This window comes from Populus trichocarpa, chromosome 10 (assembly GCF_000002775.5).
Source record: "Populus trichocarpa isolate Nisqually-1 chromosome 10, P.trichocarpa_v4.1, whole genome shotgun sequence".
Taxonomy (NCBI): Eukaryota; Viridiplantae; Streptophyta; class Magnoliopsida; order Malpighiales; family Salicaceae; genus Populus; species Populus trichocarpa.
Window position 1 is genome coordinate 14,622,028 of NC_037294.2, and position 57,246 is coordinate 14,679,273.

At 32.3% G+C, this 57,246-nt stretch overlaps 5 protein-coding genes, 1 non-coding gene and 1 pseudogene across 10 annotated transcripts; 3 read left to right on the forward strand and 4 right to left on the reverse strand.

Annotated features, from left to right (window-relative positions):
- Positions 1 to 757: 757 nt before the first annotated feature.
- Positions 758 to 5,463, reverse strand: LOC7489370 (SUPPRESSOR OF GAMMA RESPONSE 1). 2 transcript variants are annotated; one of them, XM_024609263.2, is made up of 6 exons: positions 5,158 to 5,463; positions 4,234 to 4,372; positions 2,735 to 2,921; positions 2,152 to 2,648; positions 1,160 to 1,558; positions 758 to 1,033 (listed from the first exon to the last, which is right to left on the reverse strand). In XM_024609263.2, exons 1-6 carry the CDS (start codon positions 5,163 to 5,165, stop codon positions 1,010 to 1,012), a joined length of 1,254 nt encoding a protein of 417 aa, XP_024465031.1. In that variant the 5' UTR covers positions 5,166 to 5,463; the 3' UTR covers positions 758 to 1,009. The 2 variants fall into 2 exon arrangements, with proteins under 2 accessions (XP_024465031.1, XP_002315960.1); XM_002315924.4 differs by having other exon boundaries at positions 758 to 1,048.
- A 10,917-nt stretch (positions 5,464 to 16,380) lies between these two features.
- On the forward strand, positions 16,381 to 19,006 carry LOC7466920 (leucoanthocyanidin reductase). Its single transcript, XM_024611241.2, has 5 exons — positions 16,381 to 16,762; positions 16,859 to 16,999; positions 17,125 to 17,362; positions 18,194 to 18,397; positions 18,523 to 19,006. Exons 1-5 carry the CDS (start codon positions 16,559 to 16,561, stop codon positions 18,822 to 18,824), a joined length of 1,089 nt encoding a protein of 362 aa, XP_024467009.1. The 5' UTR covers positions 16,381 to 16,558; the 3' UTR covers positions 18,825 to 19,006.
- Positions 19,007 to 19,490: 484 nt separating this feature from the next.
- Positions 19,491 to 23,061, reverse strand: LOC7489416 (uncharacterized). 4 transcript variants are annotated; one of them, XM_052456717.1, is made up of 6 exons: positions 22,991 to 23,061; positions 22,784 to 22,829; positions 22,474 to 22,680; positions 22,168 to 22,367; positions 21,987 to 22,061; positions 19,491 to 20,483 (listed from the first exon to the last, which is right to left on the reverse strand). In XM_052456717.1, exons 3-6 carry the CDS (start codon positions 22,552 to 22,554, stop codon positions 20,435 to 20,437), a joined length of 405 nt encoding a protein of 134 aa, XP_052312677.1. In that variant the 5' UTR covers positions 22,555 to 22,680; positions 22,784 to 22,829; positions 22,991 to 23,061; the 3' UTR covers positions 19,491 to 20,434. The 4 variants fall into 4 exon arrangements, 3 of the variants coding, with proteins under 3 accessions (XP_052312677.1, XP_052312678.1, XP_052312676.1); XM_052456718.1 differs by having other exon boundaries at positions 22,981 to 23,053; XM_052456716.1 differs by having other exon boundaries at positions 22,474 to 22,702; positions 22,991 to 23,024.
- A 133-nt stretch (positions 23,062 to 23,194) lies between these two features.
- Positions 23,195 to 23,268, forward strand: TRNAI-AAU (transfer RNA isoleucine (anticodon AAU)). The gene has a single exon. It is a non-coding gene; the product is annotated as a tRNA-Ile (tRNA).
- A 2,876-nt stretch (positions 23,269 to 26,144) lies between these two features.
- Positions 26,145 to 29,341, reverse strand: LOC7466921 (transcription factor bHLH30). Its single transcript, XM_024611428.2, has 3 exons — positions 28,873 to 29,341; positions 28,086 to 28,757; positions 26,145 to 27,100 (listed from the first exon to the last, which is right to left on the reverse strand). The coding sequence occupies exons 2-3, from the start codon at positions 28,665 to 28,667 to the stop codon at positions 26,603 to 26,605; spliced, it is 1,080 nt and encodes a 359-aa protein (XP_024467196.1). The 5' UTR covers positions 28,668 to 28,757; positions 28,873 to 29,341; the 3' UTR covers positions 26,145 to 26,602.
- A 12,520-nt stretch (positions 29,342 to 41,861) lies between these two features.
- LOC18102581 (aspartyl protease family protein 2-like) lies at positions 41,862 to 42,861 on the reverse strand (annotated as a pseudogene).
- Positions 42,862 to 54,877: 12,016 nt separating this feature from the next.
- On the forward strand, positions 54,878 to 56,973 carry LOC7466923 (transcription factor TCP12). Its single transcript, XM_002314850.4, has one exon. The coding sequence runs from the start codon at positions 55,325 to 55,327 to the stop codon at positions 56,792 to 56,794; it is 1,470 nt and encodes a 489-aa protein (XP_002314886.2). The 5' UTR covers positions 54,878 to 55,324; the 3' UTR covers positions 56,795 to 56,973.
- The last annotated feature ends 273 nt before the right edge of the window (positions 56,974 to 57,246 follow it).

Consider the following 57,246-nt stretch of genomic DNA (forward strand, 5'->3'; position numbering starts at 1 on the left):
TTTCAGGCCAACCTTGTACAATCTGTAATGCTTTAAGAAGTTCATGAATGTATTCCAACCCGTGTCACTCTCATTGACTCGTTCAATCATAACATTTGTGTTTTCCTTGGTGTTTACATGCCACGAAACTCTCCAACAATTTTGTGGTCCACTCGTTTTCGACTTTTGCACCTTAGTAGCTCAAAACAGCACCACCATCCAAACAATAAAAACTCAAAACAGGATCTTGACAGACTAGCCTGCAACAAAATGCCATGTCCTGCTGCCCAGTGTCCAACTGTCCATATCCACTACCACAAACTTGTCGAGTTTTTATGAACTAGGCTTCTTTGCACTTGATAGACCAGTTTCCCTTTAGACTTGATGGACTCAGTTCCAAAATTAATTAATTAATTTATTTTACTTAAACTTTTATATATAAATATAAAAGTTTTGATGCAGGCCGGGTTTGTACCCTCACTTTCAAATTGACATTTTAGTTCCTTTCCAGCTCAGTGGACGCAACTTATCATGCCTTGAAAGTAACACTTAGTTCAGCACTGTATTCAACACAGGCGACGAGTCGACACCAGCGACATGCAACACAAGGCTGCAAAATCAGAACCATTATCTAGAATGAAACCCATGCAAAGGTCACCAGTGGTGCATGTTGATTACCCTTTGATGATTTAATTTTCTAACGGGTATTTGAATTCATTAGCGTCAAGCCTTGGAACTAGATTCAGATTGAGAGTGCTAAGACTTTTGCTCCAAGCTCTTAAAAAAGAGAGACAATAACTTTGATCTACCTCATAGAAACTATGTGGTTACAATTACAGCATAGGTTATAATAACAGTAATTTCGCCAACATGAATGACAGTGAAGTCATCCTGCAAAATATTATAGCTTCAAAATGCACCCTTGTAGAGTTAAAGGGCAAAGTATAAAAAAAAGGTCAAACATAGAATGATCCCCCTTCCACGATCGGGATTGAAATTGCACAGCAATGTTTAGTCAGCCACCTTGACTTCAACCCCACGCAGTAAAGCTATCCTGTGATCCAAATTCCTTCAGAAAGCATTTAAGAACCACGTCACCATTACCGAAAATTCTGAAGCAATAACAAGATATATTGTTTCAAACAGAAGACAAGAGAAAACAGTGGGGAAGAAAACATACAAGCTGGCTTAGTCTGAATTCTGGAGGCGTATCAAGTTCTATGTTTGCTTGATCAAGTTCCAGATTCTGGCACTCCTCTAGATCTTTCTTTAAATACTCTGGCCCTAACAGGGCATAATCAGAAAGACCAGTTTTGCCATTTGCTTCAGTCCCATGTCCACCCCTATCTGGAGATTGGCTCTGAAGAAACTCAGCGCACAAAGATAGCCCTTCCACAAGTTGTTGTGAATCCAACAACTGTTGTGACTCACTGTCCCACCATTTTCGTTCTTCCCCAGCACAATTATCATTATCACCCACCATGTGATTAACATTATTTTCTGTCTCTAGTTGGTCAACGTAACTGAGGTTTTTTTGTAGAAGATTAACCTCTTCTTCTAAACATTCAATCCCAGGTTGCTAAGGAGAAAACACAAGGAACATATGTCAGAATCTCTTTGTCTCGTGAACAACTGTTTTAAAGGGAAATCACTTCCTGTGATTGCAAAATGCTTATTGAAAACTCTCCAAGTCTATCAGTCACTGGACACCATATTTCTTTGAGTACTGCTGCATGTCATGAATTTAACAAGTACAAACAACAGCAGGTTTCGTAATTTAATTCAACATGTTGACCTTTTTCTTTGGTGAGTCTAGTTGTGTATTTGTGCCTTTGTGAAATTTATCTTTCTCGCATTGCTGTAGGGAAAAGTTGTCTAGTATCACAGAGAATCTGGCTAAAATATCCAAAGGATAATCAACTGGCACAATTTAATCATGCAACTAAAATTATTGTGACAGGCCAGTTGCAGTGTTGCAAAAAGCATGCACCCAGAATATGAATTCCTCAAGCCTGCATTTCTTCATTGTGAAAAACAAAATGCAGACAGCAGAGATTATGCTCCAAAATTCGGAGTGTTCAAATCTGAACTTTTTCACGGAAAAGAAACCAAAAAAGATACCTTTAAGCCTCTAGGTACTGGATAAAAGAGATCAAAAGGGGTAAACTTTACCTGAGCACAGGGATCTGTGCATATGTTGGTAGATTCTTGTCCCATCTCAAAATCTTGGCATCGCCTTTCAGCACGAGGAGGGTCAGGAGTTACAGACTTGGGAGTGACTGGATCTACTTTTGCAACCACGTCATCAACAATTTCAGATAAATCTTCTTCAGGTTTTTCTCCCTTGTTCGCTTGTTGCTGATAAAATATTTTGGAAACTACATACTCCCCATCCCTCTCATCCTCACTTGTTCCAAGGTGATATTGATGCATCACCCAATTAGTTTTCTCAGCTTTGCCTCCTCTGACAGTACTCATGTAAAGAACCATAATCTTTTTACACCCTTTCTGAATGCCATCCAAGATCACTGGTTTGGTCCTGCCAGTCTTGTGCCAGCGGACATCACCAAAATTATCACCTTGAATCTTTCGACGCTTTCGAGTCCCAGTATTGTATGCTTTGATTGCTCTATGAAAGAAGTGGGATATACTGCCATCTTGCTTAACACCTGATTTTTTTTTATTTTTTTTTTAGAGTTAAAACTAGTAAGACTTAAAGGATCAAAGTTGAAAATCAAGCTAGCTTCACACCAACCTGGAAGATTCTGAGGATGAGTATAGCAGATTCCATCATCATTATCAACAGTTGGGATGAATTCTTTTATAAAAGGATGAGGTTTTATGCCACCATCACTAACTTTTGCAAGTAAATGCCAAATAATTTCTTGATCGGATGGATCAAATTTCACCCCTCTGGGTAATCCAGGCCACTCTTGAACAACCTGCAAACATTCAGTCATTCTACATGTTTAGAAATGTTTCAAGGTAGTTTGTGACAAATTAACTTTATGAAAAAAAAAGTTGCAAAGAAAGAATATTCTGGACACTAGCTATAATCAGTAACACCAAGGAACAACAGGGAAAAAAAACGGAGAGTGATAGACAGAGCATAAAAATTTGTATGAGAAACATCATGGATTCAATTTAGCTTTACAAATCCATTCCGAGCATCTTGTACTATTCCATTCATTTAATGTAGAATCACACCACGGTAAATCCTGAACCCTGACCAACCTACTCCCAATTCAGAAAACTTGTTTTTTCATGTGTATAAGAGTTTGAAGTTTCATGCAAAACTTAAACCCAGTGCATCATTAATAATATGATCACATTGCCATACAATGGTGCATATTATTGCTTTTTTTGTGGATGGTTGCTACTGGTGGTGTTGCATTGACACCCTTATGGAGAAGAAGAAGTCCTCGTATCAATTCAGATTTATAATCCAAGAACAAGGGCTATGCACCCCCCCCAAAAAAAAAAGTCAATTTCACTGAGATTTAATTTTTTCATACACATGCACAAACATTAGTGAAACTTTAGTTTCTAGGCATACAAGCACACCAATGAACACTTTTAACTTCTAACATTGGAAAAAATAATATCCAAACATGTAAAATATGAATTGGATAAAACGTTGAAAGGTGAAAACTTGAAAGAAAAAATTACTGTGAACAATTTTATTTCAAGAATTTGGAAGGTTAACTTCACCCACACTATCAAATAAAAAACCAGATGAACTTCTAAAACAAGAGAATGTCAAGTCCGTCTACAATAAACATGTATGTGTCAAATCACTTCACTGAGGCAGACAAACTTAACAAAACATGAGAGAAGAAATACAATTACAAGAAATGATAAATTAGAATATTGATGGGTACTACATGATATATTGTGTCTGCGTGAAAAGAAAATAATGTTTCCAGCTACACATAGAGTGCATTCTAATTTCTGACAACACTGAGCATATATTATATACATATATATATACACACACACATATATACATATATATATATATATATATATGAGATTCATGACTTAAAAAGCATTGCAAGAAATGAATTATAAGCTATCAAGTTCTTCAAAAATTTATACAATTTGTGCAATACTTTCATATGTAGAATATGTGATATTAGATCTAGTCCACCTTATTAGAATCAATATCACCAAAAAGACATGTTCTTAATGGTGAAGCTCTATATATTATCATTACATAACCATAAAGAGGTATGAGAGTAATTAGGAACATACATCACTGTTGTCAATAACGTGATGACAATTTGGACAAGTTTTACAAGGATCACTCTTCCATTCAACTCTTTCAAGATTACTTGCACCTGATGCACTCTTGATTTTTGTAGCAAATCTATTACCATCCACCAGCCAAGGCCTGGATAAATTAAAGAAAATGAATCAAAACCAAGAGCAGTAGCAAAATGCTGGCACCAAAGATTATTGAGAACATGCACTAGTCTCTCTGAACCTGTAATAAATTATAACCTGGTAAGATACTGGCTAATCTTAGCTGCAAGTACAGTTAGCATACAAGTACTGAAACAATCAGCGAAGCAGACAAAATTGAAAAGAGAAGAAAAGGACTTGTTAAACTGAAATAATCTTAGCACCAAGATTACTTTTTTTCTCTTCCCAGCTTCGTTATTAACAAAAAACAAATGTAATTTCTATAACCCCACCATCAATGGACACCAACACTCAACACACAATAATAATCACGATTAACTAAAAAAGGGGTCGTAATACACACACAGCAGTTGTAATTAAACTGCATTCACCCACAACGCAAACACGGATAACAACTGACAGTAAAAAAAAAGATTTCCATTTGAATCCCTTGGTCAAATTAAACTAATTATTGAGTTCAGATAAACTCGGTGAGCTGTAATAGTCAGCTCCACCAGCCAAAAAACCTAGAAGGCTAGAAACAAAGCAATCAAATCGACATCACACCACATACAAAGACCTATATTGACAAGAACCCAGGTGATCTTATATACCAAACAACCGATCAATATCAACAAAATAAGAAAATCACTAAAAATGCCATTGACTCGTAACTCTATAAAAAACCAACCCAAGTCAGAAACAAGAAGTAGCACAGAGGTTATGAATCTTTAATGTGATTCTTGCATCAAAAAGAGGTAAAAAGGAAATTACCCGGCCATGAGAGAGCAGTACAAGAATAATCGGATAATCAAGAGAGATTCAAGATCACAAGGGAACGGTCTTTCTTTTCTCTGTTTTGCTTCTCTCTCTGTCTGCTCTTTTTTATTATTATTATTGGAAACAACAGAAGGGCATTTCAGAGGTACTACTGTTTCTTACTGCTAATTTTAATTTTTCAAATTTTTTTTAATGATAGTTTTTGCGTCGTTTGAGATATGAAACCGCTCTTCTACTGTTGTTTATGTACGATGTAAGTAAAAAAAAAAAAAGAGGGAATTAGAAAAAAGAAACTTTACTTGGTTACTGGTAAGAGGTTTGTCTTTTGAAATTGCAATAAAAATGAAGCACCGGTTTTTTTAATTATTGCACTAAAATGAATTCAGTGTAACTCAGGTGTAGGGGATGGCTTTGAGTTCACTTCATGTACTTGCTGTTGTCCCACTTTATCAACGGTGAGATGTGGCTCTTGATCTGAATCGTTGGGAGCGCGAATGAATGGGATGCTGCAACAATCACATCTGACTTTTGTCATCGTGTAGGCCGGCTGCAGCCAAGGGGATATGACAGACACCGTACGTACGTATAGATATACATGTAGCGTTTAGGTTACGTTTCATGTGATTTCCTGGAAATGTTATTATAAAAGTTAGCTAATTAAAAATAAATTTAGTTTGATTCCTATACAAAATAAAATTTATTTTGAATGGAAGATACTTTTTAAAAATTATAAAAAAATAAAAATATTATGTTATTTATTAATTATATCAAATTTGATCCTTAAACTTTTAATTACTATATATTTTGTTTTGAATTTTTTTTTATTTCTTGAAATTTGATTTAATTTATTTTTTATATCAACTTTAATCTTTATTTTTATAATTGTTATTTACTTTTCTCTTATTATTTTTTTAATTGAAATTTTTTATCTATTAGATTTTATTCTCATTCTTTTAATTCTCATTTATTTTATTTGAAATAATTTATAAAATTTTATTGTTTTATTTCATTATCTTTCAGCTTTTTTATTTGTTAGATTTAATCTCTATTATTTTAATTATTATTTATTTTATTCGATATAATTTATGAAATTAGATTATTTTTTTCAATTTCTTTCTCATTCAATTTTTTAATTTGTAAGATTTGTTTCTCATTATTTTAATAAACTTGAAAAAATATTAATAAGTTATTTTCAGCTATTTTTTCATGATATAGCCAAATACTAGAAAGTGTTTTCTAACTTTTTTTTATGATATTTCCAAACATCAAAAAATAATCTCTCTTTCAGGAATCTATTTTTCAAAAAATCACTTTTCAAAATAAAATTATTTTTCAATAAACAAAATAAGGTCTAGATTTGAACAAAAAAAAAAAAAACTCGCTACATTCAACTCTTCTCCCATTAAACTCTATTGAAATTTCTCTTCGGATACAAGTTAGATATCCTGGAAACCATATTAAACTCACTAGTATTCAATTAGTCCAAAAATCTAAAATTAAACTGAGAAAAAATATTCTTTCACCTTTTTTTTTTTTTTTGCGACTTTCCTTTTCCTTTCTCAGACTCATGTACTAAAAAAGTTTGGTATTGCTGTTGCTGTTGTGGTTGTGGTTTTAAAAAAGTTGTTTTATAAAAAGTACTTTTAGTTGAGGTTGGTTTGGAAAAATATATGTTTGGTTAAAACTGTGGTTGAAATTGAGGTTGAACAAAAAGTAGTTTAATGTGTTTGGTTAAAAAAATGCTTTTCAAATTGAGGTTATAAAATAATTAAAAAATATTTTTAATTTAAATATTGTAGATTTAACTACTATTATTACATCATGAAATAAATAATATTGATATCAAATATTTTTTATTATTCCATTAAACTATATGCAATGTCATCACATACGAAATATATCCAACAATAACTATATTTTTCATGGTTTCTTAAGCACGCAACAACAAAAACTGCATTTTTTGTTACGTCATCAAGCGATCTCCTTCTAATTTTTTAAATAAAACACAATTAAAATAAAAATATAACATGAATTTTTTTTAACTAGGTCGGATCCGGCAAGAACATAATTGGAATTGCGATCAAATTCCACAAATGCTACGTCATCATGCGATATCCTTCTAATTTATATAGTGTTATTAAATAATATTAAATACTAGTTTTTCGAGTAAAACTTAATTTTTTAAAAAATATTTTACAATTTCATTACGTACAAAATTCATTCGATAAAAACTACAGTTTTCATGATTTTTTGAGCATGCAATAAAATTAGTTAAAATATTATCAGAAATAAAATTGAGATTACAGTACGAGTAAATTTAATTCACCTTAAACTAATTTTATTTTTTTAAAAAAAAATATTGTTCATGTTCACGTGAATAGTGCGAGTAAAATCACTTAACTACACTAGTTTTTCAGAAAAAAAAAACTAAACTTTTCCTGGTTTTTTGAATTAATAATTAAAAAAAAACCTAAACTTTTCCTGGTTTGTGAAATAATAATTAAAAAAAAAACTAAATTTTTCCTGGTTTTTTGAAATAATAATTAAAAAAAAACTAAACTTTTCCTGGTTTTTCAAAATAATAATAAAAAAAAAACTAAACTTTTCCTGGTTTTTCAAAAAAAAAAAAACGAATTTAAGATTAAGTGTACAGTGCGAGTGAATTAATTCACTCGCACTGTACAGTGGAGCCATGCTCCACTGTTACAGCTTCCTGCCTCAGGAGAAGCAGCCAAATGCTGCTTCTCCAAAACCTGCGGTTTCATTTTAATTTGTAGTGGGTCCTACCAGTGAAAAGCAATTTTTTTCCCTTACCAGACGATATTACGTGTGGCTGCGGGTGAACCTCACCCACAACCACACTCCCAAACGGCCACTAAAACTTTATGCAAGTGAAGTTCAGGATCGAAAAGTGACCAGACATTGATAGTTAAATCTTTACGGACCGAAATGATGTTTTTCACGTGAAAATGAAAAGGACCATTGTTAAAAAAAAAAAGGAATCGTCCCTCTCTTCAATTGTTTGTAATCAAGCACTTTGATATGTTAGGATATGATTGGAAAAAAAAAAGAGTTTGATGACTAGTGAGAAAAATGACAATCGGTCTAGAACGGTACTAGTTGTGATGCCCGCGCGTTGCCGCAGGTTTATGACATGCTTGTGCGTTGTCATGGATTTGTAAAAAAAAATCATAATTTTTTTTAAAAAATTACGTGGAGAAACATTATTGCAATCCATAATGTTTTCAAGAAGAATTAAACTATAAAATTAAATTCTCAATCAGCTGAATATTAAAAAAATAAAATAGACAAGGATAATTTTAAGAAAAAATCATACAAAAACAAAAGGAAAAAAAATCGTGTAAAGAAACACTGCAACAATCTATAATGTTTTGTGAGGGAATATACAATTATAATTCTCAACCAACTCGATATTAAAAAAATAAAATCAATAAAGATAATTTTAGAAAAAATCATAAAAAACAAAAGGGAAAAAAAACTATGCAATAAAACACTGTAGCAATCTATAGTGTTTCATGAGATTTTAAACCAGCTCAATATTAAAAATAATAAAATCAATAAAGATAATTTTGAAAAAAATTATAACAAAAAAAATTATGTGGGAAAATATTTTAGCAATCAACATTGTTTTAAAGAAAAAAACTACAAAGCTAGATTTTCAACCAGCTCAGTATGAAAAAAATAAATTCGACAAATATAAATTTGAAAAAAAATCGATAAAAAGACATGTGGGGAAACACTATAGCAATCTACAATTTTTTTTTCAAGAAAAAAACTACAAAGCTAAATTATCAACCAGCTCAATATAAAAAAAACTAAAACTGACAAAGACAATTCTAGAAAAAAAAACCACATGGGGAAACACTGTAACAGGCAACAGTATTTTAAAGAAAAAGCTACAAAGCTAGATTCTCAATCAGCTTAATATTAAAAAAATAAAATTGACAAAAATAATTATGAAGAAAACAAAAAAAAGGACAATTTTGGGAAAAAAACAAAAAAGCAAAAACAAAAAAAAAAACTTGTAGAGAAAGCTAAAGCTAAATCTTAACCAGCTTAGTATTAAAAAAAATAAACTCAACAAAGATAATTGAAAAAAAAAACATATGGAGAAATATTGTACCAAAAGAAAAATCATGTGGGAAAAATATTGTAGTAATTCACAATGTTTTTTTTATTAAAAAACTATAAAACTAAATTCTCAACTAGTTCAATATGAAAAAAAAATATGAAAATAACTATTTTGAAAAAAAAATCATAAAAAAAAATCATACAGGGAAACATTGTAGTAATTCATAATATTTTTTTAAATGACAGAGCTAAATTCTCAACTAGTTCAATATCAAAAAAAAATATGAAAATAACTATTTTGAAAAAAAATCATAAAAAAAAATCATACAGGGAAACATTGTAGTAATTCATAATATTTTTTTAAATGACAGATCTAAATTCTCAACCAGTTTAATATTAAAAAAAAAACAGCAAAAATAATTTTGAAAAAAACATTCAATTTTTTTTATTTAAAAAAGTCAATCACGAGAAAAGAAAAATAGTATAATGAAAACAAAAGGGGGAATAATGAAAGCTACAGAGTATTGTTTCATATTACATGGCAGCTGTTAGAGGTCTAGGCGCGGGGCGCGCCAACGAAGGCACCATCGTGGGACAGTGGGATAAAACCTTCATTCACGCAGGTCAACAAGGGGATGAATGTGCAATTACAAGTTTAGAAGCCGTCTTTTGTTTGTTCTTGCGGGTGACAATGACCTTACCAGCTTATTTAATTAAACAGGTCCAAATCAATTTTGTACATTCCACATATCTTTGGCATCTTGGTAATTAGAAATTGATAGTTTTTTTTTTTTTTTGTGGTGTGAATTAGAAATTGATCTACATCGACCGTCGCCAACCATATCCGCTGTGTAGATATGATGATCGATTTAAATAAGGACTCGTGTCACATGAACGGTCCACGCTCCAGGACACATGCGAGCAGGTGAATGCTTGGCCCGCCATACTCTATTGCCTAATCAAAAGCGTAGTCTTATTGTGTCTGATTGTTTTTATCAGCTACTTTTATTGCGCGTGGTTCGAGACGACAACCATCCTGCGTTGTTTTTCTTTCTTTTTTAAAAATAAAATTCTTTTATGTCTTGCTAGCTTTTTGAAAAATTAGAACCCTTTCTTATGCAATAAGATATCAAGTTAAATTTTAATGTGGGTTATTAGGGTGGTTGCTGGTTTTTAAAATAATATCCTTATAAAAAAAAATTAAAGTAAAAATAAAATTCAAGATTTTTAAGAGGCGTGGTTCGACTACAAAAATAAACATGTTTTCAATCCTTGTTTGAGAATGTGGTAGATGATATTTTTTAATATATATTTTTGTTTAAAAATGTATAAAAATATATTTTTTTATTTTTTAAAATTTATTATTAATATCAACGTATCAAAATAAAAAAAAATCAAAATAATAAAGTTTTCAAATTTTGTTTTAATTGCACTGCCAAAGGTACCCCATGGCACTTTTTGTCATAGTGGTTTAATTATGTTATTGAAAATTTTTATTTTAATTTTAAATTATTTTAATGTATTAATATTAAAAAATAATTTTAATATATTTTTAAATAACAAACACCTCAAAAAAAACAATTTTTATCGCATTTCTCGCTGTAAAAATGAAGCGCCGGTTTTTTTAATTATTGCACTAAAATGAATTCAGTGCAACTCAGGTGTAGGGGATGGCTTTGAGTTCACTTCATTTACTTGTTGTGGTCCCACTTTATAAGCGGTGAGATGTCGGTCTTGATCTGAATCGTTGGGAGCGCGAATGAATGGGATGCTGCAACAATCACATCAGACTTTTGTCATCGTGTAGGCCTGCTGCAGTGCAGCCAAGGGGATATGACACCGTACGTACGTATAGATATGCATGTAGCGTTTAGGTTACGTTTCATGTAAATTTGTTTACCGAAAATTCCTTTCTAAATTTTTTTGTATTTATTTATTATTAAAAAAATTAATCAATAAAAAATATTTTTTAACCAAAAAAAATTAAATTAGTCTATAAAAAATACTTTTTATAAGTTGTGAAAAAATTAAAAATATCATGTTATTTACTAATTATATCAAATTTAATCTTAAATTTTTGATTGCTATATATTTTATTTTGAATCTTTTTATTTTATTTTATCCATTAGAATTTGATTTTTATATCAACTTCAGTCCTTATTTTTATGATTGTTATTTGCTTTACTCTTATTATTTTCTTAATTAAAATTTTTTATTTATCAGATTTAGTTCTCATTATTTTGATTGTTATTTATTTTATTTGAAATAATTTATGAAATTGTATTTTTTTAATTTCATCATCTTTCAACTTTTTTATCTGTTAGATTTAATCTATATTATTTTGATTGTTATTTATTTTATTTGAGATAATTTATGAAATTAGAATTTCTTTCAATTTCTTTCTCGTTCAATTTTTTAATTTGTAAGATTTGTTCCCCGTTATTTTAATAAACTTGAAAACAAAATATTAATAGGTTATTTTCCAACTAATTTTTCATGACATAACCAAATACTAAAAAGTGTTTTATGATACTATATCATATTGCAAAAAAAATTACTTTTTAGAAATCTATTTACAAATTTTTATTTATTTATTTTTTACAGTAAAAAAAAATTGTAAACCACTTTAACGTCACTTTTCTTGAAAGAGATGTGGCAAACCAATCTCTTTCTTTCTTGTTTTTTTTTAACAACTTTCTCATTCCTTCTCTAAAATTCATTGACTAAATTGATTGTAAATTGAATCTTCCTAGACCAAGATGATTTTTCTCACGTGAAAATGAAAATGACCTTTATTTTTTGTCGGAGAGGTGACTACACTAATATCAATATCAATTTTTTTTTATTGAAAACTGACAAACCAACTCTTTTACTTTTTTTTTTTTTTAAAACTTTCTCTTTCATCTCTTAAACTCGTGTACTAAATCTTTACACAAGTAAACTTCAGGATCGAAAGTGACAAGATATTGGTAAGTTGAATATTTATGGACCGAAATGAATTTTTACACGTGAAAATGAAAAGGACCATTATTAAAAAAAAAAAAAGAAGGATTGCTCCTCTTTTCAATTGTTTTTTATACTTAATCAAGCACTTTGATATGTAAGGATGTGATTGAAAAAAAAAAGAATCTGATGACTAGTGAGAAAAATGACACCCGGTCAAGACCGGTATTGTTTCAGTGTCACTGTCATTGGATGCTGTATAATAAATATTACATGGCAGCCATCGTGGGACAGTGGGATAAAACCTTCATCAAGGCAAGTCAGCAAGGGAATGCATGTGCAATTACAAGTTTAGAAGCCGGCTTGAAATGGTTTGTTTTTGCGGGTGACGGTGACCGTATCAGCTTTAATTAAACAGGTCCAAATCAATTTTGTACATTCCACACTGGCATCTTCGTAATTAGAAATTGGTACGTTTTTTTTTTTTTTTGGTGGTGTGAATTAGAAACCGATCTACGGTCGTCAGCCATATTCGCTGTGTAGATACGATGATCGATTTAAATAAGGACTCGTGTCACATGAGTGGTCCAGGCTCCAGGACACATGTGAGCAGGTGAATGCTTGGCTCACCATACTTTTATTGCGCGTGGTTTGAGACGACAACCATCCTGCGTTGTTTTTCTTTTTTAAAAAATAAAACTCTTTTATGTCTTGCTAGCTTTTTAAAACCCGCATGTACACAGGCAAGATATCAAGTTAAATTTTAATGTATGTGATCTTTATTTACACCTAATAAAACAAGTTAAAAAAATATATGAATAAATAAATTTTAAAGAGCTGTCCAAATACTGGAGCAACTTGCTTGTACTGCTCCATAAATAGAATTTTAAGTTAATTTCTAAAGTAGAAATAATGAAATAATTATAATGTAGATATGTTTTTATGTATAATATTTTTTTTAATTGGGAAACTAGTATAATAAATCATAAAAATACATGAACTGATAAATTCAAAACATGTTATTAACACTAATTAAAAATTAAAGTATAAAAATCTTCATAATATAAATAAAAAATAGATGTACATACAAGCATTTTATATTAATTGTTCTTTTTATTTATTTTTATCTTAGCACGTAATTGTTATTGCTAATACCAGATCATTTATATTTTTATAAAAACTCTTTCCAAACACAACTACTTCATATCAAACATACAAGAAAATGATTTGTGATAAATCAAATCTATTTTTTTACTAGAATAAATATTAAAAAATCAATCATTAATTATAAAACAAAAGCTAATTTATTAAAACAAATATTTTTTAATATTTTTTCATGTTGAATATAACACAATCAAAATACATGACTTGTATTTTATATCCATTTTAAATTTTAGAGTCATTAAAAGTTTATATAATTACTAACTTCAACACTTAAAAAATTAATTAAAATACATATAAACTCATCTAAACACTCCTATTAATAATAAAAAAATAATATCACAATTCACTCGACCCCACTAGAGGTGTTAACAGCACAGGCATCCGAGGGGAGAATAATTGATATATGTACGGAGAAAATGTTGAGCATGACTTGTATTTTATATCCAGCCAGAGACGTGAAGCTATTTTTTTTGGGACTTTTTTTTGACATGATCTGTCTCTTTATTGAATAGACTATACACTGTCAAGATTAAATGTATTTTTGAACTAGGATGAGGGTCCTTTGAATTTATACCGAAATTTCCTCCAGCACCGTCAACCGATGCAGAAAATATGTGAAATTAAAGGACGAAAAACAATACCTAATTTAGTTTGTTGGATATAAAGTCTTAGTCTTGGTGTATATTTCTAGATTCGTGGTTGCAAGTGATGTTTGTTTTTTATATTTGAAACTATGATTGGATGTGATTTACAGTGCGTTAATTTTTAAAAAGTATTAAATTAGTGTTATTTTTTGTATTTTTTAATAATTTCAATGTATTAATATCAATAATAAAAAAAATATAAAAAACTATTTAAATATATTTTTAAACGAAAAATACCTGTAAAAAACATCTTGTGCCACAGTAACAAACACACATCTTTATATTGTTTGTTATTGTGATGGCCGTTGGTTTTCAAAATAATATTCACACAATAAAATAATTTAAATCAAAAACAAAATTCAAGATTTTTAAGAAGCGTGGTTGAGCTGCAGAAATAAACATGCTCTCAAAATTTGTTTGAGAGTGTGGTAGATGATATTTTTCAATATTGTTTTCGTTTAGAAATGCATAAAAATATATTTTTTATTTTTTAAATTTATTCTTAATGCATAAAAATAATAAAAATAAAAAATTTTCAAAAATAATATTTAATTGGACTACCAAAGATACCCTTAATAGAAAAACCATGTTTTGATTTTGATGGAATCTTCATGATTACATAATCAACAAAGCTGCTGAGAATTTGATTTCAAGTAATTTTATATAAAATTACATTAATTAATCATTTGCCTGTCATCACTTGTCCTCACCGGGAATTTGGTCTATATGCATTTGGAATTCCCCTTTTCATGGAGATTAAGGAAGAACCCCCCTCGGTGAGCAGCCGCGGCTGTTGAAAAAGTGTCATGGCACTTTTTGTCATCACGGTTTACTTATGTCATTGAGAATTTTATTTTTATTTTAAATTATTTTAATGTATTAATATAAAAAAAAAATTTAAAAATAAAATAAAATTATTTTAATATATTTTTAAATAACAAACACCTTAAAAAAAATATTTTTTATCAGCTTTATCGCTGTCGTAGAGAGCTATCTAATCACCAACCAAAGCTTGATCGAAAACAACTGTCCACGAAACTGACAAACGAGGAAATTAAGGACAAAATCATACATGGCAACAAGTTAAATATCATGCTATCCAGAGCAATATTTTATTGTCATGGGGAGCATACAGTATTTTAGTTCCAAAGGAAGTTTATTTGCACTTCTCCCAGCTGAAAAGGAAAGAAAACCCAAAGAAAACGAACATCCTCGTATGGTATCATGATTACTTTCTCCCCCTTTTTTTTTTTTTCCATGTAAATCAACAATTATTACTAACAAAGTACCAACGAGTAGCACTACTATGGAATGTACAAAAATAAAACAAAATCAGACAAGATAAAAACTTAATGACTAGGATTATCTCTAATTCCTTAATTAGTTCCAACATCTTGGACTAAATAAAAAAGACGGACTCAACTAATTTCTGTCGTAGAAAAAAAAAAAAAAGTCTGCTGTAAAATGTCGAAGGGAAAATCACTAGCGGCCTCAACGATAATAGTTAGTCAGTGATTAGAAATTAGTAAGAATTATTACCAGTGGATTAGAAACTAGTTACAACATATTAATGAAGTGTAGGTCTAGTGGTTAAAATACTGTTATATTTTTATAAGGATAAGAACACAAGTTTGATTTTCAGAAAACGTATTTATTAGAAGGGATAGCCACGAACCCGAACAAAACTAGTCTCACTCTTTAAAAAAATATAAAAATATCCAAGTAAAAAAAGAAAAAAAAACTAGTTCCAACATTTTAATGATACTTCACTTTTACTTAAATTGTATTTTTGTCGTGGAAGCCTTTGATTTGTTCTAAACTCTGCTCTCAGAGATCGCCTGAAAGCAACCGACGTTTCCAAGACCGGGGGCTGGAGTCCACCTGCACCAGATCACTGCCTGCACATGTTTCGCTACCAGTCAAGAGACTCAAGACTAAAAGAAGAGATGATCACTCACTAGCTAATAGTCAACCATGCTTCGAGGATACTAATGGGCCTTGGTGAGATGCTTGCCATCACTTGAAAAGTCAGCAGGCACCGTTTTTGAAAAATATTATTATTTTTTATTTTAAATTATTTTTTGTGCAATAATATAAAAAATAAATTTAAAAAAATAAAAAATATTATTTTAATATATTTCTAAATAAAAAAATAATATTTTTTTTATTTTTTTAAATTTATTTTTAATATCATCTCAAAAAAAAAACTACCTATAATATTCCATAAAAAATCAGGCTAAGTTGGACGGTTGAGTAGTAGCTGAACCAAAGATTCCAAGAAAACAGGAATCATTTTTAATTATATTACCATGCCTTTTTTTTTAATATAAAAAAATAGAGCCCCGCCAGCTACTTCCCTATATAAATGTATCATAGCAGGTGCATTCTCATGTCACAACATTGACAGACCTTCTGTTTATCAGAGACAGGAATTATTCCTTTCTGTGTTTCTCTACAGGCTACCGGGGTCAATTATAACCCTTCTTTTATGTTTATAAATCCCTGATAGTAAAAAAAAAAAGAAGAGATTATTTATATAAAAAGAAGCAAGCATGACTGTTTCAGCAGCTTCCCCTCCAATCAAGAGTCGAGTCCTCATTGCCGGAGCAACCGGTTTTATCGGTCAATTCGTGGCCGAAGCCAGCTTAGACTCCGATCGACCAACCTATGTTCTTGTCCGGCCAGGTGTTGCTACATGCCCTTCTAAGGCCGAAGTTCTCAAATCTCTTCATGACAAAGGAGCCATCATCTTGCAGGTATGTCTCATAGGTTCCATTTAAAGTGAAAAATATTAAATTTCTTCGATTAATTATCTTATACCTCTCTGCTTATTTTTCTTCTTTTGATCACAGGGGCTGATTAGTGACAGGAAATACATGGAGAAAATACTTAAAGTTCACGAGATTGATGTTGTAATATCAGCAGTAGGAGGGGGGAATGTACTGGACCAACTTGCCCTGGTAGAAGCTATCAAGGCCGTCGGCACCATCAAGGTAGAAATAATATTTATCTAAGGTGATCCAGTTTTCATTATGATATATAGAATAAAAATAATTTCGAGAGAGGAAAATATAAGGAGTAAAATTCATTCCTAATCGGGTGTTTATTCATGTTGCAGAGATTTTTGCCATCAGAATTTGGGCATGATGTGGTGAGGGCTGATCCAGTGGAGCCAGGGCTGCAAATGTACAAAGAGAAACGTGAAATTAGACGGTTGGTCGAGGAGTATGGCATTCCCTACACCTATATCTGTTGCAATTCAATTGCTTCTTGGCCTTACTATGATAACAAACACCCTGCTCATGCTCTGCCTCCTTTGGAACACTTCAAGATCTACGGAGATGGCACCGTTAAAGGTACGTCGGTCTGCAACTTTTGTTTTTCCGGCCACCGGAATGAATTTAGTTTCCTTTCTTGGCGAGGATATTCTGATCTGCAACTTTTGTTTTTCCGGCCAGCGGAATGGATTTAGTTTCCTTTCTTGGCGAGGATATTCTGACGACTAATATAGAACAGCTAAAAAAGCCTCGCCTAACTTATCATTAAAGCCAATAACAACAATAAAAAAATCTACTATAACTTGTCATCAAGAATTAATCTCAAAACCATATCTTAAGGAAACTATCTATTCCCTGATGCACTCATACATACAATTAGATTCAAAATCTTACTACGTTTCTTCAGATCTGCAATGATGACATGAAAAATATATTAACTTATTAGTCGTACTCTAGAAAATTCTAAAAAAGATGTAACTCAATTGATTAGATTCTAGATTTGTTTTCTAGAGATTACCGGTTCGAGTCTCACAAATCTCAGAGTCACTGAAAGCTTATATAATTGTTAATTTCAGGATCTGTAGAATTAATCGAGGTATGTGTAAACTGATCCGAATAACACGTTAATTTTTTTTTAAAAAAACCGTCAATAGATGTGAGTGATGGCAGCAAAAACGTAACAATGATGTTATTTAGGTGAGAGTTCACGAGATTTTTTATGGAGCTTGGCAAAATGCAATTACCCACTTTTCGTGAAATAAGCGAAAAAAAATGATAAATAGAATTTGACTAAGAGCTTGTAATGGCGAAAAATAAATCTAATAATTGTAGTGGATTTAATGAAAAGAAAATACGGGGGCTTGTGTTCAGTAATGAAATAAGAATAACTATGTATCATGATTCTTGCAGCTTACTTTGTTGCTGGCACTGATATTGGGAAATTTACAATGAAAACTGTGGATGATGTGAGAACTATCAACAAGTCAGTCCATTTTCGACCTTCCAACAATTTCTATAACATGAATGAGCTTGCTTCTTTGTGGGAAAAGAAAATTGGAAGAACCCTCCCTCGAGTTACAGTCACTGAACATGACCTCCTTGCTATTGCTGCAGGTCTTTCTTCTAATTTTCTGTTTCTGAATTTCCATGATCTTATTAGTATATACATATTTAATTTTAAATATTACAAGTAATAAAATGGTGCTGGAAGTTATTTTTTTTTTTTTTCCATTTGACAGAGAATATCATACCAGAAAGTGTAGTTGCATCATTCACACACGATATATTCATCAAGGGTTGTCAGTTTAATTTTTCAATCAATGGCCTTGATGATGTTGAAGTGGGCACTCTATATCCCGATGAACCTTTCCGTACCTTGGATGAATGTTTCAATGATTTTGCTCTCAAATTGAAGGACAGTAATAAGGATGTAGGCAGCAATGGAAATGCTACTCCAAATCATGTGATTGAATCGCTGGCTATATCAGAACCCCGTGTTTGTTTGTGTGACGAAAAGATCAGTCTTTTTGCTGGAATATAGGGTCTTGTAGAAGAATGGCACAGATACTTGTGTGTGAAGAGAAGTGATTCAATAATGTTGTGCGTCAATACCCTTTGATTGTCTGTTTCACCTGGATTTCCCATGATTTGCTCAAACAGTAATGGATTAACCTCTATTTACCTATTATTATCTTATATTCAAGTGGCATCGCATTCAAATGATGTAGGGGGTCAGATCAGGTGATTTTTTATAGATAAATTGGCATGCTCTGTTGGTTTTTTCAAAGTGTAATTTCTGTCATTTTGTGGCAGCAACTGGCACACAAAAACATAAACTGACAAGGATTCGAGTCTCCTTGTAACCCCAGGAAAAAAAAAAAAAGTAAAATTTCTCCTCGAAACTATGTTTTTCCCAACTCATCAAATATCCTTTAAACAAGCATACAGGCAGTGCAGAAGTGAAATCTGCAGGTGAGTTTTCAATTGCTGTGCCATTCACCTGAATGTAACTGCAGAAAACTAGACGGACCAAAAACTGAATAATACTTGATGCACATGAATCATGATCTATGCTTTTCTTGATTTACTTCTGGTGATGATTTTCAGTTGGAGATGTTACAGCTAAAGCAACTACATGTATTCAGACATACATACGGCATCCATTTGGAGCACCTTATACCACACCCAAAAACAAGAAAAAGGCCATAAAAAAATTTACTTTCATAGTTCATCAAATCTGTCAGAATATTTACAGTTCCTGGAAAATGATACAAAACTACTGTTACATGTGAATAGAGGACGCCAAAATTGTAGCTTCTCAGTGCGTGCTTCATCTAAAACCACAAGCAGCAAGGAATCTTTCCTTCACATATACACATGTCATGGATACAATTGGAACTACACATCATATACAGACAACTGCACCTCATTGGTGACGAGGCAGATTGGGGAACTTTTACTCTTCTGGCAGCATGTGCTGAACACAAATTCAAGAAGATATTAACAAAAGGAATAAATACATATAAACAGGTTTTTCGTTCTTTTTTTTTAAACAAGCAATTCAGAGTTCTTTTACCTGTGCATGGCATGAATAACAATTTTGAAGGCAAAGCTTCATCCTCAATGAAAAGCTTTCTCATCAATAATCTTAATTCTTTTTATTTTTCATTCAGAGAAGTGTACTGTTTGAAGTATCAACAAATATTGGTAAGAGAAAGGTGGATCCCCATACCTGAAAAGGGCACGATGCCTGCATGGAAGCAGGACCACATTAATTTGTCCTTTGAAACAAATTCTACATAGAATTTTGTCCTGATAGATTCATTAAATCAGCACAGGGAAAGCCCAAATACAGCATTGAGAGCATGGATGGCATAACAAAGATTAGTGTGAACATAAAAGACAACTAGGCTGTTCTAAAAACTAATTGAAGCCTTTTATACTTCTGGCTAAATTCTGTAATTTCTGTTTGCTCAATGAGTAAAGCTTGTAATCTCCGAATATGATGATACAAAAGAATTGAAGAGTTAAAGTTGTATTTTTTATGAAGAAAGAGCAGAATTAAGTTGCAGCAGAGTGTGGATAGATACAAACAATCTTAAACTTGGGCCTTATTGAACAGGCAAAACTGTTTGAACCTCATGAACAAGTTCAGATTTGGGCTGCTTCTTCACAAGTTGCAGCTGGGAAAGTGTTGTAGCTGAGTAATAAAGATAGAAGGAAAGGTTATAAAAGATATAACTTGCCATAACTTCTGTGACCTACAAAGAAAGTATGCATAGTATGTACACTGCACTATATTAATTATCTACTGGAAGCACAAATTATGTTAAGAAATTGCAAGGCAAGGCAGCTTCTCTAGTGAGAAAAGGCACCGGCCTTTATATGGATGCCAGTTAAGAGTGACCAACATTTAGTTAGGGGTGACCTGAGCGCCGGCAGCTCATGGCTGACATTTGGCCAAGCCAATTTTCCATGGTCAAACAGTGCTTGTGACCGAATGTCAGTTGACATCTGGTCGAATCTGAACTAGTATGAAGGCGGTGCCTTCAAAACTTTTGCAAAGGGCAGTGCAGAACTTGCCTGCATGGAAAATGCACTCATGGTTTTAAGTCACAGTTGCAAGTGTAATTTTGAAGGTGTCACATAATGGTCACAAAGAATGATTGCAGGGCTTGGGTAGTTGTGGGACGACTATACCTGTGGTGGTGGTTGGGTCTGGGAAGGGACAACCCTCCCAGAGCCACCCACCCCCCACCATACACATTATTCACCACCAAGCCCGGCAACCACACGTTGACAGACTTTAGCAAATTGTCTTCTACATACAGATTTTAAATGGTTTTACTACAAATGACAACAAAAAACTTTAATCGAATAAATAGCCTGTATGAATGAAAAATGCGGTGCGTGTTATCTCAGTATGTGATCAGCATTTTAGCAATCTAGCATAATAATGCACAAAAGAAGAGATTGTAGCAATCTTTTGTAAAAAGAAACCCTTAAAAGATTTGAATATTTTCGAGTGTAATGGTGTTATTCCAGGATCATGGCCCCGTATCACCAGATGATGGAATGGGACCTTCCAATCCTATTGCGCCACAGATGAAAGCATTCATTACCATAGCATAATACAGAGCACTGATAGCAAAAGTCGATTGGTTGGACCAACATATCCTTTGACATACCAATGCACATTTTGAAACCTTGAAAGACTGGAAGAGGAAAAGACCCGTGAGAGTAGGAGTCAGAATTTAACAGCCTGGCTTAGCAAACCCTTAAAAGTTAAAACACCGCAAGTGTTCTTGACATTTAACTAGCTAGCAACAAGAGAATGTATGCAACAGATATCTTCTGTACTCCTCGTGATTGTGCTGTTCATAAAACAATTGCTAATGCAATTTCTCCTCATTCTTTTTGCATATTTCACGACCATATCTTCCATTATCTCGAGATATGTGTGTGCATGTCCAGCTTTGTTCATGTGATACAAAGTGTGTCCCGTTTATGATGCCACTCTGAATATGTTAAATGGGGTTTCAATGAATTCATCTCAAGACCTCTAAGGTAAAAGGAAGGGCAGGCAATACTGGACATAAATGTCCTTGGAAACTTCAGAGAAATTATTATGCCTCTCTGGTTGCGCCAATGAATGTAAAAAATTCTAATAAAAAGACACTAGATTGTAGCATAGAAAACATACCCTGAACCTCCAGCACAATAAATTCTAGCCCGCTCCTTCCTACTACCTTCATCGATTGACCACCACCCGAGTAACCTGTCATAAGCAATGATTACTGCTTCATAAATGCAGCAATTCAGTGCTGGCAATTGCTGGTTCACCAGGGCCATTCAAATTTTACGTTTACCATGAAAAACCTTACCTGGATCCATTGTGCAAAAATCCAAAATAATCTTGAGCATTTGATGTGACGGCGAAGTATCTACCAGAACCAGCTCCACTGTTTAGCAAGAAAACAATTTTCTCCACCAATCTATATACAGCAAAACCCCAGCTCCTTGAATCAAAAAAGGTGGAGCAAAGGATCAGACATGGAAAATGTTCAGCACCAGGTGATGTTCCCTGAAAATGAAGGGGATAAAAAGGAAAGATGATTTTAATGCGAGCCTAACTTGGAAAAATTAGATTAATATTACATCACAAGGCACTCTTTTAACACCTATGATACCTCCAAGCGCATGAAAAGCAAGATCTGGAAACCAATAACAGGAGCTTTCATAAGTGTCCACCGATGTCCTAAGGGTTGCATATTCCACTGATCCGATGCTCATCTTCATGAAGAACTTGGTCCTCCATTAAAAGAAATCAAGAATGCTTATGAATTACTGGATTATACCACTTTGTGCAGACTAGAAAGGCAAAGCGCTCTGCAATACTGTAAGGGGAGTCGATCGATTCTTACAACAAGCAATAACATGAAAAATCAATACCAACTTCAAACTATTGAGGTTTCTGTAAACAGAAAGGGGTGATGATACCTGTAATTTGAAAACAAGTCCCACCAACCAAGAACTACCAAATCACCTGCAAGTAGCAAACAAAATTTGATAAAAAATTGAATACAACACAACATGGTAGAACTTCTGTGCTTTCTTCATCTCCAGTCATTAAAGCTCTACACATCCTAAAATACAAAATCATTAAAAAGAAGAAGAAGAAGAAAAAAAATGCTTACTAAGGGGTACTTCTGTGCGTGTGGGGGGCTCAAACTACAACTTGAAGCAACATTTTAACTCGATCCCGGAATCAACTCCTCCCATGCAGATGACAGATCCTTTTACCGCCAAAGCACCTCCCCCTCAACTATGACTGTCAATTGGCTGATTAAATAACCACTTTCTCATTTATAAAATAATTATATATATATATATCCAAATTAACTTCGACATGGCCTATTAGCTCAGTTGGTTAGAGCGTCGTGCTAATAACGCGAAGGTCGCAGGTTCGAAACCTGCATGGGCCATAATTAAGTACTATTTTCAATTTTTACCTTACTCTGGTGGGCAAGCTATTCCAAAACAAACAGAACAGGTCTCCAAGTACAACCTGGGCCTTCTGAACACATCTTGTTTGTAGCGAGATATAATTGTAGGTATATTTGTTTTTGTATTTAGAAAATATATTTTTTATAATTTTAAATTGTTTTGATAAGCTGGTTTTAAAAATACTTTTTTTTTTAAAATATTTTTTAAAATTATTAATACAATAATCCTAAAATCTAGTTAAGTGATTGATAACCGAAGAATCCTTTAATCTCCATAAAACTTCATGATCTCTTTTTAATTTATTCATGTTCATGTGCAGATCCGAAACTCTATTTGTAGCAGGGAAAAAAAAAACAGACATAAAAGGTTAGCTAAAATAGAAATAGTGGAATATTAAACTTTTGTTCACATCTACAGTAATAAGATTTACAAGCGAGGAGGTTTAACCCTAATTAGTCATTAGTGTTATCAAAATCGCATTTTAACTTATAAAACGTGCATTGTTTAATTAATTCTTATAAGCTTGGACGATTGGATCACTAATTTACAATTTTGGACCGTCAAGACATGAAAAGGGAAGTATAATCGATTGTTATGTTGATGTTTTGCAAGTGTCTTTGCCTGTACAATGTCTTCCCACCATTGACATGATTTTCTTTTTAATATGCAAATTAAGCTGCATTCATATTCTATGTTGCTGTCTTGTTTAACACTTGGATTGGTAGGGGCTAATTCCCTTAAATATGCAGGTACGTAATGTTTATCCTCCAAATGCCAACAAGTAGATAGTTAAATTAATTAATTTTACCCTTTGGGGGATGAAATTAATTTAACCTCCCGTTCATTTTTTTTTCCTTTTTCATTCTCAAAAACCATATCTAAATAATTTGATCACGGCTAGTATGCTAGTTATTTTCTCTTTTTTACTAACAATTTACCTCTCAACTTATTAACAGACTAAATATCCTAATTGAAAATCATTTTTTACACTTTAAAAAATTATTTGTGATAATTATTTATGTTATTGCTGTTTAAATTGGATAATGAACTGTCTTCTTGTGCGGGCGTTCAATCCGGCTCTTGCCTCAACGAGATAGAATTTTGAATAAAATTGTTATTTGAAAGAGCTAAATATAGAATTTTGAATAGTATAATTTCCATTATTTTATAGCTTTCCTCAAAAAACACATAGAAATGCATTTTTATTTTGACAAAGAAAATTTTAGTATTCCATATATTTATTCCATTGAAGAACCAAAATTAATAGAAAAAAAAGCCATTTTAATAGTTAATTTTTTTGGTTCTTCATATATAGCTATATATTATGCCATCTTTAAAATCTCCAAGGTTAAATAATCTAACTTCTCATGTTGAAATATGGATCAGACCCATAGCATTTTACTTCCTGAAAAGGCCACTTAATTTCCACACAGCTGCAAAGCAACATTGGTGCATATGGATTAGATTTTTATTTATAATTATATTAAATGCGTTACATCATAATTTAGTTACATACAAAAACGAGAAAATTTACAGTAACACCATTTCACAAGAGTGCCCGTATATATATATATATATAGGGTTCTCTGAAAAAGAAATCTAATTATACTTACAGAACATGCTTCAATTCTGATAGTGTATAAAAAGTGGATTTGGTTAATTTTGATATATAAAAGGAAGTGAATTTAGTTTAGTAAGAGAAAATGACCTAATAAATCTCTCTCTCAATCTCTCTAAACTCTTCTAACATGCAATTTTATGTTACTTAAGCTTCTTTCTATAATTTTATGGATCCCCATGTGATTTATGTTTTTTTTTAATATGTTTTTAAGCTCTGATTCAGCGGGGATCATATCTTCTAATAAGGTGTTTCTCTTTCTCTCTTCAAAGTGACATTTTTTGTATGTTTATCTCTTTTATCCATGAGATGTACCGTACGTGTTTATGAAAAGAAAATCAATTAAAAGAAACATTAAGTAATTTATAGGACTGAAATCTCTTAACCATCGATACTCAAAACCAATGACTTAGATTTCACAGATGATAAATCATACATAAGGGGAACCAACCCAACAAATTATTACGGTATTAACTATTATTTTTGCATGCCTTGCTCATTAGGGCACTGATTCTTGAGCTATTTATGCATATTTTCGCTAGTAATGCTCATATAGAAAATTCGAAATTATAATATTTGAAACTGAAACTCTATACATGTAGACTAACACTCTTACGTCATATAGACTCTTTGATATTGGATGTGGTAGCAAGAGTTAAATAGAAAAGGGGGCCAACAAAAACTCTCTACATTAATTCCTCCATTACCCATTCAAGTAGTTGAGCTTAGCCATAATTGGACAAACCATTCGACCATTGTAACTAGCACAAGTAATTTCATAAACTTCATTAAATTAACAACAGTTAAAGAGTTGAAAGAAAAACACAGTAGGAGAAGATAGATGGAAGTCAAACACATTAGTATTACGTACCAAGTGTATGTACTTTCCCTACATATATGGCTAAATGATAAGTTCATTAATAACTTACTGCTCATCTTGTAACCCACAGGACATGAATGCCGCACTAGGGTTTTTCTTTTTTTCTGTTTTATTTTCCCTTCCCCTTGAGAAATTTAAACAAGATCGGGGGAAGACTGATGCAACAATGTACTGACAGGAAGAAGGTTGTGGTGGCTGTCAGGAGGGACGTACGTAGAACATGGCGGGAACAAAATCGTCACCCATCATATATATATATATATATATATATATATATATATATATATACCACGAAACTGACGACAGGAAGAAAGAATATAAACTGGTTAATATAATTTGTTAGCAAGCAAAAGATCTTTTTCGTTGGAAGAGAAACCTTATATTAAATCCTAACAAGGGAAAATATATAGCTTCCTTTGATCCCATGGTTTGAATACAACTTTTAGTACATGCATCCTCCTCTCTGCCAATATTTTCTTTGTTGGCTTGTGCTTGCCCTTCTCGATCCTCTCTGTGTGATTTCTCTCCCATTCCTTTTTCTCAGCACAACCACCCGACAGCAAAATGGGAAGGTAACCCCACCAAGTACGTACCAACCCATATAATCCACGCCCTCTTTAATTCTCTCACTATCTACGTATACTATATTTTGTAGTGATGTAAGTCCAAAAACACACACCAATATACCATCATTGCCTTCTTTGTTAACTGGCAAAAACTACACCAATAAACACACCAAAAAAACACACCCACAAGCAAAGAAAAAAAGAAGGGAGAGGCATTAGAAGAGTAAGGTACTGATCTCTTAGTAAAATTATAGAGACCTGTGCTGTTGTTGTTGTTGTTGTTGTTCAAGGAGATTGATATTGGTTCTCTGTCTCTTAACACTTCCCGAGGAAGACTCATCACCTCCAGTCTTCTCCATAACTGCTTTCAATGCTTCCTGAATCGAACTTATAGAATATTGTAGTGGTTCCTGCTGCTGATGTTGATCATTGCTATCACTTGATGAATCTTCTTCACCACTAATAAACAAAACATTCTTTACACGTCCACCAAGTGTTGTGATCTCAGCTTTTAATGTTCTTAAACGTAAAGCTTTCAAGGTCTTTATTAGGTCAGGCAAGAGATCAGGCCTGTCTTCACAGCAAAGTGATGCTTTGATCACAAACTTACCATCTTCATCAGCCGTATCCACTGTTAGCTCATCCATTTCTGTTGGTACTGGACTTGTTTCGGCTATCAAAGTAGTCTGGCGTTTTAGCTCTTTAACATGTTGGATCACTTCTGCTAGCAGTGAAGCTTTGTCTGTCTGTGACAAGCAAGGGAACATAATCAGACGTTTCATGCATGGTAAAGTTGGTACTCATCAAAAACAAACAAAAAATTAAAGCACGAAATCAAGCTATAATTAACGATCTTTTGTAGGTTAAAAGAGAAAGTAGTAAAAATAAATTATTACATGCAAAAACTGTCTTTCGGTGTTCGAAAAGAAGAGATGTGGATATGAAGTTTTTATTCTCTTAGGATGATTCAGGCAGGCATGAAAGTAGGTTTTTCTAATGGTGGGGTTTTGAAAGAGGATTAGGGCACGGGCTATCTATAAGTGACTGACAAGAATGCTAGTTTTGTCTGTCTTTATATCTTTTCATTCTCTACTTAATTACTTTGACTGGTAACCGGCAAGAAATTTCCATGGAAGCTTTTCAACTGCTCTTTTGTTCCTCTTTATCATATCAATTTAGCGACATTAACGTTTATTCCCTTTTAGTTTTGCTTTTTCTTTCCTCGGAACTAGCGCAAGTCCCAGAAGCGGAATACACAGAGAAAAGAAAAAACAATAGTAGCAGTGTTCTAAAGATGAAAACAAAAGGATAAGCTAACCAAGAAAAAATGTAACTGCCTTTCTTATATCTAAAGTGAGTTCCACACATGTTCTGGTGGGCATATTATCAGACCAGTCATCTAACTAGAATCTTTAGCAAGTTTGACAGAGATCTTCAAAAAAAAAAAAAAAAAAACTACTATTAGTTGTACTGCAAAACAAACAGGAAATAGATAATTGACACTCCATATTTCTGCATTTAATATAAATAAAGAGCATATAGTTTTATTTAAGGGTTTGATATATATATATATATATATATATATATATATATATATATATAGAGAGAGAGAGAGAGAGAGAGAGATAGAGAGAGAGAGAGAGAGAGATAGGGTCCGATATTTCATCGATCGTCAACGTAACATTTTGCGTAGGTTTTCAAAATTTGACGATGATCCACTACGGCACTTACTTTGGTGGTGCTGGGTAGCAAACTGCGTAGCTTAGCTAGGTGGTTGTTGATTCTCTCTCTTCTTCTCCTCTCAGCTTCACTGTGACTCTTAGAAGCAGCAAGAGCCTTAGCATCCATAATTTCTTGAGCAGTCATCTTGCTCAACTCAGCTTGTAAACCGAAAGGAGCTGAACCGGGTTGAACCACCGGTCCAAGAGTGTCAGATATGATCCGAAGATGATCACTTGGGGTACCATCATAAGCAAACTGAAGGGAAGGAGCTCTTCTATTGAATAAACCCCCGTATGAGGATGGTACTGGAGGAGGGATAAGAAATGGGTCATGATCACGAACTGGGTGGTTTGGCGTGAAGTGCGCCGGGTTGAAAGAGTGAACAGGGGGGAGAGGCCATGGTAAGATAGGTGAAACTTCAGGGAAAATAAATCCTGATCCTCTAGCTCCTCCATAGATATCACTGCTTTGTTGTTGTTGGTGCTGTTGCATTTGTTGGTGGTATTGTAGAAGTAGCTGCTCTTGGTAGTTTTGTAGGTTATGGATGGTTTGAGAACACTCTCCTTGATCTTCCTCTTTAAGTCCACACATATCTCTCTCCTTTTCACTCTATAGAGGAAGAAAAAAGATTGAGAATTCTATTGCTTTGAAGTTGTAATCATATGGGTCACTTCCTTGTTGCTGTGGAGATATAGGTTAAAGAGGAGATGGAGAGTAATGGGTTATATATACTTTCAATAGGGAGAAGAAGTGAAAGAGAAACAAGAAGCAAAAGATAACACAAGGAGAGACAGACCTTAATTATAATCTCTTTGATATTTTATGGTGTACTGAGATGGATATATGGATCCTTTTCAGTGCTCTAAACTCTTATCTCTTGTGGTGGTGGAGAAGGTAAGAAAAGGCAAAGAAAGAAAGTTTCAGGCTTCTCTCTCTATCAAATGAATGAATCACTCAATATCTCTCACTTGGGTAAGTTTTCTTTTTGATGGCACAGGCTTTGTGAGAAGGATGTGGTGATGACCCTTTCTATCCTAAGCTTCAACTATATAAGCTTTCTTTTTCTTTGGTGCTTTGATGGTATCTTTTTGGTTCCTTTGTTGTTTTATGCTCTACTTCTGTGCTGATCTGCACCTCTCTTAACATTTTTCTCTCTCCCACCACTCTAAATATATAGAGTCTGTAAGTACTGCTAGTCTCCTTTCCTTTCTTCTTACGGCATTCTCTATTCATCCATCCATCTCTGTAGCTATCAGGGGTGGGGGTGGGGATATCTTTTTGTTTGTTTTATACACAAAGTATGTAATATATATATATATATAGACACACACACACCCCTCCAGCCCATGAAAAATACCATTGTTTGGTTGCTTTGTGATTGGTTCAAACTGTATTATTACACTCTGTGAGCGCAGTGAGAGAGAGAGTGGGGGGGGGGGGGGGGGGATGGGAAACACAAAAACAAACACACAACACACAGATTGTCGACCGACCAAAAACCGAAAAGCCTGATAGTATCATCATGATAAAAGGCTTAGCTAGCTCTATATATAAACCCTTTGCTTTTTTTCATGATTTTTAATTTTTATGGAAATTAACTTTACTACTAGCAGTACTACTCAATTAGGAGCAGTGATTTTTTAAGGCTATCCCACTTAATTTTCTGATTAATTACCTCGATCGGTCAAGCCCCACGCCCTTCCATACTCTTCGCTATTTCCACCCCAACCTTTCTGCTTCCCCGAGGCCATGTAATCATTGTGTCTTGGAACACACTCCACCTCTTTCTCTCTCTGTCTAGCTAGGTTTGCTCTCCACTCCATAAGGTTTTTGGTTTCAGTTACATGTATTCATGGCTCTCACCGGTCCTTTTGGAATTTAGAGGTGCCCTTTTCAGTTTTGGTAGGTGTAGGAGAATATTAGAGCGCCTGTATATTTTGATAGTGATCAATGGGGCCGGGTCAGGGTGGCTCCTTTTCACTTGGGCGATTTGGAAAGAAAGTTTCTATAGCTATGACTTATGAGCTTCAATTTTCCCTTCTTACAGTCTTGAGTGGCTGCAGATTCTTTTCCTTTTCATATACATAGACAACGCATCCACATTACTGTTTTGTTCAAGACAAAAAAAAACACAGTACCGTATATATTTATACTACAAGGATTTCAGTTCTGAGAAAATAATACCAGCTGAAATAGTGCCTTTTCTTTTCTAGGTTTCCTTTACATAAAGTCCATTATACATATAGGGAATCTCAGGCCTCGAGTTTGTTATAAACTAGCTAGTTGGATAAAAGATTTTGTTTGGCATTGCTGAGGCTACTCATGAGTTAGATGGTTTAATTTCTTTATTTTAATTCTGGAGGTGTATTGGTTGAGTGAGTGCTTGATATCATCACTGTCCATTGTCCAACATTAATCCCATTTTATGTCTCAAAATGCGATTTGTTTGCTTGGAGTACAAAGATAAAACTTTGTAATTAGTTGTTGTTGGTAACATTTCTCAATTACACCTTTCAAATGCCAAAAGCACGATGGAATAATAGATGTTTCTAATCACTTTTGAGATGTGTGGGCACGGCTATCTAGATCAGCTTCTAATCACTCACTGTTGTGTCTTTATCCTATATATGCCACGAGCTCCAATTTTTGCAGCCACTGGTTTCAGCTGGTTGGGCCTAAACAAGTTCAATACTTCTTTTGGACCATCATGGATTCATGTAAAAAAGAGCACGAATGCAAACACAAAATGTAATGGTTCAATGCAGTCGACCTGGAAGGCTGGGGTAATTACACAGTCAAATAAGTAGCCTGGCTAATAAAAAGTAGAGCAAAAATCATTTAACCAACCTTCCTTTTATTTCCTTTTTCAACACAATAATAGTCTGAGCAAGATATCGAGGAAAAGATCATTCTTTTAGCTTAACTTTTATTTCAATTTAAAATTGGCTTTTGGTTAATTACAGAGTTAAAAAACACATATATGTTAAAAAAAAAAAACGAATAAATCCCATTGCAGACCAACTACCAGCAAGCTGATCTTTCCTAATGCCTCTTTTGGTTAATTGCTTTATCTTCTTTCTCTGGCTACTCCTTTAGTCACTAGGCAGCAGCCACTACTCTCCCTTTCATATTGTGTTACAATTCGCTAGGGCAAGGAAAGCTTGGAGAAGGGTTTTTAGTATTTTTGGACCCAGTGTGGTCACACGCATGGCTGCTCTGGTCCCCATTTCCTTTATATACTCTTCATCTTTTGTAAGAACCCGTATATTTTTTAAAATGATGTGGTATTTTTTTAAGTAGCCCATTCAAACATTCGATGATAGCTGCACCACGCACTAACACACAACCCATGAGACGCCCCTTTGCGTGGGGTTTATGATGACATCAATCCCACCCTATCATGACGTTTGTCCCTCAAGACATTAGTGCTCGTGCTTCTCCTCCATCTTTGCCTTAGCGTAGAAGGGCCTTTTGGTTTATGATGATGAGTGTTGTTTGAATTCATTCACATCTGGCACCAATGATTCACCCGTCTATTAACATATCATACCAATATACCAACCAAAACTAAAGGAGAAAAATTGAAGCCTTAGTTATAATATCTTTTCCGATATTTGCAACATGTACGCAATCAAAAAAAAGAAAAAAAAAGAGGATATTTATTGGCTAGCCACGAAGGGCAATTTCTTGAATTAATAGATGTATTTAGTTTTTCAATTGAATAATTTGATCAAGGTGGTATCTATGCTCACTCAATTGGCTGTATTTAAATTTCCTATTGTGAAAAGTACTAAAACTTTATATGAATTCTGTAATTTTGACACCATATTTAATTTGAATGAACTAGTCAAGAGTTAAATTTAGTCGTTTGATATTATTTTATCTTGATTGATTTTACATGCGGTTCTTGTTTTTTAGTTATAATCAACATATTTTTATAATTTGTTGGTATGTATAATTCTTGATTTATATTATTGAATGCAATTATTATTATTTTAGTTTGCAATTAAAATTTTTCATTGAAACGTTAACAGTGCCCACATATTCTTTTGTATTGAGACAAAAAATGCTCCATCCTGCAGCTAACACGTATAATCAAACTAGTAATTACCAAGATAATTATTGAATATTATTTTTGTATCTATCCTAATTAATTAATGATAATTTCATCTCATCCATCAAGCATTTACTAATTATCATCTAATTCAATTACATTGAATTTGATTTGAAGACAGATAAAATCCAACTTGATTTGATTGGAGTCATATACAGAGGCATGTGAGGGGTTCACTCACCCATCATCTCACCTCATTTTTTTAATTTTTTCATGGTGTTGGACTTTTTATCTCATGATGCTTTGAGGGTTTTTTTATAGTTTTATGAATAGATTTAAAACTTAGAATCTAATCTATGACTACGGATGGGGATATAATTTGATTTTTAAGCTTAAATTTGATTTTTGTAAAATTGACTAGGATCTACTATCTAGTTGAAACCCGTTGGGTAGAGACAGTCCTTCATCTATCCGACATGACTGGGTTAAAATTGAAGGCAAGTAATGTATTTAGATGTTTGAATTGGATGTAGGTGGAGCAAAATATGACTTCAACACGAGGCAATATTGCCATCTTTAATTATAACCAGTCTAAACTCCTCAAAAAAAAATTTAATAAGTCGACGAGCTTGGGCTAGACAGTTAGATACCCTTGATTAATTGACGATGAAGCAACGCTTTAATCCCCCCCATGCAATGAAATTAAGAAACGTGGGTTGTAATAAAAAGCCCTAAGTAGCTAGTATATATAGTTCATTCGAAGTTTTCGAGTTTAATTGTTCGGTAAGAATAGTTAGGAACTTGGAAGGAAATTAACATCGAATTAAAGCGAACCCTTTAAATTACAATAAAGGGGTAGTAACCAAATTGTGTGCAAGGATCATATATGCTTGCACTCCACTAGGCAGCTGGCTGGCTACATATCATGATCATAAATCCCTCGAAAGTGGTCCAAATAGTCAAATTGAGATCAAGTAGGTAGCAAACTCGAACACAGCTCCACAACACATTGAAGTGGTGAAAATATTTTGCGTGCATGCGCCATAATTTTTTGTCACAAGACACAAGAAAACTTTGAGTTCTTTCCACGACTAGTCGTAACAATATTTTCTTCAAGAAGATTTTGATTTCTTGCTCATCATGACTGCATATAATTTGTGTATTCTTGGTCTACATAAAATCTGAAGGCATGTACAATATTGTCCTCATGAAGTGTTGAAGAAAGACGGTTTTCCGTTTCCCAGATTCCGTAGAGCTTCTCGCGAAGGTCGCCTTTGTCGTAAATGATTGCTAGTAATAGTCACCTCCATTTCTAATGTTAAGTTGGTAATTAAATTGGAAGGAATGCGATATTCAATTAGTTTTACAGCCACCCGGCTGGATTTTTATTTTTAGAACACGATATTTGATTAATTTTATTTTAATAGTTTATATAGTACCATCGATTAATCTATCTCCAATCAGTAGTCATTAGAAGAGTTTTAATTAATTAAATGTTAAAAATCTGTAGAAATTAATCTCAAATTAATCATTATCGTGTTATGTAATTTTAATTAATTCCATCCCAAAATACGAGTTTTTATATATTGATTGAATTCCTAATAATGGATGCTTCTATTCGTGTGTCCAGTAATCTTTCTTTCAGTTTCTCTGCTAAAATAAGTTTTATTGCATGAAATGCGTGTATTATTAGATGGGAGATATTAACCAGCACTAACAGGGAAACTCAATTGAGAAATGTATGAAACATTAAGTAAGGACTCAATTGATAACTATTTTGTTTTGGGATGAAACTGAGGAGTGGGTAATAAATCAGGGACGACATTGTTGTTTTCCCTAAGTAAATTGATATAGTTTTTTTTTTTTTTTGTTAATAATAAAGTATTCTCACACTGATTTCACATTTCATGACTAAATTCCTCTCTACTTCAATTTTAAACATTGTTGTTAACATATTTATCCAAATTCAACTTGTTATATTTATATAAATAATATAGTTCCCTCGAAGTTTTATTTCTTTTTAAATGATGGCATCCTCAAATATTGAAAAAGTGTGTGTGTGCTGTGTCACATGGTGAAATGAGAGCTACGAAACACATATGGCTAATGAGCCATGAGGCCCATAACCCATGGAGTAGAGAATCAAGAACTCGACTCTAATATTATGGTATCAGAACGCAAACGTCTCAGTTATTATATAATAAAATGGTTTCTACGTGCCACTTCATTATGAAATCAAAGTATTCGCTGGATTCTTTCGGCAGCCTAGGCCAAATTATATTTTTATGAAACTAATCATACACCCATCAATTAAACCAACTCTTGTGGACCATTGCTCGTAAGGAGTTGGAGAGTCAAGAATCACAGCAATAATTGGATGCTCAGGTTCACTAAGATGCTATAATATCCTCGACTGTTCTATCGTTATGGTCCAAGATGAGTGGTCCATCAAATGGAGGGCAGCGGCTAGCAGGTGTGAAATTTATATTTGAGTCAAACACAATGATCTTTCTAATAAATAAATATTTTGATTGAAATTAAGGAAAAATTTCTTTGATTTTTTTGTACGGTAATTAGTGTTTTTAGCAGTTATGTGACTCGTGCTATGTTGTAGGTTAAATATTTTATTTTTTATAAAAAAAATTCTACATACAAGTCTTTTTAATGAATTTCTGTAGTTTAAAAATTTAGGTTCAAATTTAAAAATTTTATATATTCATGTAATCAAATAATTAAATCGAGAACTGTGTATGAATAAATAAATAAAAAGTCATTAATGATAACTAAAAATAAAATTTGAAAAATCAAGATATAGGTTTGGATCAAGATATTTAATATTAAAAGACAAGATATTTACCCGGTTGTGTTTGCTAAATTTATTTATTAAAATATTTGTTTATTCAAGCAAATAATAATAGAAATAGAGACACAAATTAAATTAATCAAATAAAAAAAAAGAAAATAACATCATGCAAGGCTGCACATATAATTAGAAATATTATTTGAAAATAAAATTTTTATTCTAAAAAATAAAGTTCATCCATATAAAATATAAAAAAATATAGATAAATCAGAAAAACTCTTCTAATTTAAATGTATAACTAAAAGAATAATTGTCATTTAAAAGATGCTCTCCGAACAAAATAAAAAAGAGAATGGGTATTAATTTAAACATAGATTAAAAAAATAGAGAAAAAAATCATTAATATAAAAAAATAATCAGTTAAAAAACACATAATATGAACTCCTCTCATCAAATAGAACCATTTGACACAAATATCATTCTTTCTGGTGGTCTAAATCTATATTAACGATATTTTTCTCTCTCTGGTTGGAATCCGGTGACTTTTCTCAACCAGGAACTAAAAAATAACAAAAATAAACTCTTGTATTAAAATTGAATTGGAAAAATATTGAGATGCTAAAATTGAATAATTTGCATGATTTTTAAAGTTTAAGGATCAAAGTGTATATTTTGCGAAACTTATGGCACCCTATCCATGCTTGGCATATTTTTTATTTTGATTCTTTTTTTTTAATTCTATCCTCTCTCATGAGAAATCAAAATTAATTGATCTTCATTTAAAAATAAATAAACAAAAAAAGTTTGAAAACCATATTAAAAAAAAAAACTCTTGCACAGCCTATAAGCATGAAGAGGGGAGCTTTGCAGAGTTAAAAACTTGTGCTTTTGGAGTTATACTTAATGGTAATGGTATCCATGATAGGGTTTTCAACTATTTATGGTTGAACTTGAATCCAAACCCAAAATTATTATACAAAATCAGTGAATTGCTACTAGTTCTGTTGATGCTAGAACTGGATCTCCTACTGTTGGTGTTGCTGCGTCGCTGGAGCTGCAACTGTTATGACGTGGAGAGTGAGAGGGTTTAGAGGAAGGAGATGCCAGGAGTGTTTATATGTATAGATGTAGTTTTTTTAAATTGTAAGGTTATCAATGTATTCCGGGTCGGGTGAAGGAGGATAGAGCAATTTAAAATCCAATTTTTTGAACATCATGTCCGGCCGGCACCAAGTTAATGAATAAGTTTCTTTTCTTTCATTTTTTTCTTTGAATTAAAAGATGAAAAACAACTTAAATCAATTTAGAAAAATATATTAAACATAACTTGACTCATTATGATCTTAGCTAGTGAACTCACTTTGCAGTCCAACTTGGTCCGTTTCTCCTTTCGAACTCTCAGCAAAAACTTATTTGGGATCTTCGAAAGGTAACGTACAGCCCCTCTTATCGCTAGAGCCGCAAGCAGATAAGGTCGTAAAATTCAACCCTAAAAATCTTGCCTTTTCTCTATTCAAATTCACTTGATTTTTATTTTTTTTGGGTGGGGTGATTAATTTTCTGAAATTAAATATTTCCACTCGCTAAAGCAGCGACAACATCACAAGCAAAGCTAATAGTGTTAAGCTAAAGAGTCAGACGTTCCGAAAAGCACTTTCATGCATGTAAAAGTATATGTCTGTACAATTGCATATACATAGCTCAGAGAGGTTCAATGAGAGTAATTAGAGCAGGATACACAATGAAGTGACTCAAAGCCTGGTTCCATGCTGTTAAAAAAAATTCAGCTTTCAAATGTATCAGTCAACTTTTTCATAAAGTCCACTGCCACGAACCTATGCTACTATAGCTTTATGTGAGCCTAGATTATTCTTGTTTTTTTTTTTTTTTTTTACTTTTAAAAAAATTTAAAATTTTTTTGTTTTTTATTTTAAATTAATTTTTTTATATTTTTAAATTATTTTAATGCGCTGATATCAAAAATAATTTTTAAAAAATAAAAAATATATATTTTAATTTATTTCTGAACAAAAAATGATGTCGAAACAGACAAGTTCGGACTCCCATTCCAGGACATTTGAAATTGAGACTACCATTACCAAACAATAAAACAGAGATTTTCATCGTTTTTTTTTAAAAAGACAGCGGCGAAAATGTCAATTTAAAGCAGCCTAAAAAGTAAAAAGACATCAAAGAACAGTATTGGTGGAAGGAATCGCAATGGCACAGGTCATTAGATACTTGTGTCCTTGAAAAAGTGTAAGAAAAAAAAATCAAAATAGTCTGCATAAAAAATAACCCAACAACAGTTTTTGGCTTTAAGTCAAGAAGATCTTTCCATGGGACCAAATAGAATCTAATTAAAGCGTTCTTTCTCAAAATCTCACAAAATTCAAACTTCTTTAGCATACCTTAACAGCACAAGCTGTCTTAATCATGGATGAACAAGGTGTTTTCCAGTGTCTGGTAGGAGATATTTTACAAGTCCCATTTCTTTTCCAGAGTCAAAAATCATACCCATATTGCCAAGGAATGTGTCCTCAAAGTGGGACAGTGCGCATCTCCATCCAATTATACCTTCCACCGCCAAACGTAAGAACAAAACAAATGGCCTGATTATCATTTTCCCAGAGCCGAAAGGTGAGCTGATCAGTCCCACTAAATCGAATGAGCTCAAATGGAAGAAGCTTGAAGCAAGGTACAAAATAATATTAATGATCTAGCCAGTACTTAAGATGTGGGAATCAAACTGGTTATTAACAATATAAGCTTTAATTAAGCAAGTAGATGAGCATGTTGACTAAACCAAATTCTCGTGTGTTGGGAAAGCATTTCTAAACCTTTTCCTTCGATTGTTGAATAAGAATTTGCAATTGAGTAATCATTTCATTATCATCATCATCCCCTGTTGAACGTTCTCTTTTATCCTCCATTAATGAGATTAAGCTGGACCCAGCCTGAATTAATAACAAAAAGAGTCTAAATACTGCTGGAACAGGAAAACTGCCTGTGGTTAGTTGTGGGTTTATTAACAATGAGGCCTTGCTGTCGCTTTATCTGCAACAAGGGATATTGATGCGGGCGTCCCTGAACCTGGATGCGGAAATTACAAGGGTCACGCCGCTTAACAATTTTTTCCTTCCATTTCTTTTTATGCAAAATCATCATATTTTTTGTTTAAATTAATATACAATCTTTACATTACGTTAACCTAATCACAAAGTCCGCATGCGCGGCGTGTCTCTTGCATCAAAAATCAATGCGTATTTTATAAGCGTTGTTAAGAAATCGATCTCAAGGGGTTAATTTAATGGTTAAAGAATTTTTATTTTATTTTATAAATTTAAATCTTGCACTAGCCTTCATGAAAATTCATTTCAACGCTGATGCGGGGGTGTTTTTTCAATCTTATATTCAATATTAGTTGAGGTGAAAATTGGTCTAAAAATATATTTAGTTTTGATATAAAAAAACCAACTGTGTTAAGAGTCTTAAGACCTTAATTTATCCTTCCTCTCATCATTATATATAATAAATGAGTGACTGAAAGAAAAAGAAAACGAAAAACACTAACTAAAAGGTTGAAACTACAAATTCTGGGAACTATACAATTATCGTTAATCTACCAAAATTAAGTTATGCCCGGTATCCTCTCTAGCTAGATATATATAAGAAAAGGTGTTTGAATTTGAACTTCCAAAGCATTATTCTTCTGCCATTAATTTATTATTTCTCTGATTAGAAATCTCCCTCTTAATTTGCTTTTTTAAGTGTGCACAGAGCTATGGTTGCATGAATCTTTTTGTAAAATGATTATATATTAATTATATTTCCTTGCCATGCTCTTCATATATATGATAGTACTGTCATTTTGGCAAAATCCCTCAACGGATTTACGCCTTGATCTCCTAGCTGATGCGTTTGGAATAGCTCACCTGAGAGCTTAGTTTGTTCGGCTTTCATCATCTACTTTAAAAAATGGATCAATGACGACCTGTTGCATGCAATGGGTCGGAACTCTTGAGTCAAACCTGCAATCGCGCGCGCACAAAAAAAAAATGTTTCTTCAACTCCTTTTTTGCTTAGAAATTCATATGAAACTGTGCTAGTTTCTGTAGATTAAACTATTTCTCCATATTGTTTTTTTTTTAAAAAATAGTAAAAATATATTGCTTTAATTAGCTTGAATTATTATTCAGAGAGAGAGAGAGACTTTAGTTTATTAAGTTCTAGTGTCATGTAAAGATAAAACAACGAAAGAAGAAACACGGTAAAAACAGAAATCCAAAACCAAGCCGGAAGCCCATAAAAAGAGAGAAGGCCCAGTATACAGAATAGGCCAGAGGCCCAAACAAGTATAAGTCCGGTCCAGTCAACGACATATCATTCACATTCATCTTCACTGGCTCCTTTTAGTTGAATGACATAGCATCCCCTCCAAACCTAAAATTGGCAACATATTTTATAGTCAGTGCTTAAATTATACTTATCATGAATTAATTATTTTACTAAGTATATCCATTATAAATAGCAACAAATATTTTATCCAACACAATTGATATAAATGAGCTTAATCGAACACAAACATGAAGAAAATCATACATATACTCTGAATTTATTCAAAATAACATACATGTCAGCATAGCTTTACAATTTAAAATTTAACAAAAAAATCATAAAATTATTCGAACAATAAATAAATTATATATAGGATTAAAATTAATTAGTTGAAATTGAATCGGGGAGGTTGGACCATGAAAAAACAATACTGGAAAAATAGCATGTATTGCACTTGTGTAGCATGTAATTTTCCTTGGAGGCTTAGTTCCACGCATTGTTGGGGCAGGGAGACACGCGGATGTGTCCTCGGCGTAAGAGAACTCTTCGTATTTCTATTGGTACCAACAATGACAGTCACCTTCACCTGAGGTGGGAGATCGACGATTGAGAATTTGGATTTTGGAGTCTGCTTCTAGAAAATTTAGACTATAACTATGTTTTCTTCTTTGTCTTGTGCTGGGGTCTCAGATGCTCTATAAAACAGTAAAAACTAAATTGAAAATATAATGTTAGGAAATTATGTTATTTCCTTCTTGATTTTGGACTTCTAAATAATTAAATTACATCTTCTTCACTTGTTTGATCTCTTTCAATATTTTTCTAATTTTTCTTGATTCTTTGATTTTTCTTTTCTTTTCCTCTTTTGTATATTCTTTCCTTATTATCCTTTTGTCCCTTGTTGTCTCTTACTTCTCAATTCACTCCCTAGACTCTTTTTATTTTTTATTATCATAATTAAATTAAATTGGATTGAAAATATAATTTTTAAAAATATAGAAAATCTAGGGGTTAAAAATAAGTTACCATCAAAAAATAATTTTAACTGAAATTGTTATAAACACATTCTTTAACTCAAAGTTTATATATTATGAGTTTGTTTGGTATTGTTATGTTTTAAAAACTTTTTTTTATCCAAAGTGAAACACATTAAAAGATACAAATTGACCTTGGAAAACATTGTAGTTCCAAACTTAGTGACATTGTTTTTAAAATTTAAAATTGTTTTTAAATTTGGAATATTTTTTAATTTCTCTCTGCTCCCTCGAAAATTATAGTTTAATCCTTTTTGTTCTTGATATTTCAACTCCGGTCCCTATTTCTTTAATTTTTAATTTTTTTCTTAGCTCTTTTGTAGAAGTTTTATTTGTTTTTAATTTCATCATCCCATTCCAATTTGCTATATATTATTTTTTTTAATTTGATCTTTATTCTTTTGATTTCTAATTTTCTTTCGTATACTCTTCTATAAAAGTTTTGGTGATTTTAATCTCATTCTTCATTCCAAATTGATGTTATCATGTTTTTCAATTTGGTGTTTATTGTTTTGATTTCTAATTATTTTCATAGATTATTTTTAAAAATTATTATTCTTCTCAATTCCACCCTTTAATCAAAAATTTATTTTTATTTTTTATGCTAATTCTTTACTTGTTATTTTGATTTTTTTTTCTTTTAGCTAAATTGATTTTTCTTTTTAATTTCACCTTTTATTCAAATATAAATTTTATTTTGTATTGCAATTTTGATCCTCATGTTTTCAATTGCTATTTTTTAATTTTTTTTATAATTAAAATTTATTTTTCAATTCCATCATTCAATATTTGATTGATTGAGAATTAGACTTTAAGAGTTTTTTAGATAGGATACTGCGGGTCTATTGACTCGGGTTACGAATTTGAAAAGTTAACATGATTTTTTTATTAAAAAAATGCTTTATAAATTTTTTTATTTTTTTATCGGGTTATTCTAATTTTATAATCTGAACTAGGGGTGATCATTTTCAGTTCGGTTCGGTTTTTATCAAAAAAAAGTAACCAAACTGAATTTTTTTTAAAAAAAACCGAAACCGGTTCAAACCGACCGGTTTCGGTCCGGTTCGGTTATTTTAGGACAAAAACCAGTTCAAACTGGTTTGGCTCGGTTTTTCTGTTTTAGCTTGATTTTCTCGGTTTGGCTCGGTTTTGACTCAGTTTTTCTGGTTTGGCTCTGTTGACTTGGTTTTTTTCCGGTTTGCCTCGTTTTTTCCGGTTTGGGTTCGATTCGGTTTGGTTTTTTGCTTATAAAATCAAACCGAACCGGCTTGTTTTTTCAAAATTTTAATCAGTTTGATCGGTTTTTTTTTCAATTTCTGTTTTTTCGGTTATTTTTTTTCCGGGTTTTCTTGGTTATTTTGCTCACCCCTAATCTGAACCACGGGTTTGACAGAATATCTTGAGTTTGCTCGACTTTAATTACCGAGATTACAAGTTTATTATGTTAACTCGGGCTACCAATGACTTTTTTAAAATTATTTTTTACCCTATTTCGGTTTTTCATAAAATTGAGATATATTATTTATCTTATTTAAAAATTAAAAAAAATTCTCGATGATCCATCTATTCTCATTTCATAATCTTATAACCGTCCCGCCGTTACCTAACTCATCTATTAACCAAACAGGAGGGTCAATAGTTAATTTCACACCGTTAAACAGTCCCTTGATGGCAATGTAGTAAGAAGTGGGGGCTACTACAGGGTTAGTTAACAACGGCGTGTAGCTTATTCTGCTTTGGTTATCCTTCTTCAAGGAAACGACGTCGCCGATCGTGAGATAGCTGGTTGGAAGAGGAGAGAGTGTGTAATCCATAAGGCAATAAGAGAAACTGTGACCAAAAAGACGGCCTAACTGAGAAGAGAACGAAATCAGCCCACTGACCAAGCCCATCACTTCATGGGCTCCATTAAAACTCGACCCGGTACACTCGGACCCGAGACATGAAACCCGCACCCGAATGCTAGGCTCCTGAGCTTCATTGCTCTCCCGGAGCTTGTATTCAAGGTGGTGGTTTCTTTAGAGAGAAACCCAGAAGTTTTGGACCCATCAGAGTAGACGTACTCGTATCTACAAGGGCTGTGAAGGCGAGTGTGGTTGCAGGGATTGGGGTCTGGTTGAGGGACGAGTTGACACAGAGAGCTGAGACAGCGAGACGGGGAGAATGTGGGGAGTGGCGAGCGAGGAATGTGGATCCGGGTTTGTGGGAGGAGCAGTTAGTTTTGCAAGCAGAGCATGTAACCCAAGTGAGGTCGCTGCTGGTATCTGCAACGAGAAGGAGGGTTTGAGGTGGAGAGCCGAGGCGGAGGGACACGAAGTATTGGCCAGAACCGGAGGAAGCTCCGGATATTAAGGGGGATTTAAGGAAGGTGCAGTGGTGGTCGTGGCAGCGGCGTTGGTGGAGAAGAGATAGATGGTGGATATCTGAAGAGAGGGATTTGAGTGGGGTAGAAAATGGTGTTTTGTTGTGTAAAGAGAGTTTTAGGTATTCTGTAGTAGAGGTGGAGAGATCTACGAAGGCGAGGAAGAGAAGGAAGAAGAGGGGAGAGAGACAACATTATGTTCTGTAACTCTGTGTGTTGTGTCCGTGAGAGAGAGAAGAATTAAATGGCCGTACTGCAAGGTGTCGTTCCGTTACTGTTTCGGAGATAGAGACAGTGATATAAATCTGTTTTTAAAATTGTAACTCGAGCTTTACTTCGGATTAATTTCTATTTCGAAAATTAAATCTGGGAAAAAAATTTTAATTTAAAATTTAAATTTGTTTTTAAATTTAGAAAATTTTTCTTAATTTTTCAAACCTCCTAAAAATTATAGTCGGATACTTTTTGTTTTTATATTTTAACTTTATATAAATATGTTTTTAAAATAACTTTATATTTTTAATACATGATATAAGAGATCATGTGTTTCAACTAATAATATTTATTATTTTTAAAATATTATTATAAAAAACTTGTAATTTTAAAATTATTCAGGATAAAAATTATTATTATTATAATTTTAAAACTCATCTTACAGAGAAGTAAAGCTCGAGTTACTTATCAAGTCCTAGATCATGAGTCGAGTTAACCTGAGTCAGTATAAGAATAAAAATTATTATTATCATATTTTTAAACTCGATTTGAGAATAGAATCGGGGCAAGGTCTATGTTACAAGGGGAGTTGATCAAGTTAACGAAATGACAAAAATAGTTATTATCATAATTTTAAAACCCGACTTAAGGGTTGACTTGGGTCAACATAAAATAAAAGTGGTTATTATCACAATTTTAAAACTTAATTCGAGAGGATCAACCCAAGGTAAGACCCGGGTTGCGGATTAAGAATGTCAATTCAGTAATAAAAATTGTTATTATCATAATTTTAAAACTTGACTTATAAGTCGACCGGGACAAGGTCTAGGTCACAGGGCGAGAGGCTTAACATGAGTTGACTCGAGTCAATACGTGTATAAAAATAATTATTATCATAGTTTTAAAACTCAGCTTAGGAATCAACCCAGGGCAAGGTTCAGATCACGAGTTATGAGGGTCAACCCGGCTGACCTAAATTTTTGTTAAAAAATAATCAAAGCTGCGTTGTTTTGACCAATTTTTTTTTCAAAAAAGTCCATGGGATTTTTTACTTGTGTTTTATCTCGGGTTGACCTAGGTTTTTGACCAAGTCAGGTTGAGTTAATCATTCCTCTATTTTTTCTTAAACTCAGATTAGTCCAAGCCTTGGATTAACTAGTCAAGTTAGTCTTAGTTTTATAACTAAGTTTATTATAATATTATTAATTTCAACACTCAATATAAAAATAAAGTAGAAAAAATTATTTTTAAAAAATATATAAGTTTGATAACAATACACATTAAGAGTAAATTATATTTTTTTTATATTTTATTTTATTTTGTCCACCAATATCATACATAATACATAAACAATTATTTTGTTTTTGTACATTACATACTATCAAACATAATTCTATATCTGTTTTCTTTTTGTCTTTAGTCTTCTATTTCAAGACACTAACCATACATTACCTAGTTTAATTAAATTGCTGGCTTTAAATGGGCTTATACTGTAATTAAAATGGCATTTGTGTTTTTTTTCTTAGTGATGGAAAATTTTATGGCATTGATAATATTTATATTTTATTTGTTTTCACAGTTAAAAAATATTTTTGTAAGGATTTGATTTTTTTTATTTTAAATTATTTTTTGGGTGTTTTTACATTATTTTGATATGCTGATGTTAAAAATAATTTTTTTTAAAAAAATATTATTTTAATTTATTTTCAAGTAAAAAATATTTTAAATAATAATCACTATTACAATACCATAGGAACTGTTAATTATGTTTTTTTTTTAAATAATAAAATTAGTTTATATAATATTAAAAATAAATATTTACTCAATATTGGAATATCCTTGATTTAGTTTTTTTTCTCTAAAAATTTATTCGATTCTTATCAAAATTTCTATTTTTTTCCTGCCAATCAACATGTTAATAATACTTCAAGTACTAATTGATTACTTTTGTTAATTACAAGGATTAAATCTATATTTAACTCTATTGTAAACGGGGGATGTACAAAGTTGAAGAGAGAGAGGAGACTAGAGAGCTCATGGGAGGTGGGGGGGGCGCCAGATGCCTTCTATTTTTTTTACATTGTTTCGCGTGACAATCAATTTGTGGGATTAAACTGGTTAGGAAATCATGATTTGGATTTACCATCCGACTAGTCATCTACCTGCACGCGCAAATTTGTGAGTACGATATTTGGACAAAATGATTTTTTCCTGGCCATTTTACCAGCCCACAGGGAATTGCCACGTGGAAATCAAGCTGGAACTGCTATTTTTGTGAGCATCTGGGAGGGGTTGGAGTAAGGAATGGTGTGCGTGGTGTCGTGGTCTTTGAACTTCGGTGGGGAATTTCTGGGGTGGACTAATTATTGCAGAATATGCACACCATAAAAGCTGCAGCTAGCTAGACCTTTCTTTCTTTCGTTCTTTCTTTGTTTTTTTTTTCGGGCTAGAGCTTAATTAAGAAATACTTTGCTCAAATGACCTTTATAACTAGAATTTGATCTGCTCAGATCCTCTTTTAGCTGTGTATCTTATTGCTTCTCGATCGGGAAAACAGAGGGCTGACGTCTTTTGTTCTAAGGGATCCATGAGTTATTCTAAAATCAAAAAGGGTTTTCAGCCTGCCACCTTTAACTGTGGGGTTGTGATGGAGATTTACTGCAAAGCTTGATTTTCAGTGGTTCTTGTGCTAGCCTCCTGGGCAGAGCATGATTGCTAAAGAGAGTAGGATTCCATTGCTCAAAAGCTCAAACAATTAATAATAATAATAGAACAGAAGAACTAAGGGCTTATTTGATATCGTTCTCAATTGTTTTTAAAAAATTTTCAAAACAAGATATGAAAACTTATTTATTTTTGTTTTCTGTTTTCAAAAAAAAAAAAAATTAACGAGAAGTTCTGAAAAAAAAGGGTTTTAAAATTTTTTCAAAACTAGTTTTTGCTCTTTTAGCACATGTTTTCGAAGTTAGATCGGGTTCAAGAGTTGGAAAATAGATGGTGAATCATGCTTGGGGCGTCAAAGATTTAAGAATGGGACATGGTTCGGGCCACCAAGGACTGAGACTGAGTTCAAAGAGCACACAATCAAGCCAAGGGGTCAAGTTCAGAACTTTGAGGACTGAGTTGAGACTAAATACAAAATTAATTTTATGGTATTGTACTGAGATTAAGTCTATGGTATCCAGAGGTCGGGTCGTGGACACCTAAATCTTGAGCTTGAGAAATCTAAGGATTAGACACGAACTCAAAATAACTCAAACATTTGATTGAAATTAGATGCATTTAAAAAAAACTACAATAAAAAACTTGCAATCAAACAAACTCTCATTTTTTAAAAGAATTTAAAAAATCAAGAAAAAAAATAAAAAAAAATAAAAAGCAGAAATGATAGTAACTGGTACCTAAATAAATGTTACAGAAATCTTATCCAATTAACTAGCCATCATGCGAAGAAAGAAACCTAGCGACTTACTTTGAATTCATCAGTCCCAGTCGAAATATATATATAAAAGTGGTCAAATCACAAACAGGATTCATATTATATTAGTTTTTTTAGTGAATTTCAAAAAAATATTTTCTAATGTTTGTTAATGTAATGAAAAATAAGTTGGAAAACACTTTTCAGTGTTTTGTTATGTCATGGAAAATAAGCTAGAAAATAACTTATTAATGTTTTATTTTTCTCAAGTTTATTAAAATAATGAGGAACAAATCTTACAAATTAAAAAGTTGAATGAGAATGAAATTGAAAAAAAAATATAATTTCATAAATTATCTTAAATAAAATAAATAATAATCAAAATAATAGAGATCAAATCAAAAAAATTAAAAATAAATGAAAGATGAAGAAATTAAAATAATAATAATTAACATTCCATAAATTATTGAGCTTGAAAAATCTAAGGATTAGAGACGAACTCAAAATAACTCAAACATTTGATTGAAATTAGATGCATTTTAAAAAAACTACAATAAAAAACTTGCAATCAAACAAACTCTCATTTTTTAAAAGAATTTAAAAAATCAAGAAAAAAAATAAAAAAACAGAAATGATAGTAACTGGTACCTAAATAAATGTTACAGAAATCTTATTCAATTAACTAGCCATCATGCGAAGAAAGAAACCTAGCGACTTACTTTGAATTCATTGGTCCCAGTCGAAATTACAACAATATCTAAATCGTGTAGGAGAATTACTGTTATTTTACATGTAATTTATTGTGGATTACAACAGTAATTTATAGTTTTTTTTTTTCTAACTTTTCCCTTTTTTTTTTTTTTTTTCAAAATTATTTTTTTTTCATTTATTTTTTTTTCAAAATTATTTTTGTTGATTTTACTTTTTAAATATTGACCTGGTTAAAATTTTTGCTTTGTAATTTTTTCTTTTAAAATACTGTGGATTGCTGCGATGTTTTTCCACATAGTTTTTCTATTTTATTTCTTTATTTTTCAAAATTATATTTGTCGATTTTTTTTTTTAATATGGAGTTGATTGAGAATTTAGTTTTGTAATTTTTTTCTTTAAAACATTATTGATTGCTACAGTGTTTCTCCGCATGGTTTTTTTTTATGATTTTCTCCGAAATTATCTTTTTTAATTTTATTTTTTAATATTGAGCTGGTTAAAAATTACAGTTACAATATGTGAGGAAAGCACTGTAACTTTCCTCGAAAATTACTGTTGCTTGCTACAATGTTTTTTTCCACATGGTTTTTTTCTGTTTTTGTTATGTTTTTCCCTAAAATTATCTTTGTCAATTTTATTTTTTAAATATTAAGCTGGTTAAGAATTTCAATTACAAGTAAATACAAGTTTTTCCTCACAAAACACTATGGATTGATACAATTTTTCCTCACATAGTTTTTTTCCAGTTTCTTTTGTGTTTTCTTTTTTTGTAATATTTTTTTCCAAAATTATCTTCGTCGATTTTATTTTTTTTAATATTAAGTTGGTTAGAATTTAACTTTGTAATAAAGCTTAATTATGTGGGGAAAGCATTGTAGCTTTGCTCATAAAACATTGTGGATTGCTACAATGTCTCCCCGCATGATTTTTTTTGTGATAATTTTTTTCAAATTATCTTTTTCAATTTTATATTTTTAATATTGAGTTGTTTGTGAATTACAATTATAAGTCATTACAAATAAGGCTAAATCATGTGGGGAAGCACTGTAGCTTTCATCACAAAACACCGTGAATTGCTACAGTATTTCCAACATGATTTTTTCCCCTTTTTTGGTGTTTGTTTTGTTATTTTTTTTTTCTAAAATTGTCTCTGTCAAAAATATTTTTTTTTAATATTGAGCTGATTAATAATTTAGCTTTGTAATTTTTTTTCTTTAAAACACTGTGAATTGTTGCAGTGTTTTTCCATGTGATTTTTTTATGATTTTTTCCAAAATTATCTTTGTCGATTTTTTTTTAATATTGAGTTGGTTAATAATTATAATTACAATAAAGTTAAATCATATGAGGAAAGCGTTGTAGTTTTTCTCACAAAATACTGTGGATTGCTACAATATTTCTCTAAATGGTTTTTTATTTTATTTTATTGGGAAAAACGCTATAATTTTCCTCACAAAACATTGTCAATTGTTGCAACGTTTTTTCTCATGGGTTTTTTTTCCTTCCAAAATTATCTATGTTGATTTTTGTTTTTTAATATTAAGTTGGTAGAGAATTTAGCTTTGTAATTTTTTTTGCTTTTTATTAACTGAAAAGCTAAATCATGTGGCGAAAGCACTGTATCTTTCCTCACAAAACACTGTAGATTGCTACAAATCATTTTGTTTAGTCTCTAAGTTTTTGATCACCAACACAACTTTTTTTTCCGTCATGAAATATTTACTCCATCATACCTTTAATTTCTATTACTTATCTAGCACTGGTTTAAAATTATAACACTATCAAGTATATTTGTTTTATAAGCCCGCGACAGCGCGTGAGCATGTCATTTCATATATATATATATATATATATATATATAAGTGGTCACATCACAAACAGGATTCATATTATATGCAATTCCTAAGAGCCTATCCAAGTTATATAGCTAGAGTCTAGAGAGGTGCTTCACTTATTGATTAATAGTTGGTGTCTTTGTGAGTGTGTGGAAGCAATAGTGATTAGTGGAGTTTATATGCTTTCAGGTCATTCAGTGATGTGGACTAGTAAACTAGCTGGGGAGAAATTAAAAAAAAATAAAAAATGAAAGCACTCGGGGTTCCCTCAGCATTATTTATGGTTCCAGCTCTCCTGTTTTGTTTTCGGATGCTTATTTTTAAATGTCTAGAAACAAAAGGCATAGAATTAATTTATTTGTTTTTTATTTTTTAATTAAATTAAAAATCATAACCAAAATCACTGTCACAATTCTTAAAAACCATTATATTATTTTTATTTTGACAACTGGTCATCAATTTGAAAAACAAAAACAAAAACAAAAACAAAAACAAATAAATCATTTCCGGTTTTAACAAAAAGAAAACAGATAATGTACTTGCGGAAATGTATCCACTGATCCATGAGAAAACTCTATCCACAAAAATAAGTCGTATATATGTAGCTAGCGTCTCCTTCTTGTATTCTGCCTAGGGCCGGCCATGGGAGGCTGCGCAGAAATATAAATTATAAATAGAGATGTGTTATGATGGTGAATGAGTGGAAGAGAAATGACTCCTTTTCCTTCCTCTTACAAGTGGACACATCATTTTCCATTATATCTTAAGTCATTCATGTGTTTACCTTTTTGGAAACAATTTGTTTTTTTTTTTTTGAGTTAACATGATAGTGCGAATAAATGAGGAGTCAATTGATCATAATAAATTAATGTTAAGAGGAATTCAAAGCCAGCATTTCAAGACTATGGTGTCTTATTAGGCATTAAAGACTTTAACAAAACTATTTTTCCTTATGATCGTAATGGCAAGACACCTCACATGTCATATGAAAGTGTCTGGTAACTGTACAAGTGCTTGTGATTTGCTAGAATTATTTTTATTAGGTAAAAAATTCACCTTGCTTAGGAGAAACTTGACTAGTCGTATTGATAGGTTAGGTATAGGTTTTATTCTTGACAAAAACAAAGCCTTGCTTTTTAAATGACTTTTGCGGTTTGAGAGCTTTGATTCAGGATTATAAAAGGATGTTATATATAATATTCATAATCAGAAAGCAACTTTAAATTGTTAATGTTTGTTATAAGGATGAGAAACTTCATAATATTTCCAGGAAAGAAGTTTCTTGTTGTGGTTAGCAATGATCATGATGCTAACTTTTGGAATGATACGTGGCTGGGGGATATTGTCTGGTTTTCTAGACTTTCTATTTTATTAGAAGATCAAGTTTCCTAAGTAGATAATATGAGTATGTGGGGTGAATTTTTATAGATATGGAATTCCAAATGGAGAAGGGCTACCAGAGGAAGAGAGATTGAATCATTTAATGCTCTCTTTGATAAGTTGTTTGATGTGGTGTTATCAAGTGAAATTGATGATAAAATAATTTGGAAACTCAATTATGATGGAGTTTATTCAGTCAAATCCATGTGTGGTATTTTATCATCTCATGGACTACCTAATTATTCATGTAATTCTTTTCATGGTGTATGGAAAGAATTGGTTCCTTCAAAATACTAGAGAAGTCTTGGTTAGGCGAGGTATTCTTGAAGCTAGTGATGCACTTTGTCCGCTTCGTTTGGCGTCCGAGGAATCTGTGGATCACCTATTTATTTATTGCCATAATTAATGGTGCATTTGGTCGAAATTTATTGATTGATGGGGTTTATCTTGGTGCTACCCAAAAAACATGGTAGCCTTATTTCATCAATGGGAATCTCCTGTTCAGGAAAGTTTGGTTTATATTTGGCTTCTTCAAAATCAATTACTCTTCAATCATAAGCAACCTAATTATGATGTCATCTTTCTCCTAATTCTAACCAGATTATGCTATTGATTTTTTAAACTTTATTCTCTTATTTTTTTTTTATTGTGCTATCTTTACTGATGGTTTGGTTTCATGGTCAAATAACAAGAGTGCCAGAACTCTCATTTCATGATCTCCCCCTGAATCTCATATCATGAAATGAAATGTCGACGGTTCTTTTATTAGCAAACCTGGATTGGTTGGTATATATTGGAGGGGTTGTTCGCAATCCTAAAGACTTGGTGCCGAGTTTTTTCTATGCTCTTGTTGGGATTAAAGGGACTCAAATGAAATTGAGTTGCTAACTATGACTAAAACAACTATTTTTTCGCAAGATGATTTTTTTTATTCTTAGATTTTGCACAATATTTGCTTTTGTCTTTTTTTTGCCTCTTTTTTTGACGTTTTAATCCAATCTATTGCTTATAAAAAAAAAATTAATGTCTCCAGAAGTTAATATTTGAAGGATTCTTTCTCCATCTACAACGTTTCGATTAATTTGATCCTGTCATGCGAAATGATTACCGTAGGCACGAAACCCTGATATAAATCATATATGAATAATTGACCACAACCATTTCTTTTCGAGAAATAGAATAGTCGACCATGCTATATGCATATGTTAGTATTGTCTTTTTTCTTTCACCGTTTCCTTGAAGGATTAGATTTAATAAGTTCTAACATTTAGCTTTTTTTTCCCCTTCTAGTACAAGTACTTGACTTATTTGATCAAGCTGCTTGGGGTGGCTTTAAGTAACCCAAGGTCGACTTATAAAATCAAGGACGCGTAAAGAAAGGAGCACGTTTCACTTTACATTGTGTAAGAAAAGACCCCACGTTGTGAAGGCAGTTTTAATAATGTGAAGATTGAATTATTTATGATCATAATGGTGAATATTAAGTTGACCATCCTTAAGACATTAAATTACACATATTTTTATGATCCAATAGTTTGTTTTTCAAGTATTTGTATATGATTTACTTCTGTTGTAGTAAATTTCTCATTTATTTCTATTCTCTAAGATCCATCACTATAATTGTTCTATTTATATTTCAAATATAAAACAAGAAATAATTATATAAGCATTTATACCTTTAGTTATTAAAATATTCATACATTTGAAAATCAATGATTGGTTTACTATCACAAGCTGACAATAAATAAATAAATAAACACGAGCAGATAAATAAACATGAGCAGCTCGTATGACAAGCTACTAAAGCTTTCATGATCATAGACTCCATTTAATAGATTAAACTCTTAATTTTTTTTTAAAAAATAGAGATATATTGAATTGGAAAGACCTCTAATTAAAAAATGATATAGGAAAGAAACTAAGAGCGCCAACCAAAAAAGAAGAGAGTTTCTTCGTTAAAAGAACATATAAATTGTTTGAAATTTGTTTAAAGAATATGGTTAAAGAGCACATTTAAGATGGAATTAAAAAAAGAGTCCACTCACTTTTAAAGTTAAAATTTTGTTAGAATTTAATATTCAACATATGCTCTTAAACTAATTAAAGCATCAATATGATTTAAATAAATTATGGGAGAATGAGAAATTGATCTAAAAATTAAACCCTTTGTTGATATGTTTTTGAGAAATCTAAAACTCTATAAAGAATTTTATCTCACATTAAAAAGAAATAAAACTTTTCTAATATTTATAAAGTTGTACTTGAAAAGTTAGAACTAGACCTTTAAGGAGGAGCAATAAGGCCTCTAAGAACAAATGATTTATCATTGACAACAACAAAATATTCTTACTTTAAAGTGCTTCAACAAGTGCTATTTTTTGTTTTAATTTAAGCACACGTATTTTTATTATTAGTATACATATTAGGACTTTGAATTAATTAATATCAATTGTAAGTTTAGTTATATGTTTAGTATGTATGCTAGTATTTTATTATTATATTTGTGTTGTAAACATGTTTGACACACATTTTATTTTTGCATGTTTATATATTTAAACTTGTATGAATTCTAGACTTTCTTTGAAAGCATTCTTATATTTAATATCTTATTATGATAAACTAAACATCTCTGCTCATTAGTTTAATATATTTATAAACTTTGGTAAAAAACAGTTTGTAAATATAAATAGAAAGTTTAAATGAGAAATCCTAAACTTGAAAGACTTGATTGAGATAATAAATTGTTTAGGATAAAATTAAGACTACCTATATAATTGGAAGACATTTTTGAGATTTTCCCTACATTTAATGTATTGATTAAATTAAGAAAATCCTATCCCCGAACATAATAAGAGTAATCATATTCTGACTTAAAACAACAAAAATGATGCATGGCCTTCATTTATTGGTACCATTAACGGGATCATAAGAATGAACACGATCCTCCTAGTTGAGTGATGTTGTAGCTTCGTAATGCTTCTCTTGGCTAGTATACTGGTGCTAAAAAGTGATACAAATTTAATACTAATACCACCAAAAACCATTATAGAGGCTGGTTCTAAGTTACTGTATCGGGCTCTTTAAGCTTGATAATTCTCTTGAATGACTGGCACTACCTCCATGAGGAGTTGAACTTTATAGAAAATTTGTTGATGTATTAGTAGAGTAGTTGTGCCAGGAGCTGTAGGGAAGTCCATGACACATTTCATTCTAGGTGTGTCTTGATTATGTCATTAATAGTGATAAGAGGTGTCAAAAACCACATTAGAAAGAATAATTGATGGCTTTTTTATCAGTTCCCATAAATTACGCCATTAATGATGTCCTGAAAAATCAAAGTAGCTTAGGAGTAAGGCTTATGTCTTAGATAATCAGCTAATCTCTTGGTTCTAATAATCTTATTCATTTTTATTGACCACAATGACTAGCAACTGATACCTTTAAAAGGTTTTTTTTTTATGGATTTGAGGACTTTGTGATGCTTAAGTAAATATTTTTTTTGAGAGAAAAGTCAATGATATTTTAGAGAGAGACTCTGAAAATAAATATGCAATAAATAATAGAGATTGTGAACCCCCTTTTCATTGAAGGATTCATTGGGTCATTATAATTCTTGAATCTTGTTTTTTTGTAGAGATGAGAGGTTGAAATGTCATCTTGCCTTGATAGCATTAACGAAGAAAAATATCTCTGACACGCATTAAAAAGGAATAAATATCCCCTATATATCATTAACGAGGGATAATTAATGTTATTTTGAAGACTTTTATACACTTAGATGTGTAGAGAGATGATTACCGTTGACCATAATATTTTATGTTAAGGGTCACAAGAAAAAAAAGACAAACGGAGTCTTTTGGCTCAATAAGGAGCTTAGAAAAATCAACAGTTTAACATCCATTTAGGCTTGGTGAGCTGCTGATCATAGGATGTCGAGCTTAACAAGCCAGACCTGTATATGTTTGGGCTTAATGCATAGTTGAGCCCAGGAACATCGGGTTATCACCTTACTTTTAATCCTTTTAAACATAATTTTTAGACAAAAATAATATATATAAAACACGTTGATATATCAGTAATAAAATGATGTTTAAGATGATTTAAGACATTATAGATTAGATTTTAGTTAGAAGAAGTGATTGAGTTGTTTGTAAAAAAGAAAAACAAAAAAGGGATGGAGGAGATCTGGATGGGAGTGGTATCATAGGATTTAAAATCTCTCTGATATTGAAACAAATTTGGTATATGATAGAACCAAATGATGTTAAAAGATCCATAACATATATAGATTGATGCTTGGTTGGTATTTGTTTGTATACTGATTAAACAAACCTAAGTAATTTCAAGATTATTCTTTGGCAGGTGGAAGGCGCTTGACAATTGAAGATCAAGATAATTGTGGATTAACATTTGGAAACAAATTAAAATAGTTGGGATAAGCTCGGGTAAATAATCACAAAAGAATCGTACCTTGTTTTTGGTCTTTTTTTTCTTAAATAATACAAGATACAGTCAGAGAAATGAAAGTGACATTTGGTCTCCCAGTCAAAAGAAAATTTTGCCCATCCATGGTGGTAAAAGTAACTTTGGCTCATTTTTACATGCCTAGCTCTCACTCTGCTGCTTCACAGATATCATTACTTGTCCTTCTTCCCTCTCTCTCCCTAGCTAGGTTTCCTAGAGGTGGCCATGTCTATTGTCTACTCTACTCTGCTACTCTCATAAGCTCCTCAAAAAACTTCCTCACCTTTCAATCTATTTTTATCTTTCTCTGAAAAAGAAAGAACAAGAACGGTTCCTATCAGGCAACCACACCTGTGCCCACGTGAATTGTTGCCAATGAAATGTGGGCTGGCTCTTCAGTTTCGTACACTTAATCACTATCAAAGCTAGCTCCTATTATCTGTATCATTTCTGTGTACCGTAGCAACAATCACAAATTGCGCTACTGTTCTATATTTCGGAAAGAGATGAAGATAAAGTTTTATCACCCATAAACAGAGGTTCCTTGGGCTAATTTTCCTTCAATCTTGCACCAATTTTAGAAACGCTAAAAGCACTCCAAAAATAGCTCTTCAAAAGAAATAGTACTGTTCAGCTATGTTTTCTTCAAGTAGCAGTTTCAATCCCTTTCAATACGAAAACCCTACCATGATAGCAAGCACTTTAGCTGACCCAGAAAACCCTAGCTCAATAGAAGACTATTCTCCAACGTCGTTCTTGCAGCACTTCCCTGATCTCTTTCTCGATGATGGTGATTTGCTGGTAGGTGAGCTCTTATCACAACAACAGCAGCAGCAGCAGCAGCCGGGAGTTTTTGGGTCTAATACTCATGTTTTGGCAGTTGAGACTCAGGAGATTAACCCAGTAGCTTCAAACGATGAAAGTACAAGAAAGTTCAATAATAGCAAGATGAAAGGTAATGTTAATACTTCAAAGCAGCCAATTCGTCAACGGCGAACAGGGAAGAAGGACAGGCATAGTAAGATCCATACTGCTCAAGGGCCGAGAGACCGAAGGATGAGGTTATCACTTCAAATTGCCAGAAAGTTCTTTGATCTCCAAGACATGCTCGGCTTCGATAAAGCAAGCAAAACTATCGAGTGGCTCTTTACAAAATCGAAGGCCGCGATCAAGGAGCTCACAGATACTGTTCCAAAAGTGAGAAAATGCAGTAGTACTAGTGCTGGCAAGAGTGTTTCTTCCACTTCTGAGAGTGAAGTTGTATCAGGTATCAAGCTGACACCTGACACTAATGGAGACAGGAGAGTGATGGAGGCAAAGAGTGACTCATTAGTGAGCAAACCTAAAGAGAAAAGGAGCAAAAAAGTGCATAAACCAGTTTTTAATCCTGTTGATAGAGAATCTAGGGAGAAAGCAAGGGCAAGGGCAAGGGATCGAACAAGAGAGAAAATGAAGAACAAAGGCATAAACAAGTCAAGTCAGTCTTCTCAAGCAAACCCTGACAATTTGGAAAAGTTTGGGTACTCTAGTACCCTCGAATATGGTGAAAATTTGGCTTCTGGACGCCAAGAAATTAATTCTTCTGTGAAGGTAGTTGATGAAGAAGAAGAATCCAACAATCATCATCACTTGCTGCCACATCAAATGGATCATGTCAGCATCATTGACAAATTTTTTGGGATCACAAATTCACCAAGATCATCTTCGATTTTCGATTTTTCTGAGAGTATTGAGGTTCCAAGTGGGGCTACTTTGAAGGATGAGTTTTCAGGGTTTCCTCTGAAGTGGGACGTGACAAATGGTAGAGTCCAGTATAAATATAATGCACTGCCAAACATGAAGCTACCATCAGGTAATGTTCAAGCACAAAACCCTAATGTAAATTTCATGACCACCCCGCATGCCCTAGAACCAAACTTAAGTACAATGATCATGACAACATTAAACGCCCATGTTGAAGAAAGCCCTAATTCAGCTTTCATGAACATGCCAAATCCCAATGAGCAAAATCCCATTTCAATTCTCAAGACCACCACCACAATTGACAATGGAAACCAATTCTCCTCCAGTCACATTTTTGCCAGAGACTATGATCGCTTATATTGAAGTGTCTAAAACCTTGTGTTAGTTGAACCGACAAGGTTTGCTTAGAGAGTTGAACTCATGTCCATTGAATCCTTTTCTAAATGGTGGAAGGAGAATGAAAAACTTTATAATTTCTTTCAGAGATAGTAAGCATTTCTACAAATTGGGTTGATGTATGAGTAAGTCTTCACTTTCGTTTTTGTTAGCAATGTGTGTGCGCATTTTGTGTTAGAATTAATTTTGAAACCTACATTCAAAGTAATTTTAGTTATTTTAGGTTTTGGTTATTAATTTGTAGAAAATCAATGATATGATTATTCAATATCTAGAACTTTTTATAAACAATAAAAATGTGTTATGAAAAGTATTATAATCTAAGTACAAGTCCATAAGATTTCTTCTCTTGAAAGAGTAATATGATGTAATGAATAGTCTTCCACCATGCTTCCCTACCCACCTCTTCCCCTAATTGT

Coding starts and splice junctions, on each gene's coding strand:
- LOC7489416 (XM_052456717.1), bottom strand. CDS start 22,554: ATGCAACCCTTAGGACATCGGTGGACACTTATGAAAGCTCCTGTTATT. Junction 22,368..22,473: donor TGCTTTTCATGCGCTTGGAG/GTATCATAGGTG, acceptor CTTCATTTTCAG/GGAACATCACCTGGTGCTGA. Junction 20,484..21,986: donor TATTGTGCTGGAGGTTCAGG/GTATGTTTTCTA, acceptor TTTATTACTCAG/CTACAACACTTTCCCAGCTG.
- LOC7466921 (XM_024611428.2), bottom strand. CDS start 28,667: ATGTGTGGACTTAAAGAGGAAGATCAAGGAGAGTGTTCTCAAACCATC. Junction 27,101..28,085: donor TGCTACCCAGCACCACCAAA/GTAAGTGCCGTA, acceptor TGCTTGTCACAG/ACAGACAAAGCTTCACTGCT.
- LOC7466920 (XM_024611241.2), top strand. CDS start 16,559: ATGACTGTTTCAGCAGCTTCCCCTCCAATCAAGAGTCGAGTCCTCATT. Junction 16,763..16,858: donor AAGGAGCCATCATCTTGCAG/GTATGTCTCATA, acceptor TTTTGATCACAG/GGGCTGATTAGTGACAGGAA. Junction 17,363..18,193: donor CGGAGATGGCACCGTTAAAG/GTACGTCGGTCT, acceptor TGATTCTTGCAG/CTTACTTTGTTGCTGGCACT.
- LOC7489370 (XM_002315924.4), bottom strand. Junction 1,559..2,151: donor GCACAGATCCCTGTGCTCAG/GTAAAGTTTACC, acceptor TTTTCTCCTTAG/CAACCTGGGATTGAATGTTT. Junction 1,049..1,159: donor AATTCAGACTAAGCCAGCTT/GTATGTTTTCTT, acceptor TGCTTTCTGAAG/GAATTTGGATCACAGGATAG.
- LOC7466923 (XM_002314850.4), top strand. CDS start 55,325: ATGTTTTCTTCAAGTAGCAGTTTCAATCCCTTTCAATACGAAAACCCT.